The sequence below is a fragment of the Manacus vitellinus genome, unplaced genomic scaffold (assembly GCF_001715985.3).
Source record: "Manacus vitellinus isolate BGI_N305 unplaced genomic scaffold, ASM171598v3 scaffold_5_pilon, whole genome shotgun sequence".
Lineage (NCBI taxonomy): Eukaryota > Metazoa > Chordata > Aves > Passeriformes > Pipridae > Manacus > Manacus vitellinus.
In genome coordinates, this window is record NW_021940682.1 from 19,359,434 (window position 1) to 19,429,604 (window position 70,171).

The 70,171-nt window shown below is 45.3% G+C and overlaps 5 protein-coding genes across 5 annotated transcripts in view; 1 reads left to right on the top strand and 4 right to left on the bottom strand.

Moving 5' to 3' along the window:
- Nucleotides 1-5,001, bottom strand: part of LOC103754409 (osteocalcin) — a 6,970-nt gene extending 1,969 nt beyond the window's left edge. Inside the window, exons 1-3 of the mRNA XM_008920219.2 lie at nt 4,875-5,001; nt 2,952-2,987; nt 1,026-1,095 (exon numbers count right to left, since the gene is read on the bottom strand). Coding sequence (XP_008918467.1) covers nt 1,026-1,095; nt 2,952-2,987; nt 4,875-4,941 — 173 coding nt within the window. The 5' untranslated portion in view covers nt 4,942-5,001. The remainder of the gene's footprint in view (nt 1-1,025; nt 1,096-2,951; nt 2,988-4,874) is intronic.
- A 2,700-nt stretch (nt 5,002-7,701) lies between these two features.
- MGP (matrix Gla protein) lies at nt 7,702-13,769 on the bottom strand. The gene is made up of 5 exons (XM_008920220.3): nt 13,708-13,769; nt 10,945-11,093; nt 10,128-10,163; nt 8,953-9,028; nt 7,702-8,079 (listed from the first exon to the last, which is right to left on the bottom strand). The coding sequence occupies exons 2-5, from the start codon at nt 11,003-11,005 to the stop codon at nt 7,941-7,943; spliced, it is 312 nt and encodes a 103-aa protein (XP_008918468.1). The 5' UTR covers nt 11,006-11,093; nt 13,708-13,769; the 3' UTR covers nt 7,702-7,940.
- A 17,129-nt stretch (nt 13,770-30,898) lies between these two features.
- On the bottom strand, nt 30,899-49,145 carry ERP27 (endoplasmic reticulum protein 27). Its single transcript, XM_029963429.1, has 7 exons — nt 49,085-49,145; nt 48,489-48,589; nt 45,497-46,075; nt 41,947-42,060; nt 38,773-38,898; nt 32,065-32,262; nt 30,899-31,402 (listed from the first exon to the last, which is right to left on the bottom strand). Exons 1-7 carry the CDS (start codon nt 49,143-49,145, stop codon nt 31,361-31,363), a joined length of 1,221 nt encoding a protein of 406 aa, XP_029819289.1. The 3' UTR covers nt 30,899-31,360.
- Nucleotides 49,146-49,600: 455 nt separating this feature from the next.
- Nucleotides 49,601-58,526, bottom strand: ARHGDIB (Rho GDP dissociation inhibitor beta). The gene is made up of 6 exons (XM_018080732.2): nt 58,311-58,526; nt 54,507-54,695; nt 53,855-53,938; nt 52,907-52,983; nt 51,336-51,399; nt 49,601-50,393 (listed from the first exon to the last, which is right to left on the bottom strand). Exons 2-6 carry the CDS (start codon nt 54,682-54,684, stop codon nt 50,194-50,196), a joined length of 603 nt encoding a protein of 200 aa, XP_017936221.1. The 5' UTR covers nt 54,685-54,695; nt 58,311-58,526; the 3' UTR covers nt 49,601-50,193.
- Nucleotides 58,527-70,053: 11,527 nt separating this feature from the next.
- PDE6H (phosphodiesterase 6H) overlaps nt 70,054-70,171 on the top strand; it is a 6,786-nt gene continuing 6,668 nt past the window's right edge. Inside the window, exon 1 of the mRNA XM_008920224.3 lies at nt 70,054-70,111. The gene's annotated coding sequence lies outside the window, so the exon portion shown is untranslated. The remainder of the gene's footprint in view (nt 70,112-70,171) is intronic.

Below are 70,171 nucleotides of genomic sequence, written 5' to 3' on the forward strand. Positions count from 1 at the left end.
CTCCTCTTCTAGATTTGATTAATCTTTCCTGAAGACTGTACACAACATCACAGAAGTCCCACCACTCCCTCATGAATTTTTACTTTATTTCTGTATTAGAAATACCCCATTGCATGTTGTTGAATTCATATTTCTGGATCAACCTTATCTCATTATCAAATAACACACCAGGATGTCTGTCTACCTCTGTCCTTCCTGATTAATACTTAGAGCAGAAGCTACTTTTACAATGCCCCACCTGTAAGGGGGTTGTTGGTACAGACAGTACAGTTGCTGTTACTGAATTTCATCTTGATTTTAATCACGGCAGGTTTCACCATCAGCCCATTCCTCTGCTACAATACTGTGATCCTTCCCTCTACAGATGGGGCCTCCCAATCTTCTATTGTCTAAAAACAGCATTACCCTTCCAGTCCAAAGATGGATTGAATAAAAAATCCTTTTTCCAAAGGCCCGCACAGGAGAGTAGCTTAACAAACCCTTCCAGGAAATATATGAAGAACACCCTTGCATTACCTCAAATTTTTCAAATAGCTAGTATTTCTCCAAATCTTTATGTCTGGGATTTCTGCACAAGTAGATGTATGATCTACAGCTTCAGAAAGAACAGCCACTCTGATCTAGCCTTATTCCTGCAACAGAGCTGTGCTTCCTTTGTAGGAAGCCAGAGGCAATGACCAAGCTTCTGTGATTCTCATTTTCCTGGAAATTGGTTCTGATGACCCTGTAGGTTAGAGCAGCTTCTAACTTGTATCCTTCTGTCCCCATGGATAGCCCAGACAGCTAGCACAGTCTTTCTCCCTGGGAGGAATACTGGAGTCCAGCTATGAGCTCTCTAAAGGATATTAATGAAAAAAAGAACCATTTATCCATCACTGAGTCTCCTACAGCCTTTTTCCTCCAAAGTGTGGAGGTAATAACATAGATGTACTACAAAATAATACCTTGTACTGTCCTATTGCCTTCCCACCCCTCTTCAGAACAGGGACAGAGTCCAGCACTCAGCCTGACTCCTGAGTCATTACCGTTCATAGAGGCTGGATCTCTTCTGCCTCTTCACAAAGGCATTGGCAACTTCTTTTTTAATCTTGATGCCTACCAAGAGAGAACACTGCAGGTTAGAGATGCAGGGCCATGGTCTATGAAACACAAAGACCAGCCTAACCTCTGAAAATGGAAAGTCTGCTCTCTTCACAAGTAGATGACTGCTACAAACCATTCTAATGGCCTGTTCATCTCTCCCCACCCCACTATCTGCTCAAAGCCCAACAGCTGGGCTCTCTCCTCGCTGCAGCCTTCACATCTCCATGGGGCAAGGGCTTTTTCTGTCATAAACTCCATTCCCTTATCATACAGCATGATCTGAATCCACAGCAAATGTGCAGAAGGCATAAAATATGAATAAGGAGAAAAGAGAATGGCACCCTCTCTCCCTGGCCTGCTTAACTTCAGAGTCTTGGCTTTCTTTCTATGTTGTGATTCAACTGAGAGTAATATGGGACACCAACAACCAGACCTTAAAATGCTTCCAATAAGCCATGAGCAACAGACAGAAACACCAATGCTCACATGTACAGGGTTCCACAAAAGGTAAAGAGTACAAAATAGTGACAGTAAACATCACACAGGGAGAAATACACCCAGGGAGAAATACACAAGATCCCAGTGTTCAGGACCCGGAGAACACGAGAGGCCTTTCAGCCATGACAGCATTTGCCCCTGCTCTACACTAACACGCCGTTACTTGCTGCTTGTTGGCTCCCTTGACTCGTGGTTGTGCAAACACTGTGGTGCTGTGAAGCACCCCACAAACACTAAGTTGAGGCACTTCATTCCCCATCCCCATCCAGGGTCATCACAGCACAGCCTCGCTCCATGGGATCATCCCACACCAGCAGAGGTGTGCACAAATACTGGCACAGCAGCAACACAGGGAGCTGCACACCAATACTCATTTCAGCATGGAAACTGGAATGTCAATCATTGCTGTCACTGGGGGGAAGAAGAATCTAAGACCTCTGCCTGCAGGGAGATGGGGAAGTTTGTTCCTTCCCTTGTCCCCATTAAGTGTTTGACTTTGTTTCTCTTTGGAGGTGAGAGGTATGCCCTCTCTTGTGAGCTGAGGTTTAGTCTGGATCAAAATACTGACTACACAGAAACTGCCAGTTAATGAGCTGTCAGAAACCACCATCTTTCCCTGAACACTCTCTACACTTCTTTTTTTCTCTTTCCCAATCTGTGTTTGTATTGGCTCACTGGAAAAATACCAGCTTTCATGCTCCTCAGCAGCAATGTTATCCTTTAAAATGTGAGAAAGGAGAGTCAGGGGAGAATGAAAGGGATTTTCCATACAGATTTCTGCCAGGATCAGCTTGCTGCAAAAACTGTGAACATCTCAAGGTGTGCAAATCCCCATGTCCCAGGTGACGGACGAGAGGAACTGCAAATTCCTCACGTTGTGGGATTTAGCAGGGATGTCACAGCCCATTGCCATGGGCAGGTTCTGCTCTCTCAACAATCTGGGGACACAGCAATCACTCTGGATAGAGGTCTGTCTATAAAGCCAGCTCAGAGCAGGGTGACAGGCCATACTGCTCCACCAACACAACCCAGTTTCACAGAGGGTAGATGCATCCAGCTGCTAACAAGCTGCAGAACTCATGTGCTGCCAGGGGATTGCTCAGGGGTTGTGGAGATGCAGGCTATGACACTAGCACACCCAGAGCAATGCTGGCCTGTAGGGACACTGACCTCCCTCGTGTCACCTGCTCATGTGTGAAAGGCAGCCCCCTGTTTGCTGCACCTCAGGGACTGAAGCACTCAGGGAGCAAAAAGAGAACAGCTAGAGGGACTCAGCATGGTTCTTGTTCAGCCCTCAAACCTGTCAAAGGGGAAAAAGGAGGCAGATGCAGTAGAATAGAGCTGAGCACCAGTCACAATGATATACTCACTGTCAGCGCTGAGAGATCCTGAAGGCTCTTTGGGATCTGGAAGACAGACAGACAGACAGAAAAGAGTCTGCTTGGGATGATTTAGACTATCCTCCTGTGCTGTACTCTGTAACTGAATCCTGCCACCGTCTAGCTGGGTCCAGCTCCCCCCACTTAACTAGAAGGTCTGTTTCTCCTAAAAGGGTTTTATTAACACTCACCATTTATTAACACCCACCATAATGGTAAAATTAATCCATTATGTCTGGATTTGTTTAATTTCAACTTCCTCTGAGACAGGTTAAATGACACAACAGATGTGTAATCACTGTGGAAGGAGGAGGAAGACCTTCCTCCCTCACCCTTCCCGCCCTTGCTAAGAGTAGGGACAACTAGAACTAGGGGACCATTTGAATAAACCCCAAATTTGGGCAGAACATGAATATAGCTTAGTGTCTCCTCTATCTTTGGAAAGATACATTTCTTCTGGGGGGAATCACAAGCCATTGACAGAGAAGAGAAATAGATCAAAAAATTAGCAACAACTCTGTCCTCACAGCTTTCTGACACGAGGTTGAGGTACCTGGCTCACCAACCCTCTCAAGAGCAATTTACACACAATATTTCTGTGTTCAGTTCTGAACTTAATCCTTGATGCCCCCGCAAACATCCAAGAAAAGCACCCTCTAAGAGCTCCTAACCTGGGGTCTCACACATTGCCCTGTTTCACAATTTTTTTTCTTTCACTATTTCACCATATCTTTTTTCAACAGTGTCAGTTCCACCCAAGTTACCAGGTATTTGGCACAAGTGTATTTATGGGCAGAAAGAGGACTCTAGAGACCAAAAAAAACAAAAAAAACCAAACAATGAAAAGCACAAAAAAAACCAACCAAAAAAAAACGCTAAAAAAAAGCCAAAAACAAAACAAAAAATTTGTGTGAAAAGTGTTACGTGTAGTTCTATTTTTAAGCAATATATGCACTCCTTTGATTTAAAATAAAATAAAATTAGGAGTTACTCCTAGGCCATTAAGCATTCTGGAATATAATAATGACTAAAAAAAAGGCAGATATATACTCGAGTGAAAAAGTAAGAAAGAGACTGACAGAAGAAAAACTCTGATTAAAAAAATATATTTGCCAGAATTGAATCATGACATATCAATGCCAAGGACTGAACAGAATTTAAATCTGAATGAGATAATACAGGAAAACACAGACCTCTCTCCTGATCAGCTTCATTTTTTGATGAAAAGGAAAGCACTCATTTTTCAGATCTTTCCCCTCTTCCCTCTCTCTTCATCAGTTATAGAGCTGCCACTACATTCTATCTTTTCATCATGCAGTCACCATCACTAAATCACCTTCAAATGAGATGTGCTCATTTCAATGGGACAACTCCCTGTTTTTTAAACAGGAATAGGAAGGTGTATTTCCCTCCAATTCTCCGCATCCCACATTTACCTGCGGGAGGAAGCTTGACTTGGTGCCTATCTCTGTGATCCTACAGCACTCCAGGACTGGCAAGGCACAAAATCCCTCTCCTATGGCTGACACAAATCTGCCTGCAGTTCAACCATCTTACTCAAAAGTGAGCATCCAGCATACCTTTGCCACTTCACCCAAATGATAAACTTGCTTAATTCTTAAAAATATTAAAATGTTCCAGTTCTCTGCTGCAATTCAATAAGCAACTGAGGTGGGGGGCAAATGGGTGTTGACCAGTGGAAGAAAGTGTCTGGCAAAAGATGGGTCTCTGTTCTCAAGCCCTCTCTCATTCCTGACTGACTCTCTAGCAGAGATCTGAAGTTGTGCAATGACTGGTGGTACATCTCCTCCCCCCTCAAAGCTGTCCGTCTCTCCCAGACTAAAGGGAGGCTGGTGGCAAGTTGCAGGGTTGAGCAGTGATCTAAAGAGCCTTCCTGGGAAGATGTCCCCTTACCTTTCTCGCAACAACAGAGTGCTGCCAGGGCCAGAGTCATAATCAGCAGTGCCAGCAGACTCCTCATGTCTTCTTTGGCTGTGCTAGTCTCCCTAACCTCAGAGTTTTCCTGGAGGTTACTGAAGTTCTCCGTGGCTTGCTTTTGGGCAGCAGTTTATATCCTGTGATTGCTTGGAAAGTTCAGGGATCTGGCTTGTGTTCCTGTGTCTGCACTCCAAAACAAAGCCCGTCCTTTGGGCCAGGGGATACTGGATCCTGGCAGTCATTTTGACATCCATCTCAGTACTCGGGGCATTTCCAGAAGATTTTATCAGAGGTTTTGAATGGGACTGTTGAAGAAAAACAACTGGATAGAAAAAAGTCATCTTTCTTATAAACTTCAAAGTCACTCAATTGTGTTGGAAAGGCAGGAGAGATACTAGGCACACCCAGTGGTGACCCTTCTCCCCACCCCACCTTGACTCATTCCCCTGAAGGTAAAGAAACCTGTAAAACAGTTTGCATAGGGCAAACCCATTAGATTCTTGGACAGTTTCACAATTTCACCAAATCACTTTGGAGAGATGAGATTTTTATATTGCTGAGAACTTTGGAAGCTAGTTTGAGGGAGGGTCTTTTTTTTTCTTCCTGGAAATCTTCCTAGTTTCAAAGCTTTATTTTGGCTTTTCTTGTCTAAAAAATCAAATAAACGTTTAGACTCTAAAAGTGTTTTATTCTTCAGGATTTGAGTGGTTAAAGTTGCTTGGTACATCAAGAGCCTTGCATGGGCTCCTGTACAGCCTATCTATCAATGACTGCACACTCCCAAACCCACTATGCAAGTTCCAAAAGCCATGTTTCACAAACAGCACAGGAATCATAATCTTCCTCCACTTTCTATCCAGTCCTCCTCAGACCCATGTGCAGGGTATGTTTCCAAGGGTTACAGAAGTACAGTTTAAAAGGCTCCCAAGGGCAGTCAGAGCCATCAGGGATTTTGCCAACTATTAGAAATACTGTCTTTTATCTTACAGAATTTTCACGATAAAAAAAAAACAAAGTTATCTTCTCTACAGCCCAGGAAAGATGAATATATATACTGACAACTTCCAGCAAAAGTTGTACATATATTATTCCAGCAAAAGAGCAACAGTTTAAAAATAAATAAATATCTAAAAATAATAGGTATTCTAGGAAAGTTATGCTTCCAGATGAATACTTGAAATAATATAAATAAATAAATATACAATTCTAGTAATCCAAACAGCTTTATTTGTCCTCCCAGCTTTTCCCAAGCTTTCTAACCAGCATGTAGTCTCTTAAAACTGTTAGGTTGTTGCTCACACTAATGAAATCCCACAGAAATCTCTGGTATTATTCAATATTTATACTGCTTAACTGGAGGTTGGAATCGCAAGATATTTCTGGACACAGACTCAGACAGCACGAGCCCTGTGTCTTCTGTTTTGATAGTGTCACAGTGTCAAGTCAAACTCAGACACTGCAGACTTGTTGATTTTAGGGTATGCAAGTTTGCTCCAGTTGGTGATTATAAGATTTACTTCCTTGGGAACATGCAGAGCAAGCGTGGGTGTGAATACACTTAATCCAAATAATTTTTTTTCCTTAAATGCATTTATCTCTCACTTTTTCCCCTGGACAAAACTTTAGCAACTGGCAGGATGGAGTTTCCTATCAGAAGGGTTTTCAATAAATAAATCAATCAATTACATTTCTTTCCAAAGGTTCAATTTCAAAGCTGGCAAAGCTCTGAGGCACGTTTTGGAAAAAGATGCATATTTGTAATGTGCCAGGTAGATTTGGCTCTAGACTTTATTTCACAGATTAGTCAAAAACTTGATACTTTATACCTCATAGCCTTTGATAGCATGTCATGAACCTTTCCCACTTCTGTAATTTGCAGGTGATGGTGTGAGCCTGGAGGTGTAAATGTTCAAACCATCTGTGCTCAGCTAAGATAGATGTTATGTCCCCTACACATCATTCACTAAGGAGTGTCCCAGCTGCTGTGTCTGCTGACCAGCCCAGAACAGTACTGAATTCTTGGGCATGTCAGCACTGGTGCTGTTTGGTCTGGGGACAGGCTCTGCAATGTGCCCTGGTGATGGTGGTGGTGACAACCCAACTGCAGTCATGCTCACTCCTCAGTGGTCCAGGAGGTGCTCAGTAACAAGTGCACAGGGTTAACACACCTTGGTTTCAAGTGATTTGTGAACAGTAAAACTGAATTGTTCTATACAAACAAAATTGGGCCTGACCCCAAAACCTGGGTTTCTTTTATTTGTTTTTTTGCCACCAAGACCCCTCTCCACCTTTGGTTTCTGCAGCTTTCTAGTGCTACCGGAATCATTCCAAGTGGAAGTAAGGGTTTTGAAAGGGGATTGCAAAAGGAAATATGAGTTAAGTCTGAACCACACACTCCTTTCTACAGGAGTACCCTACATCATGACCTGATGGTAACTGGATAAACAAGAAGAAACTTACGGGCATTTTCTGTCATCAACCCTCACTCTAACTTTGTTTTTAAGATTAGATAGATGCCTTCTAAATTTTGTTTTCCCAACTGATGAAAGATATTACAGATTTTATTTTCAAAAAGTGCCTTCTGAACACCATAGCATTATAAGATGTCTTAAGACTGGGAGCTGAGATTGGCCAGTGACCTCTGAAAGAAGCAACTTGTAGACCCCTCAACAAAAACACTGTAGATCCTTTCAAACTCTTATGATTGCAAGGTAGTAATTTTTTCCCCAGAATCTGATAAACAAACTCAGCTTCTTCATGGAAAATTACACACCCCCTTTAAAAATACTCTGACTCATGAGAAGATAGTATCAAACCAGCAATTTATTGTGTAGTAAACACCCACATCCTGAACTCATTCTGATCTCTGCTACATCAGCTCAGCACTAATTAACACAGTGTAGGAATCCATGGCTACATGGGAGAGAAGCAGCAGGCTGGATAACATACAGGGACACAAGCAACTGAATATGTTTCAGAGCCATTGCATTTTTTGGGAGGATACCCTGGACTCCAGGCCCCAGGATAGGGGCAGGTCATCCATTACTTAGTCCTCCTCTTCCCAAAATAGTGCCTGTAAGCAGCAGCATAGCCATGGCGATAAGCGTACAGCTCACAAGGGTAGTAGTCCTCGCAGATCTCCCTCTGACGTTCATGGGGTGCCTTAGTACGCTCCCTGATCCTGTAAAAGTAGGAGAGATGAGGGGTAAGTGCTGTCATCCCAAATATCTGCCTACAGCCCTTTCCTGCACCACAGCTCCCAACCAGGATTAAGGGTCCGTCACCAGAGTCCATTATCCAGCTACAAAGATCTTGGCACACCAGCTCCTGTGTTTACTACACCCAGGCAGCGATGTGACCTACAGCAAGAATGTTTTGCCTCCCCAGGCAATCTTTTATTTCAGGGCTAAGTAAGGTGGTAGGGAGAGGGGAATGGCTCCTGCCTCAGTCTGAGGAGGGGTCCTCCCTTTGCAGCCTACCTCAGCCTACTCCCTTCAGCTCTTCCCCAAAACCACACATGGAACAAAGACCTAAAACATCATGCAAAGGGGCCACCTGGTACTGAGGAGGTTTGCTTTGATGCCTCACTAAGAGATGATTTCTGTGCTTCAGTCTTAATTTTCACAAGCCTTGCATGACGCATGAAATTGCCTATATCCATATTTTATAGAGGAGGCAAGGAGGCCCTCAGATGGCCCTGTGATTTAGAAAAGGTCAGTTCTGCTTGAGATCTGAGGACTAGAATAAGATCTCAAACTGAGCTTGCTTTCTGATCATCCCACACTCATTCCCTCTCCTTCTGTTGGTGTTTCCTTTAGAAGAATTAATCAGAGTCCTCCCAGAACATGACATGTCCCCAAACCAAAGGACGTGTTCTCTGTTATCTGAATTCTCGCTCCTCCCAGGACTGGGGACTTCAGGGATACCTCACACTGAGAGAGGGACTGAGGCTTCTCAGAAGTCACTGTGGCTGCCACCTCTGGTACCAGCCTGAGCTTGGCAAGGAGGAACCTCTCCCCATTCCCATCCTCAGTGTCTTTAGTCCATAACATACCTCTCCTGAGTGATGGCTCCTAGTCTCGTGTCAGCTTGTATGAAGTCATTGGCCCTTCGCCTATTGATGAAGGGATCTGAGAAGGCAAGGAGTTATTCAGGATAGAGAGGTACTTTTTCAATGCCAGATTGCAACAAAAGCTAGCTTTCACCTTTATAACAGCCTTCTTGTCTGCCCTCCTATGCACAGTGAAACCCAGGACCTTTTAAATTCCCTCCTGTCGCCCCCACTGGTTCGCGCACAGGCTCTCACTGTGGTTGGTGCAGCCTGTATGGAAGTGCACAGGGTGGTCTTGCTCTGCTGTTACTCAAGTCACCTAGGGGAATGCTACTGTGATTTTGCTGCCACAGCTCCTCCAAGTAAGTGGAGCTTGGCGAAGAAGAGATAGGCATCAAGCTGCACAGACCGTGGGAAGCCTGAGCACACTCAGAATTACAAGAATAGTGAAATTACAGGTAAAAACAGGAAGGGCCTGAGTAAGTCTCTCTGCCTCCAAGGTTAGGCAGTCACTGAAAGTTTCACTTTCGAGAAACATCACAATCCTGTTGCAGAGTTCAGGAATCTGTGGATATTGGCTCGCACATGTGCCTTTGTGCTTCTAAATATCTGCTTTGTGAAGCCCTTCTTCCAGATGTCCAAATTTCTTTTTAGTTTTGGTCCATCTGTGCTCTAACCTCTCTAGGATATTGCTTGTTCCAGAGTAAGACTCTCCACCCTTTCATGCTTTTCCTGTGACACTCACTCTCTCTTCCAGCAAAAGCATCCCCCTATCCATACATCCCACCTGCTTCCAAGGTGCTTAGGCAAGGCTCTCCTTGTCCTTGGGAGAGAATAAATTTTGTAACTGGCTTCTGCAGTACCTCTTTCCATGCTCATCCTAGAGCTTTTTGAGCAATGTCCTTTTCTAGTGTCAGTTAACCTGGTTTTGGTACATGCCAACTGACACCTAAGATCTGTTTGCCAATTTTCTTTTCCAATTTGCATTATATTCAATGCAAAATGGTGGTATGAACATGTGTTGATATATCTCTCCCTTTTTTTCTTGAAACTCCATCTCCCAGTAAATTCAGTTTCCTAGGGCTGAGTGTTTAATCCCTACAGTAAAGTACAAGGAAATGATCTTGAGCACATCTATAGCACACTTCAAATCCAAGAAAACAGTAAAGCAGTCTTACAATAATGCTCGTGGGACTCCATGCTCTCATGGGACTCTGGGGAAAGAAAGAGTAAAACGTGGTAAGACACTGTACTGATAGGAATCGGTCTTTCACACTCTACAGATCAACAGAACACACATACAAATCAGAGAAGCCAGGTTTTAAGGTACTGTTTAAAAGGAAGAGAAAGGGATCAGAGGCGTGACCTAGAATTTATTCGAGTTTAGAGTGTTCAGGAGTTTAATATGGAGCCATGTGGTGTTTTAGTCAGAACTTCCAGACTTGTGCTCGGTCATCCAGTCTGATTCTCAAGAATGGTTCCTCACTTTCTGTTCCTGACACTTCAGTGGGTATGAGACATGCTTACCTTCAAAGCTTACAAGTGTTCTCAGGGAATGGATTAGCACAGTGAAATGCACTTGACTCTTGGATAAAGCAGAATGTTAATTCCACCAGTACAGAACTGTGTGCCTCACAGGAAAACGGGGCTAACATTACAAAAGGAAAAAGGGAAATCTTCCTATTAACAAGGACTAACTAAGAATAAATACTGTTATTGTAGTCCAGACAACAAAAGGACAGAAAGAGGAGCAGTCTGTGAGGTGAGCTGGAACAGAGAGGAAGGGGCTGAAGCATCCTGGACCACAAATCCCAGTGACTGGAGCCAACAGCTCTGGAACAGGAATAGGAGGATCTGACGCAAGGGCAACAAAGCAGGCAAGAGATTAAGTTAAGAGAAAAGAAGACACAGAGTTACATAACAAACATCTGAACAGACCCAAAAATATCTGCAGGTTTGGAGTTATCATTCTACCCAGTAATAAAAGTCACCTACCATAGCAAGTGGCAGCCATCACCAAGACAGCCAGAAATGTAAGGATGATGAGAGTGCGCATTGTGCCAGTGCAGGGAGGAATCTCTCACTGTCTTTCTTGCTGTGTTTTGCTTTCTTCCCACTGAGGGCAGCTGGAGATCCTGGGCTGACTGCAAAATTAGCAGTGGAATGTTTATTAAGAAAATATAGTTAGGAGGGGGCCTATGAAAGAGCCTGGGCAAGACGATGGCTAGCTGGTACACTCTCTATAGAGCCATTACAAAACATCCTCTATTAGCAGATTGAATCAAGTTTTGGGAATGCATGCCCCCTTCCTCTCCCAGTTCAGGGCTGGGGGTCATAATCCAGAGACAAACATGTCACTAACACTCCACACTCATAAAAGCTGGCCTGCTTTTGGAATTTCAGGAAAGGAATTTCAGAGACTGCCAGAGGTCCAAAGGCAGAGGTGCGTGTTGACCCCAAATGCAAATGTTTGCCTTTCTAATTTTTCCTCTGATCTGCCCTCTTTGCCCCCACCATGTTCCATCTGGATAGAGCCAACCCAAACTGTTTTGTCAGCTTTGCTGATGGAGATGTGGAGACTGAGGCTTCAAACACTCCTGCTTCCCTCAGTCCCCCTCTCTCCAGTGGCCCTTGCTGTGATGGCAGCCCGCCAGTCATCAGAGGAGGAACACAATCCTAGTGCCCATTCCTGTCTCCTACTTTATTGCTCCAGGACTAACAAGCAGCAACCTAAACAAATCCCTTCTGCCAAAGGGATCATCATTTTTGCATTAAGATGATACCCATAACTCTCTCTCAGAGGGCTCTCACTGTGGTACTGACACTACACTCCATTTCCAGACCAAGGAAGGACATCTTGGTGGAGGCAGAGGTAACCATATCTCTCAGGACTGATGTCTGTCTGGTCTAGCACTAGCAGTCCTTGCTCTACCAGGCACTGACATCAGATGTCAATGCAAGGCTTTTCAGCTGGGACAAATCTCCAAGGCCAGCAGTCTCTGGGAGCATTACCTTGGTTTTTAAGCAAATCAAGAGTTTGTCTGGGACCAATATCAAGGACAGCAGAGATGGACAAAATATTGAGTGTTCAACTCTCCAGCAGCTCTGTGGGAAAGTAGAAAAGAGTAAAAGAAGAAAGAAGGAATTACAGAGATGGCCATCCCTGCTGGGTGAAGAGCAAAGAGGAGTAGTTTGCTAGAGGAAAGACAGGGAGGGAAAGTGGGTACCCAGTGCCTGCCAGCCCTCGCATAATGGCCGTGGTGGGGCTGGGACCCTGCACACTGCCTGGGGATGGGCCTAGGGCATAGGAACCATTCTCAAGTGTGATCCAAGCTGTGATGACCACCTGCTTTCTCCATGTATACATGCAGGCATCAGGATCTCTCACTGTCAGGGTACAGAGCGAATGCACTCTGGATTCAGGCCATTCTCCCCAAACCACTGTGGTGTTGTCACTGCTGTTACATTCAGAGGCCAATCCGTGAAACCACACTGCAGGTAACACAGCCAAGAACTACAGGGTCAGTTAGCCAGAGTCTAACCCTTCACCAGAGAGGAGTGAAACTTCAGTGGAAAAAAGATTACTCTTTTAATCTTACTAAATTAATATTTACAACTTAGTCTTTCAATGCCAAACTCATGACCCTTTCCTGAAGCCTCTGGTTTCTGGGAGAGAAATTGAGAAGGGTCTTCAACTACAGATCAAAGAGATAGAATTGCTTTTCTTCCCCATTATCCCATCCCATGTGGAGATCACCTCAGTCTCGTGCCATCAATGCTTAGCCTAAAATGAGGAGGAAAACTAAGGGAAAAAACATAAGTCTGCTATACACCAAAGGTCAGAAGGGAACAGAGACATTTATGCTGCCCTTCAATGCCCTGCCACTCCAGCCTCTTTAAGGAAAATATCTGCTCTGTGATTGTTTTCATTCCTTAGAGCTCATAGTTTCGGACTTAGTGTTGAATGTGGATTTTATAGGTTTCCCAAGTGTCTTGTACAGGAGCTACTAAGAAAGGGAGACTTGAGGGAGAGACTGGAGGAGGGACCCCAGTGGGAAAACAGTGGGGCACAGAGAGGGAGATGCTGGGAGTACTTTGGAATGAAAGTGAGGCTGCACAATGGGAAACTCCAACATGCTTTCCAGCCAAACCCTCTTTATTTATCTTTACTCAAGGCAGAGCTTTCTGCTCCCTGGAAGACTCTGTTCCCATTTCAGAGGATGCTGATCCCAGAACGCCTGGAGCATACCCTGCATCAACCACAGGAGAAGAGCCACAAACACCACTTTAACCCAAATGTTTCATTTTCCACCACAGAGGCAATACATTTTTCAAGGGTGAACACGCCGGCTACACAGCCCTATACCAACAAATCTCCTTCGAGGAATGCTTTCTCTTGCAACTCCATACTTCCCTGCACACATCTCCCCTCCCCAGCAATAGTGGGCTGCCCCAGAGGTAACATACCATGCAAGAGAGTGAGCCCAACCCCTCTGCTTTCTAGAAGCAGCCACTGGTTAGAAATAGAGAAGGGAGCTAAGGCAATCACCTGCATATGCCAGGGAAATCTCCGCAGTCCCACAAATAAAGGGGGAATCAAAAAAGCAGCCCTGATCTGTCTACTGCTGGATTGGAGACTCACAACGTTATACGCATGCCTTAGCAACCACTCCTAACACTTTGCAGCTGTGAAGCACCAGCAAGGCAATAATAACAAGCAGCTGTCCAGTAAAAGCAAGGCGGTCCCTGCATACTCACTAAGGTGTTGTTTGCCTGCAGCTCTTGTCTGGCGGTGCAGCTCTTCTGGTATCCTGAACCCTGGACTGAAGAAAAGGGACCTTTTATTTATTAGCATTAATCAGTGACTCCTCCCCTCTCCCACTCTTGATCCACCCCCAAGGGTACCACCTTCTCCATCAGAAATACCTTCTGCTCACAGCCAGGAAACCAACAACCTCAAGGAACTGAGCCAAGAGGGAGAGAGCCAGAGCAGACACCAGCCACATCCAGGTTACCTCTCTGTGCCCAGGAGCAATGAGTGGACAGAGATCTGAGAACAAGCTCCAATCTTTGCTGCAAGACCCTCCCTCTTCCACCCTCTCCTCCCCTTCTGTGCTCTAACTCAAGCCATGCTGCTAGCCAGGGCACCTATTCTTCCACAGGAAACAGGAAGCCAGAAGCCTTCTCCCCCTCTCTTCATGCTGCTTTTACAACTGTCTGATCCCCTCTCTTAGTGGCAGGCTAATGTCAGACTGAAAATTCACATAACAAAGGTGTCTGCTTTTCCATGTAGCTCCGAAAACCCCGAAGTGACAAAACCCTGTGAGTTGGCTTACACAAACTTAACCCCTGAGTTGCACCCTCTCAGTTCACACCAGGCCCATAACAGTGCTGGACAGCCTAGGGCATGTACTTGTTGGACAGGGCTACTGGGCTTCTGATCCTGTCTGCACCACCTAGCACATGGTGCATGTAGAGCACACAGGCACCACACTGGGATGCTGAACCCATGAGAGTAGCAACCTGCAGCAGTGCTCCCTCCCTCAGCAGAAATCCATGCCTGGTGCATGCTCAGCAAAGGTGCTGGCAGGTCCAGTCCCTAAGTAAGGGTAGGCATAGACTGAGGGACTGAGCTCAGCAGAGGTGCAATCATAGCATGGTTTGGGTTGGAAGGGACCTTACAGATGATATAGTTCCAACTCCCCTGCCATGGATAGGGACACCTTACATTAGCTCAGGTTGCTCAAAGCCTCATCCAGACAGCACAAGACTCTGGTCTTCGGGTATTCACAACTTCTCTGGGTAACACCTTTCAGCATCTCTCCACCCTCACAGTAAGAATTTCATGGTAATATCTAATGGAGGGATGACCAGCTGCAGAAATTAGTGGTTTGGGAAGTTAAGAAAGAAAACCCATCACATTATTCATTAATTAAACAGCTGGTGAGTGTGGCTTGCCTGGTCCAGAAAAAGATCAAGTGTGGTCTGATGTGCAGTCTCAGTTGCAAAATGAAAATGATAGAATATGCGTGGAGTTAAAGAACCACCAAATGTTTGGACAGAGAACAGTCCTATGGTTATCTCTTTAGCTCCTACAGTACTCTATGAGTTTGGGGAAAGTTCAGACTTCTCTGTGGCAACAAGGTACCATTTTACTCTTGTCCTTGTACAAGCAGCTATTGGTCCTCAGAGCCTAAGAACATCAACCTTGAACTGTTTCCAAGGTATAGGACACTTAATCATGAACCACTTCTGAAAAGCTGTGCAAACAGGAGGACATTTCTTGCCCTAATCTACCGCCCATCAGGGTCATCTGAATATTCAGCGCTACGACATGCTGCACCCTGAAAGAGATCAGAAGATCTGGTCACCCTCATCTGCCTAGGTGCAGGTAAACCTTTGGCCCCGATGCCATCTGACAAACTTTTAGTTAAGTTGGAGAAAATGGGCATTAAAGCCAAAACTGTGAGATGGTAAGGAACCAGACAAATGGGGTGGAAGCTTAAGCAGTGAAAAAGAGAAATGTTGAGAAACCACTAATTTAATTTCTCTTGGGGCTAGTTTTACTGAATACTTCCATTAATGGCTGGCTTTAAAAAGGAATACTTGTTGAGGAATTTTGTCAATAACACAAAGCAAGAAAGCAACAGCAGTGAAAAGGAGGCATGAGAGCTTATACAGGATGAAAAGGAGGACCTTGAAAGCTGCAGTAACAGAAACAGGATAATATGCAGCAGCACAAAGGCAAGGTCTTCCATTGGGATTAGCAGAAAGAATCCTGCTGTAAATTAAAAGCTCAAAAACTGGAAGTAAACAGTTAATAAAAGGAAAAACTATGAACCATAAAGTTGATGACAGAATACTGATTCTGATATGTCTACTGAGAATGTGCCTGCAGAGATGGGCACCTGTTAGTGCCATTGGATAAGTTACCAGGGATAACTCAGCAGGATCCCTCTGTATGGCCCAGGTCACCTTTGCTCACAGAAGAATAATTCCAGTGGGAAGTGCTATAGATGAGGACTAACAAGACAAGGTGATTTGCGCTCACACCCAAAATGACAGACCGTAGCCTGTGGGAAGCACCAAGCCTCTCCACCCCTGCATTGTCCACAAGGCTTTTCCAGCAGGACAATGAACTAGCAATTACAAACTGTTTCCAGTACCCCTCCAGGGACTGTTTCAGAGTCCGCAGCTCTCATGATTAGGATAAATCTCATTTCCAGACTCTGTGTCTTTAGGGCCATGATCCATATCTATGTGTCCCTCACCTAGTGCCCAGCTCATGATAGGAAGACTTCAGCAGAGTTGCTGAGCACTACAGTAAGGGAATAAACCTTATCACCTCTGCAACAGAGCAGGGTTTCCAAACCCAGGTTGCCTGGAGTAACAAATAACTGGACTCATCAATCTGGACAGTCCTTTTCAAGCTTGCTTCTGTGTTTCAGGATGGAAGTTAGTCAGCAACCACATGGTCTATGGCTTAGGAAGAGATTTCTCAACATGACAAACAAGTGCTTTTTAGAACAACTAGTTCTACAGCACATGAGAAAACAAGATTTTATTTTTATTTTTTCATTTGGTCCTAAGTAATACCTCGGAACTGATCCAAGAAGAAAGTATAATTGAGCCATTAAGTAAGAGTGTCCAAGTATCCACAATCTAATTAGAGTCAACAACCTCATGGAATAAATCGTGCTGAAAACTAGCATACTGACACTAAGCTTTAGAGAGAGAGATGTTTTTTAAACACAGAAGCTAGTCAAAAGACTATAAAATAAAAATAAACAGAACACATTTCAGACATTTAAAGAACTCAATATACATATCTGAACGTGTGTTAGTTCTGGCAGCAAACTTACTCAGCTACCCGAAATTAACCCTAAAACTAGTTCAAATGTTAGTTCAATCTGGGAAAGACACATTTCAAGAACAGATTGAAAAATTTCCAAAGGTTAAGAGAAAGGGGAAGCACATAAACAGGAGAAATCTAGTTTCACAGCAATTGAACATTATTTGCAAAATAACTGAAATGATTAGTTTCCATTTCCATGGTGGGATGGGGAGAAGAGAGTAATTTTATAATAGATAAGTGGTAGGGATGGGGAAAAAAAAGTAATTTTATAAAAAGTAAGCGATGAGTTTTTCCTCAAAAATATTTAAACACATATATTTGAAACCTGTCTTGACCTTTCCCTGAGAAAAAATTTGCCCCCAGCATTTACAACGTTCTGCAAAAATAAAAGTCTCCAGTGTGAAAATATGTATTGGTTCTAATAAAGTGAATCCATGTATAGTCTTAGTGCTGTGAAAACCACCATCTAAGCTTACAAATAGTGTCAGCCTCCTGTGGGTGGGGAAGGTTCCCATACCAGCTCACAGCTATTTTCTTTCCTGCTTTCTCCAACATTTTGGGCTAGGATGCACTTTAGAAGTTCCCCTTTCCATCTTACGTAATGACTTCCAGTGACTTTCTCCTGCCCATGGATGTGGAGCACACCTGCAGCCTGAAGGGTGTCACTCTGGACTCTGGGACAACTGGTTGCTCAGTACCCCAGTGTTAAGGAGCAGGACTGAAAATAAATACCATAAAGAGGCACAGATCCTTCCTCCCTGAAGAAAGTCAGAGGGTGAGAGGACAATTCTTCTTCTACCTCCACTGGCCTACAGAATTTTGTCCTATCTCCACATTAGTCATGACCATAAAAAGAAATTCACAGTTGATGAGCTGTCAGGTTTGGCTCGTTGGCTGGTTGGTAAACTGAGGACTTTTTTGGCCACTGTATTATGTTGGTGGTGGCAGATGTTTAATCTACTGAAATTCAGAGATTAGTGTCCAGACAAAACCTCACAGCCATGGTCTATGCAGTTGTGATCCTCAAAGTTACTCCTTGTAATCCATCAGACTTCAAAATGAAGGCCAATATCCTAGAAAAGTCACAGTCCGGGTATGAATACAGGAGTATTTGGAGTCAGCAGTACAGCCTAATGGAAGCTCATTGCTCTCCATTTCTGCTTGCTGCAAAAAAGTGAGCCTGGCTCAAGCCTTTAATTCCAATACTCAGCACCATTCATGGGATGTCACTGAGTTACTTTAAAGACTATCTCTGTTTGGCCAGGACTTTCCAGAACAGCTGTGTTTGGCTGAAACAATAAAAAAAGATTACTGGTAATAGGAAGTTCATGAGCACAGAAGACTAAAATTTCACAGAAGCTAGACCAAGGTTATTCAGTTCACTGGATAAAGTAACCAAAACATTCTGGGCTAAGAACTAACTCTGCTGCTTCCTTTGGCTTCACCCAGATCCGCCCACATGTGCTCACATACACTGATCAGCATATTTCTCTTTCAGTCTGGAAAGAAAGGAAGACACAGGACAATGTTAATATTATTTGGCTGTTGAAAAAATTGGGAGAGGCTCTTGTGTAGGGATTAAATAATCCATCTAAGTAACTAGAATTGCTTGTACTTCAGGCATCCTAAGAAAAACTGAGCAAGCAAAAAGTTCGAGCTTTATATAAACAGAGCATACTTCTGGGTTGTACTCTTACGGGAAAAGGGAGCAGAAATCTCTCTTCTTTTTCCACCCTCATTTCCCTTGCTTCACCACATGGACACAAAAATGTCCTGACCTGACTTATTCTTTGGGATCAGATGAGATTTACCCGCCTTATTTCCTGTACAGACATGTAGAGAGATAAGAAAGCAACTGTGGTTGCACTCTTCTTATCCATCTGGTAAATAAAAAAAATAACAGTAATGCCTCTTTTTTTTCAGCATAAGCTTTGATAGCATCTTAGATCCTAAATCTGCCTGCCCTTTTGAAGCCAAGATTGGACTGAAATATTTGTGTTCCGTCTGTCTTGAATGCAGGATGCCACCGAAATATTTACAAGCATCCCTGCACTATTATATATGTTTCTCTGTTCTATCTCGAGTTCAGTATCTAAAGGATCATAAATTTTGTCTCTAGTAAGTAAATAACTTTTTCTGTGACACATCAAGCCCCTGGTGTTGGCCTCAGCCTCTGTTGTCAATATCTGATAGAATAAAAAGGAATGCTAGGGGGTGGGGGGAAAAGCACAATACCCAGCTAATTGTGAAATGCTGTTTGTGGCAAGAAGAAAGACATTCTTATTTCTTGAAGCATTAAATCTGACTACTCTTATCCTCCTGTGCATAACTACAAATTATATTAATGTTGCTAACATCACATGCTAGTCAAACCATTCAACTTCCTTAGCAATGAATTTCACACACTAATTATATGCTCTTTGGATATGTATTTATTGTTTATTTGTATTAAACTTGACAACTGATTATTTGTATCCAGAAATTTTGTGTTCTCATAAAGCAGGAAAGAATTTTAAAAGGAGAAGCAAAGATAAAAGGAACTCAAGAAGCATTTGGACAATGCTTTCAGGCACATGGTGTGATTCCTCTGGTGTCCTGTGCAGGGCCAGGAGTTGGACTCGATGATCCTGATGAGTCCTTCCCAACTCAGTATACTCTATGATTCTATGATAAATCAGATCTTTTAGATTAGTTTTTCCTTCTTCCTAAAATGGCACTGGACTCCAGAAGTCACAACTTTGCCAGGGATATTTGTCATTAATGGTCATAAATTCCTTTAAATTATAAAGGAAATGATAAAAAAATATAAATGGAGAACAAAGAAGAGTTCTGGGTGTGGAAGCACTAGGAAGGCAGGCATAAGAAGGGATATAACAACAGCACATGTTGATGGCACCTGGATTAGGATATTATTAAAATCCCAGCAGAGCTCTTTCCCTTTCTTTTTAGCCAGGCAGTGGGAGGAAACCCAGGACAGATGTATAAGAGTGACTCCAGCGTTGCAGGCATGAGGTAACACTTTTGGATTCAACATTTTCCTTCGCTTGCTTGGTCAAAGCTAGTTTTGGTCTGTTCTCCTGAAATTATCTTTTTTTCTCTACATCCATGATAAAGGATGTCATGTTAAGACTCAATACAGGTGCCAAAAAATCACATAAAAGCATACATATGACTTAAGGCATGTATCAATCCTAGAAGCTGCATAGAGCTTTTTCCACGGTAGAATCTTTTTTAAAAGATTCTTTTTTAAGATTCTTTTTTAAAATATTCTTGCCAACAAAAATACTTTTGTCCTTCCTGGGTTATAACTAATTCTTTCCTCACTCTGTTCCAGTAATAGGATCTGCTTACAATACTTCCTGTCACCAACCAGATTGTATTATTTGGGATTTCTGTTCTCACTGTCTCCCACCTATATCAATGCCTGCACTGGAAAACGTTACTGTACATTTATCAGCAAAATACACTGCATGAGTCAGATGTTGGGTACACAATCCTGCTGGCTGGCTAAGCATAAGATTAATGACAATGTTCTTTAATACCACACATTTTCATACAGCAGACAATGAATGAGAATCTCTGCTGTGCATATATTATATACCAAACATCTGTACACATCTGTAGAACACACCTTCCCCCATGTTACTTGGCCAACCATCTATCTGTCACTTCATCTCTTTGAGGCAGGCATCTTCTTTCTTGATGCTCATTTCACTAGAGAACTGGAGGAGAAACTAGTGAACCTGCTGGAGGACCCAGTAGATAAAATACCAGTACTACAGAATAAATAAAACACATTCACTAGCTCCTAAAAAGACCCTTGTCTATTTTGAGACCTGAAATGAACAGCGAACTCCAGTAAGGATTGCAGTAAGGACAGTAATTTCTTTAGTCACCCTGGTCCCTCATTAGGAGTAAGTGTCTGCTTGTGCAAAGTGCTGTACAAGCCCCAGAAGGGAGAGATGTGTGGTTACATACCTGTCCTCACCTCTCCATAGGAGAAGAGGCCTGTCTGGCAGGAGCACCTTCCTCAGCCAAGGACCCTCTTATCACTGCCTGGCCTTCCCAAGCCTGGGGCTTGGTGATGACAGATGATACACAGGTGTCCAAAGTTCACTCTGTTTTTCAGCCTCTGGAGCTCTTCTGTATTATCTGATCTCTTGGGGCTCCTCTGTGCCATCATTCTAATGATGATCTGTTTCTGACCCCATCCACTGTTGCAGACAGTGGATTGCTAAACAGAAATTTGCTGTCATTACAACTTATCTGGGGAGATCTTGAGTTAGTAAGAACATAAGAAAATAATTTATCTCAGTGGGTTTGCACTTTTGTAGAGGGGTACCATAAGTAAAACAGAAGAAGTGTTACGAGGAGCTCTGTACTGCCACTAAAGAGAGATCTGCAAGGGTGAGGTGACAGCTGAGGGCTTGGCTTTAGCTCCTTCTCTTTTGTCTGACAACAAGCACCTGAAATCTCAGATCAGGCTTCTGCCTCCTCCATGCAACATGCAACACTGCAGCACGAAGTTGACCTGAAGCTGCTTCTGAGAAAAATGTTCCTGCTGTCTTATTGCTGAGGCTGTTTCCTGCCCATCCTTATCTGCCTGGTGGCTGCTGCCCTTTTTTCTTGCAATCTGACGAATTGTGTGAGCTCCCTGAAAAGTTGCTTGGCCCCAGGAAGGGTTTCTTCTGCACTTCTATCCTGCAGCTACTCATTTGGTGACACGAAACCCCACTCCCCAAGCTGATGTCCAACAATTGCAGTGGAGAGAAGTGCCTAAGGAGATCAGGGAAAAGAGCACAGGGACTTTCTTGACAGCTACCGCATTGGTATGACCTCCATAAGCTAACTCATATATATGTGTCTGAACTGCACTTGATTTCAGCAGGCTTTGATTTTTGGGTGGAAATTAAGCTGCTAAACAGGAATAAAGTAATAAAATACACTTGCAGGCCTGAACAGGTAGCAGAAGACATAGATTCCAGTTTAGCTAGATATAAATCCCCATATCAAGGTCTCCAAGGTATCAGAGCAAAAGGAACTGTATGCAGGACACTGAGAGCTGGAAGCAGCATCAGAACCAGCTAAGGCCAGCTGCATTCCCAGGGTGGAAGGAAGAAGAACAGCCCCAGCAGTGCCTTGTGTTTACAGCAAATACAAAAGTAGGTAAACGTCCAGTTCAGCAACTCTGCTAATGCAGAGCTAATTCCAGCCACAGGGACTAGCTCACCCACACCAGCCTCCAGAACACATGTGACCACATGGCCTGCCTTCAGCTGTAGGATGTGATGAGGCCTGACCCACCTATCACACTGCTCCTCTCTATGCTTGCCCCACTTGGCCAGTGGGACACACTATGGCACCAGCCCCATCCCCTTCTCCAGGCTGTCTGTCCCCTTCACCACAGATATGGCACTGCCACCTCCCAGCTGCTCCAGGCCCTGTTCAGCCCTGGGGAAGAGCCTGTAGGAGGATGCCACGGCCAGGAAAGCTTCACAGAGTGGCCCCAGCTGCTGGGGAGAGGGGCAGGGGGAACATGCACAACAAAGCCCAAATGACAGAACAAAGCAGTTATCAATAGCAGCTGCATAACCAATGAAGAAGCAAATTGAGGCCTTGATTCCCATCTCAGGACCCTGGTGTCTCCATTTTCCATTCGGGAGCATTTTAGGACAGATAACCTTGCATTTCCTCCCAGCCCTCTCCTTCTTGCTCTCAGTGGGAGCTTTTGCTGCTTTTGTCAGTGACCTGGGAATTATGTTCCCTGGGAATTCGCTAAGTGGGTGGTGGGGCTGGGGGAAAAGCAGAGGGGGATGGTGCTTGTCCAAAAACAGACTTCCTCCCACACATGTTGCCCATCTGTGGCATGTCTGTCTGTCACAGAGAAATTCAGAGACAGATTTAATATATTAAACATAAATAAAGCAGCGCCAAGTCTTTGGCTGATCGTCTTGGCTAGAAATAGAAGTGAACTACTTCAGGGGCTTTGGGTTTGCATGCTTGATGGATTCCCAGCATAAGGACAGATGTTCAGATAAACCCATCCGAAGTCAAAATAAACAATCCTGCATGAATTTTCAAGAAGGGGGCACTGAAATGAGCTGGAGAACATCAGTGCCATTCAAGGTAACAGATAAGGAGCAAGGAGCAGCTCCCAAGCAGCTCATCATGGGGAGGTTAAGGTCCCAGCAACGATGTGAGGGCATGTCATGATAAAGACTACAGTGCCCTAGCATAATAAAGCTAATGATGCAGGTTTTGGGACTTTCCCCCTCTGCCCAACACCTAGTCCCAAAAAAAACAGATACCATAATACCTTAGAGACCACTGCACTGCTGTGGGTGTGTCTGATCATTTGAAAGTGGGGACAGGACAAGCAGATATACAAAGCACCTCATTTCCATAGGAACAGACACAGAAATAATCCCATCCTATCTTGTAAAATGCTGGTAATGCAGTTTCTCAAGTTTGAAATGTCCTGGATACAGTTATCTTTATTATTAAAAGAAGAAGGGTTTTATTGTCCTAGATCAAAAGGCCAGACTTGCCAAGAAGGACTCCTCTGAAATACCAGACTCAGAAGGCGAACAGGGCCCCTAGGGCAAGGCAGCTAATCCGTTTTCTTGTGTTACTGAAGTCTTGCTTTATCACCATTCTGATGGAGAGTGCCTGGCGGGTTCTCTGTTTTCCCTTTTCATGGGATACTTATTCTCTTTAAAAAGGAGTGCCTGGGGCAGGTGCAATGTGACAAGCACTTTCCCCTGGGAGCAGCAGGGTTACGCTTGGGACAGAGCTGCCTTCAGTGCATGGGATGGGGAAAAAGAGAAATAAAATCATACCAGCATCAGAGAGCCCTGTCACTCACACAGAGACAGGGAGCCAGCAGGGAGGAGGAGGGTGCACTTAGAGCCAGCCCCACCCTGTAGACTGAGAGGGGACATGTGGAGTATCTTGTACCACTGAGAGTCTCCAAGTTATTGAACAGAAATCAAGGCAGAGTCCCTGGTTTGGGATACTGAGGACAAACCTAATGGGATGATTCTTAGGTCCCTCTATTCCTGCCTGCTCCACTCCTCTGTGGGAGCAGTGTTTCTTTCCAGAGTACTTTGTGTCCCTGTGTGGTGGCGGTGAGTTATCAGGTCACAGGAGAGACACCAAAGATGTGCTGTTTCCAGGCTAGGAACCTGCCAGATGGAAGCAGTTGGAAGAGCCATTAACCATGGCAGCATCCAGATTCCTGGAGGACAGAATGGGTCTGTAGAAGAAGACTGGTAAACCTTTAAAGAGAGTTAATCTTTTGATATAAGCATTACTACTTCAGTTATAGCATGAGAAATAGCCTTTCACTTTAACAGTACCTTTCTGCTACTGTCTTGCCAAGATTCAAATGTACCAAGCAAGGGCTCATTCACATTTTCCTCTCCCCTGCCATAGATGCTTCTTGATTATGCAAAGATATCTTCTTAGTATCTTTGTAATAAAATATTTTAAATAGAATAATATTCCAATATTTACTAATTATTTAAAATAATATTAAAACATTTACTATGCAAATCTATCTTCCTAATATCTACATAACATAATATTTTCTTTACTGCTAGAATCTCAACAGAGCAGAAAACCTGAAAATGTTGCTACAAGATGGGGGTCTGAAATCCAGGATGCCCAGGGATCCAAGAAAACACTACAACTGCTTTGGGAAAGCCATGTGGAAAGGAAGCCCATTCACCATCAGCCCCCAAAAGGATAAGGCAGTTTGTGCAGGAGGACGGATCTCACTGGCAAGGAGTGAGAGATGGAGAGAAAGCAGTGATCCAAATCTGATAAGCTTCAGGTGTGCCAAAGCAGAGCAATCAAACAAGGCAGCCTTTCATACACGGTGAAAGGCTGCCATTTCAACTTAAGAAAATAGCCACTGAGAGTCACAGGGAGATGGAGAGTGAAGAGAAAGTGTGGCCGTATGGCTAAAGTCCAGGAGATCTGGATGCGGAAGATCTGGGTTCTTTCTCCAGCTCTGCCCACGGGCTTCATCAACAATCTGGGGTAAGTCACTGTCTGTCTCTTCTGTTTCTCAGCCAAAGAACAGAAAAATCTGGCCAAGGAAAATAAAGTCTTGACTGCAATAGGAAGTCATGATACATCCAGGATCAACACCCACATTGAATTCCAAAATGCCAAAGAATACTTAGAGCACAACAGATTTATACTGAAAACATCATATCTGTATTTTAAAACACAATCTTTTGGGCATACAGCCCTGTATTATTTAGTGGATAAGAAAACAGATTGAACATTTTTTCTTAAGGTGATTAATTTATTCCTTCCAGTGATTAGCAGCAACAAAACAAAACCCAGGAAAACTAAGATCCCATCCTACTCTTCTGATAGTTGATTAGCAGACCCAAAGATTTCACATTTGTCTGCAGTTGCCCACATAGCACTGGACTGCACCAATGCTATGTCTTCTGGCACCTATGGAAGTAATGATGGACTATCTCCGGCCTCTCTGAAAGGTACAGATAGCAATACTACCAGTGCCTCAGTTATTAGACAAAAGGCAAGAAATAATGCTTGTGATGTAGACATCATAAAAAACACGACATAGGTGGCATAGTTTCAGACTAAGCCCCTAACAGGGTAACGAAATGTGGGCTCTGGCCTAGGAAGAGAGGGAGGTGGGAGACATGAAGAATATCTAATACTCATAATACAGGGATAGGGAGAAACCTGGAGTGCACAAACAACCCATGTGTTTAGGCTGGAAAGTGGATGGGTCTGACTTTTCAACCTGTATGTGGACAGGATATGGTGTTTTGCAGGGGCTGCTGTGATCCATGGAGGATTCAATGGCTTAAGCCCTGAGGAACGCATGGGGAGGAGGACACGGTGCTCTTTGCAGCTGTGATACAGAGGGCAACTCCGCACAGCCGTCATATGTGGAGGCCTGCTGCAGGCAGAGATGCAGTTAGGCATGGGCCTTTCCTCTAATCTGAAAATATATGCTGCTTTACAGATCGTGGAAGCTGCCAGCCTGGATTTTTAGGTACATTAGCAGAGAACGGAGAAATTCAAATAGGGGAACAAGTACTCTCTTATTCAATGTGCATCTTGTGGTTTTGCAGGTTTTTCCACTGAGAATGTTCCTCTGAAGTTTCCTTTGTGACTGAGCCAAAATGGGTCAAACAGGTATTTGATTCACAGCCCTAGAAAAAACACTTATGTGTTCTCATCACTGTCAGTTCTCTGTGGTACCAATCCAGCACCTTCCCTCACTGACCCTTACCTGTTGCTGGCCACATTCCCCCTTGGGCAAGTCCTTTCCTTCTCCCAGATCAGCCTCTGGCTCTTCCTTGCCCTCCTCTTTCACGGTCCTGCAAACCACTTCCCCAGTTGAATCCTTCAGACAATATTTCCTCCTCCTGTGTCAACTGTCCCCACGTCTTTGCCAGCCCATGGGCTGCCATTAGTGGTACTGAGGGGAACCCATCCTGTGCCAAGGTGCAGCATGACTAAGCCCTGTGATCTGTCCACCCGCAAGAGAGGATTTGTTTCTAATATTGCTGCCCAGATTTATTGGTTCAGCTTCCTTCCAGACAAACTCCTTCTGGGCTCCTCAGTACAAGAGAGAAATGGAGCTCCTGGAACAGGTCCAGCAGAGGGCAACAGAGATGATTAAGGGACTGGAGCATCTCTCTTATGAGGAAAGGTTGAGGGAGCTGGACCTGTTCAGCCTTGAAAAGAGATGACTGAGCGGGGACCTTATCAATATCTGTAAGTATCTGAAGGGAGGGTGTCAAGAGAATGTGGCCAGGCTCTTCTCGGTGGTGCCAAGCAATAGGACAAGAGGCAATGGGCAGAAGCTGGTATGCAGGAAGTTCCTTATACCTGAGTATAAGGAAGAACTTCTTTACTGTGCAGGTGACCACACACTCAAACAGATTGCCCAGAGAGGTTGTGGAGTCTCCCTCACTGGAGATATTCAAGAACTGTCTGGATGCAATCCTGTGCCATGTGCTCTAGGATGACCCGGCCTGAGCAGGGAGGTTGGACCAGATCCATTGTGGTCCCTTCCGATCTTACCAATTCTGTGATTTTGTAAACAGAGGTGTCAGACAGTCATGCACTTCCTCCTTTTATTTTAGGAAGGACAATGGTTCCTACCATATCTTGCACTAAATCATCACTATCTCCTCCCACTCCTGGGAACTCAGGCCCAACTCAGTGCTGGAGTTATGTGCATGAGATGGGATCTGACTTAAGCACCATAAAGCTCATCCTATGACAGGTATTCCAGTAAATAGAGGAGAGATTTTAAAATTGTTTATTCAAAATTGGCAGAGTCCTGATGCCTAGCAGAGTCCCTAGAAGAAAGGAAGAAGGTTTATTCCTGCCTTGTGCTGGTGACTGTTTTCTGCATGCATAAGGGAGGAGGGATGCATGCCCTGTGAGATGTCTCTTCCTTTCATGCTGGCAGTGAGAGGGCTCTGAGCATCTCCCGGCCACTTTCAAGAGCAGGAGCAATGCTAACCAGATAGACTCACGTACAGGAACCAGTGCCCACTCCTCTTCTTCAGTGTAGGTGCAAAGGTTGTTCTGGTCCTTCTCCTGTCAGATTCCTCACAGCTCAGTAGACACTCACAGCCATATCCAGAACTCTGCGTGAAGTGAAACTGGAGCTGAGGGCAGACATGTTCATATTGAAAGTCTTCCTTCAACCTGCAGCAGATGGGGGATAGTTCAGAGGTTTAAATCCCCTACATTCAGCATTGTTCAGACTTTGGTTTGGGCCTATACTACACAAAAGGAAGGAAAATTCTCTGCTGAAGCACAGGAGTGAGAGATTGCAGCAAACAGTTGATGCACCACATGTATCCTGTTAAAGGCCCTCTTCCCCAAATAGCCTTGCTCAAGCTGATGATGAGTATGATTTACATGAAGTTGGCACTGCATCAGCTGCTGGAAAAGAGAGGAATAAAGCAACAGAGAGCTGAGCCTTGCCTTGTGGACTTCGGGACAGAAGAGCAGCAACTCTCAGCACCAACTCATCCCTCAGGTCCCTTGCTGCCTGCTGACATACATGACCCAGCAGACTCCTGAGGGATGTGTATATCCAGAAGAGGTGCTGATGAAATATGAATACTTCACAGGGAAACAGCCCACCAACCAGTAGGAAATGCTGAGGAGAGGGCTGTAACTTAAACATCTGCATCTCAAGGGCATTTGCAAATGCCAAAGAGAAGTACCCAAGAGAGCTGAATGGTACCACTAGGACCTGGTAGCTGGTTTCTGCCTGGGGAGTATAGGTGGGGAGCACCCCTGGGACCCAGCCCTCACCTCTAAGCAACATTTACTTATTTTATGCCCCACACAACAGTTCAGGGGAATAAACCACAAAAATGTTTGTCCACTTGCTGAACCTCCAAGTCTTTGTAATATTCTGCTTCTGGAGGCGTTCAAATTGTTTCTCACCAAAGATGAATGCAAAGTTGCATCATCCACAGTGCAACCCAATTCCCTGTTCCCTGGAGTAAAGACAGCAGCTCTCATACGCCTCTGCAGCCTCACTTTGCTCTTAGGCAGACTCAGCTGTTTTCTTAGGTATTTTGAATGTCCTTTGAGTGCAGGTGCTGCTGCAGAGCAGAGGTTCTCACATCACAGTATCTCCAAAATACTGAGGGCAAAGGGAACCCCCTCATCCTGCCCTCTGTCAGTTTGCATCTAGCACTTCCTCCCACTGAAAACCAAACCAGTCTCCCTAGACAGCTCGAAACATCTGGGCCACGTACACCACAAATTCAGGTCAGAGATAACACGACTGGACAAAAAAAAAACCAACAAAAAATGAAACAACAAACAAGAGATTGCCCCATCCACATCACTGTGCATCTGGTTTCTCCCTCAAATGGCCCACTGCAGCGGTTAAGCCCACCAAAGTTGCATTGCAGAAGCCTTCGAGCACAGGGATTAAGGTGACACCACTGCCACTACATCTGTGCCCAGCACTCTAGGACTGTCCATGCTGTGCAAGTCCCACAGAACAGCTGGAGGAGGAGGAGGAGGAGGAGGCCTTTCCTCTGGTGTCCTTGTGGCTCCTAAGATTGTCAGTTCGGTGCAGAGCTCTGCAAAGTGCAGAGGGAATTAAACTCCCCAGTGTACATAATGAAGCTCCTGAAAAGCTATCCCTATAATTAGCTGTGTACACAGCGAACACAGTCACTGGGGACACTGCTCTTACTCCCAGGCTTGTTTGCAGAACCAGAGCTTCATTCATGTCCTGTTTTTTTTCCCTCCAGCACTGAGGAAGAGTCACGTCGCTGTGCCCAATTCTTGCAGCTGTTGTGTTCACACAGGGCCAAGACATGTACCTCAGACACCTGTGCAGCAGGCCAGTCCCCCCACACTGTTTGGTCTGGACCACAGACATGCATGACACTGGAAACATCTACAATGCCAGGACTCCTCATAGATGTCTCTGCAGCAGATCTTCCCTCTTTACCATACTGCAGAGGAAGGAATATAACCCTTCCCAGGGAGGAACAAGCTATAGCCATAAAAAGCAGCAGTTTTCCAACTGAGGGAAAGCAAGCAGGATTCTTGGCAGGAGATACAGCCCTGCACGTTCTAGGACTAGTATAAAACCAGGAATTCAAAATCATCTGTATTGGGTCTGGTTGAGCTGTAGTTCATTTCCCCACAGTAGCCCTCAGTGCTGTGCTCTGCATTGGCAGCTAGAAGGGTGTTTTGGCTACTGCTGAGCACAGCACCAACACTGTAACATTCCTTCCTCAGCTGAGGACAAGATCCCAGGAGGGGACCCAAGTAGGCCAGCTGACCCAAACTGACCAAAGGGATGTTCCATACCATATGACGTCAGCTCAGATATAAAAGCTAAAGCACAGAGTAGGAGGGTGGGCATTCATTGTCTAATGGCTACCTACTGAGAAACTCTCACACGTACTGAAGCCCTGCTTCTCGGGAGTGGCCGACCACTGCTGCTCATGGGAAGCAGAGAATAAACCCTGCTATCTTTCGCTTCTGCACGCGCAAGCTTCACTTTGCTTTTTGCTTTAAGTAAACTGTCTTATCTCAACCCACGAGTTGTTTCCTTTTTTCCACCTTACTCTCTCCCCTGTCCCTCTGGGAAGGGGAGTGATAGAGAGGCTGGGTGGGCACCTGGTGTCCAGCCAAGGTCAACCCTCCACATCATCATACACCACTGACATGGGGATTCTTGAATGCACTATATACATAAATCCAGCTGTGTGGGAGACGAGTTCTCGCTAAATGAATGATCCAAGTGGAAGAGACAAGAGGTAACACAGCACTTGCCTCCCTGCTGTGGCAATCATGGTATTGGGCAGTTACTTTGCATCCCTTCCAACTCCTGACTTCTTCCTCTGCCTTGGGGAGCTGTGTTTCCTTCATAAGCAAGAACAACTTCTTTCTGTTATCAGTTCTTTGCATTGGCCTAATCTCTGAGAAAGGTTTCTCAGCTCTACCCCTCTTAGGCTCCCTGTCCAAGGCCTAGTCTCTCAAGCCTTGAGAGACATTGCAGTCACTATTTGAGAGGAGCATCCATACTTCATGCCAAAGGATGCTGAGCCAAGTATGAGTCAAGCCTACTGCATGCATCTAGTACAGCAGAACAAAGATGGCTCATATACCTTGCCTGCAAAGTCCCCATTTCCTGTATACCAGTACTGTGACCCCTGAGGAATGTCTGAGGTCAATACACAGACATTAGCCTTTCCCTCCAATGTAGTGTGGAATATCCCCTGTCTTGCAAGGCAACTTTCTACTGCCCTTCTGCAACATCTTAGGCTCATTCATTTCTGCTACCCCATCTCAGAGCTGCTGTACCCAGTGCTGTTCTGACTCCAAACCTTCCTAGAAATCTCTCATCCAGGTGGAAATATCTGTTGATGATGGGTCTAGTTCCATGGGGAATGATTTTTAGCAACCAACCTGGTTGGTTGCTAAGCCTAAGTTAAACTCAGAGAAAGTAGATTTTTTAAGCTTACTCAGAAATATAGAGACTTCATTCTCAAGTGAAAGACAAGAGGAGTGAGAAACAACATATTTGAGTAAAAATTCAGGCTATTCACTTTCTGCTTTATTTAGTAAAATAAATGGAAAAGTTCATGTGACATCATGCAACCAATCCATTTGTAGTGTCAGGAAAGGCTGACAGTGGATCTCAGCATATCACCAAAAGCCAAGAGAATGAGGGAAACAGATCCCTGGGAACTACTAGCTTTACCTCTGATATTGCCATTTTGCTACGCCACTCTTTGCTCCAACAGAGTGGCATGGAAGGACACATCGTAAGGCAATACCAAAGGTGCTGGAGTACTGAAAAGAAGTGAACTGGAACCAACAAATGAGAAGAGATAAGAGATTTCTGGAGAGGATAGACAGCACATATATACATAGAATGGTGATGGGAATACATGACCAACTTGGTTCAGAAATTGTCGAGCTGCAGGGTGAAGTGAACTCTTAATACACCAGAATAAGATGATTCTGGGCACAGTCATCCTGTTGGCTGAGAAAGAATCAGAGTTCCTCATTGAGGGGCTTCTCAGATTCATCTTCTTTCTAAAACACATTAGAGGCATGAAATCAGTTTTGATGTTACTTGGTTTCTCAGTATAGTGATAAAAGAAAAATAACTCAAATGCCTCCCTCTGCTGTCTATGCCACTGCCCTGCCTATCTCATTTCCACTTTACAACACAAAACCTCTGTGCTATAGGAAGATGAATTTTAACAGAGAAAACTCTTAACACTGAATGAACATGGAGATTAAATTGCCCCTCTCCCAGCAGAGACCTCTACTAGAGTCCTAAGCCCCCATCTGTATACTCTGTTCTGTAGCCTTCCCGATAGATTTCACTCCTATCCACGCCATTTTTCTCTCACCCACTCTCATATGCGGCCATTCACCATCCCATTCTCAGCATTCAAAGGCACCCTTCACTTTGTCTCCCCAGCTGCTGTTCCTATATGATAGATGCTTCACAGAGACCTTCAGAGGTCAGTGAAATCTTCTTGTTGTAGATGAAGAAAGAGGCTCTGCAAAGATATCCATCTCTGTTCTGCCCTAGATCAAATGCTTTACTCATATTCAGGTGCAAATGTATGTGGAAGAGAAGGTGGCAGGGATGGGAAGGAGTTCAAGAAACCGAAGTCATCTTCTTCAAGAGCCTTGTGAACAACAGCATTATCCTACAAGATCCCGGTTTCCCATACAGGACCCACCTTCTTCATTCTTTGTATGAAACGATTACAGAAGTCCTTCACATGCTCAATGGAGATTTCATCCACAGTCATCACATCATGCTCATCATCTGGTGTGTGGAATATAGCCAGAGCTGGCAGCTGGGACTTCTTCAGCTGGAAGTATGACACTACTGGTTCATTGCTCTTCAAATTGCTGTCTAACAGGATAAAGAGAATCTGTGATGGAAACAGGAAAGGAAATGTGAGAAAAACAGAAGATGAGAGAGAGAGCAGATCCCCAAACAGCAATCATATGAAGATTAACAGTGATTTTTTTTATAAAAAGTTTGAGAAAACTATCTCTGTTAGAACAACACTTTCCTCTGCCACAATTTAGCAGCTCCATGCAGTGCGTTTTTCTGTATTAAGTCCAGACTTACACTACCAACCAAAATGTCTTCTTTCACCTTCTTTAAAAATATATCTGCAGTATGACAGGAAGGCAGTCTCCACTTCTATTCTCTTAATAGATAAGGAAACAAGATGTCCTATCTTAGCAGCACATGTCAAAGAAGTTGACTCTTCTACTTGCACGTTATTTGCATAAGATGCTCACATACATGCAAGACCAAGAGCGGCAGAAAATGTTTTGGTGTGTGAAGAATCAAACTCAATTGCAAGAACCTGGGAGTGAAGTACAGGACAACAAGGATAAGAAGATGAAACCACCAAACACAAAAAATGTATTTAAGTTAGCTGCAGTGAACATAAATGAAGATGCAATCATTTGGGAAACAGAAGTTGCTGGCAAGACACCAACTTCCGTACAGCCCAACTCAGTGAAGGGTTGTTCAGACCTGGGGAGAGAAGCCCAGTAATGAATAAGTCAGGATGAGAATGACCTACAGTCTTCTGTGCTCCCAGATATTCTTGGAGAACAAGATCAAGCCAAGGATTAGGATTATTCTGAGATGATTCAATAGTAAAAATATATCATAATTGGTGACCAACTCCATGATTTCAGTTTAAAAGCTAAGTTTCAGCCTAGATTGTAGAGGTGTAGTAGGAATTAGCACAAACTTAAAATTCTAGAATCTGAAATATTACCAATAAAATATACAGCTATCTCAAAAATCTTTGCTGAATTATCTATTAATGCTAAATACAAAAATTATGTATAAATTTTATTAAAAAAAATATATCAATGAAACAATTTAATCAGTGACCTGATTAAATAGCATCCCTCAGCAGTTGAGATCCAAGTCAATGAAATAAACACCCAGCTAGCATGTGTCATTTTATCTCCTTTTTATCCTGTGCAGTCTATTTGGCTAGCATATTCAATGTACTTTTGGACAAAGCTATGACTTAATTGACACAAGAAAAAAGAAGAGTTTAATAAAAGAAAAGAATTGTAATGTGAAGATGATGTGCCTAATTCCCAGGCTGTGACTCATGTTTTTCTATCATTTCAATGAAGAACACTCAAGCTAGTTCAAAACTTGTTTTCTTCTCTAAAAATAAACTTGGTAAACCTCCAGTTCTTTATTTTATTAAATTTATGTTCTATAAAAAAAACAAAACAAATCTGGAAACTTTCCTAGGGAACAGCCTATGGAAAGGAAGGATAGTTAGGATGCTGTATGGTTTAACTGCAGTTATACAGAGAGATACAGAAACAGGAACAGTACTTCCATTGGATATGTGATATTTACCACTTGCAATTTCTCTTTCAAAAGCCAACTGCGCCCCAAGGGAAACAAGTTAGTGAACAGACAGGTTGTGGGAAACTTCTCTCAGAGTTTTAATTCATCTTTTTTGCAAGATAAAACACCAAGCTAAAGAATGGTCAAAAATTTGAGGTTCACAGGTCTAAAGACCTGAGCTAAGTGGCTTTCAGATGGAACAGCAATACTTAATGTTTTAGAGCTCTCCTTCCAACCAGCAAGCTGGAAACAGAAGCCATTGCTGGAGAGGAAGCATTTTCAGGGGGTTGTTACAGGAAATGGTACCACATTTTCAGCAGTTCATTCACAGACTTTTGGGTTTCTCTATGAAAGATTCACCAGACAACTGTATCTTTTCAATCAAATGTTAAACAAGAGGTTATTAAAAAAAGGCATTTAGAATACCTAGGTTCATAAATGGTGTCATTTTCTATACAAAACCTCCTTCACCTTTAAAACAGATGAATAACATTTTAAAATGGCAATATAAATAAATGTTAGTCAATATTCTTCACTTTATCAAGCTTCCAGTCTTTGTTAAAGACCCCAAAAACTAAAAAGCTGTACATATTTTATCCATGAATACAAAAAATAGAGTAAGAATAAAAGAATAAAAATGTTGGGGTTTAGAATTTCAAATACCTTCTTCCTTACAGAAGCAAATGGAAACACACAAACTGAGGAATTTATTTTATTCCGAGATTCTCATCCAGCTCTATTCATAAAGAATAAATGCAGTGATCATGGAAAATTATAATGACCATGAGGCAAGATTCATATTGCCCAACCTCTGCCATCCAGATCCTAGCCTTGTCTCAGTCAGCCATTTAGGTAACCTCTACAATAAACAGTGACAAGCACTTTATTCCACCTATTTTGGAAGGGAAGATATGGCTGTCCTTCTCAATCAGTGCTGAAAAGAGCCTAAAACCTTTGCTCAGACGACTCACCAAAGCTATAATTCATCAAAACAAAAATACCACTTATAATGGCAACTCTTTTATCATTGCTAGAAACCAGTTAGTTCCATCCCAAACAGAAAGTTCACTTTCCATTTCATACTCTCCTGTATAATAATTGGTTGAGTTTTTTTTCATTCTGAAATTATTTCCATGAAATTGTTTCATTTTGTTGCAAACTTCTTGCCTTATTTCAGAGATCTGCTGCTACAGGCAGTGATGGATATCCTTCATGGATGACAAACTCCTGACACAAACTCTCTACTCCACACATGATATTATCTTTGCACTGTCACCTGCGATAAGCTCTCTTTCAGAAAATTTGTACACTGATACTGTTTTGGTGTGTTGACAACTTGATTCCTAGCCCAGCGCTTTTAGAACATCGAGTTCCTAGTAAATACTAAGATATGGAATGATGTTATTGCCCAAGGAATTAAAGTTAATTGAAAATAGCACTGCAATGGTAATAACCAATCTAACATTGCTTAGTTTTTTCTAACAAAGATAAACAGGAAGGATGATCAAGCCTCGTATCCAGTGTTTGACTTTGAACTTCAGAGAACCGCAGTCTTCATTCTTGGAGAAGACTGTATAAGCAAAAAGATCAAATTCTGAAGTTTGAATAATGTCTTACATAGCTTACAAACTGCATCAAAGTAAAACTAAAACATCAGTCTTGAATAAAAAAAAAAGTGTAGAAACAACTTTACTGTAGATATCTTAAGTGACATAGAAAATCCATATTTACAGGCTCCTCTGTTTATTGCTAAAAGAGGCATCTCTAAATATTATCTCTCTCAGTTCTGGAGCCAGCAATGTCTGATAAGAAAAATAAAAAGTGTATGGATGACTGTCTGCAAGAGAAAAGGCATCATCTTTTCATTTCAATGGAAGAAGTCCTGAAGGACACTCAGAAGTTTCTCAGAACCCATTTCTAAATGGACCTACATACAAATTAAAAGAGAGTTTGCAAACATCTCTACCCAAAACATTTTCACATTGGAAACCAATTGCATCAGTTGCAGCAAAAGCTGCTTTTGTTATTCCCAACATCACACTATTGAAACTTCTGCCAATACCCATGAGATACACCAGCTGTAATTATCATGCTATACTCTGATCCTGTAGCAAAAAAACTGAAAATTATTATGCTAGTTTGGCCCAGCAATGCAAACCCTGACATTTTCTTTCCAGTAGAAAACCTGGACTCTTGGCAGTACTTTCTTAAATAAGCACGTATTTAATTGCAGTGGGATCCGTCCAAGAAGGCTGGTGGATTCACTCCTGCAGCTGCAGTGCTCTTGAACTCTGTTCACTGTTTCCACCCACAATTGGTTCTCAAAGTCTGCTAGAAAACTACCATATTTCTTCTTATTGTTGTCAGCTTATGCTGGCTTAGCATCATCTACCATTTGCTTTTTCCTCTCCAGCATTTTACAGCACCCAGGTTCCACAATAAAATCTGGAGGAATCTAGACTGCCTTCAGGCCCTCACTGCTGCTCAGGGTGCAGTTCAGGCTGTTTTCAAGTAACAGTCCTCACCATACAGCTTCATGGATCCTCCAGATGAAAATCTCAGCTTCCTCTCAGGCAAGAATGAGAAGATCATAAACCAGAGATGAAAGGAGGACCATAATCCAGGAACTGGCAGGTGAATCACTTCTTCATGATCCATTATTGGTTGGACTTGATGATCTTAAGAGTCTTTTCCAACCAAAATGATTCCATGATTCCCTGATTTTCTTCACTATTTGGAGTCAGCCACTCAGCAGCAGCAGTAGTTCCTCTTCACCTCTCCATCAATCCAAGCAACAAGTTTCTCTTTTCCCTCCCACTAGCAATAATAATGACAAAGAGTATTCTTCCATCAGATGGCAACAGAGATGTGTGATGGGATAGGTACCCCTTCTCCTGCTTGGGAACCCTCTCGAGGCTCTGTTTGTGTTTTGCATTGGCCTGTACAGAAATTGCAACACACACCAAGCATTCCCACTCCATTCTGGCACTCTGGCTGTAAAGCACTGTACAGTGGTACATGCTCACAGGCAGCCTGAACACCACTCCACAGCAATGATTCCTTGCTCAAACTACTGACAGCACTAATCCTGCAGCACAAGCAAGCCTTCCACCACTATCCCACAGGATATGAATCATTCACTGGTAATCTCTAATAAAATTCAAGTCAATAATCTTGCATTAATTCTCAGACAATCTGCAAGCCACAAAAAGGCAAACTTTACTCAATTCTTTACTTGTTTTGAAGTAAACCTCAGTTAAGTTGGTAGTCCTGACAACAGACAACTCCATTTAGGAAAATTAGCTAGCAGAGATTATCATGGTATTATGCAGTGGTTGCTTCTGATACACCAACTAATTCATGTCTTTCTAAATAACAGAACAATGGAGACAAACCTAAATGGGTATATGACCCTGCTTACTCCTTGCTGTCCAGATCTAAAAGCCAAGCAGAGCTCTCTTGCTGTTTTCTAAGAGGGCAATTCAAAACACGGTTTACTCCTCAAAGTGCCATTCCTCCGGGAAAAACAACTTATTTTCATCTCTGTGTCCTGCAGTAACACTGCAGTAAAGCAGAAATAATTAGTCAAATTCCCACATCTTTATTCTTTTATGTTTTACTCTGGCAAACTTCTAGACTGATTTGGTGGGAAACTTGCCTGTACGAATAAAAAAAAGTTAGATTTGGCTTGCTGAAAATTTATAAACTATCTGGACTTCAGTACAACATTTTATCCAATGTTTTGTGAAGTATTTCTAGGAAAATTATTCCCCTTTTCTCAGATCTAGGTGTATCACATGAAAACTAGATGCAGCTGCATCAGCAAAGGATAGCAGTGCTAAACAGCAATTTGTTAGAAGACTTAGCTGCTTGGGGGAGACCTGTGTCAGACTGCTGCTCATGAAGGACAGTGACAATAGTATTAATATAACACAAATCTCACATGAGATTAATAGAATTTTTCAGATAAATGAGGGGTTTTTTATCACTACATACTCACCAAAGCAAAACCCTTCTAAAGGGACCTTTTGACTTTGATGCCTAGTTTCTCCCTAGTCTCTTGCCAATGGGTAGGGAAGATGGCAAGGTCTGAAGTAGTCCTGCCATAAACATGTCTCAAGACTTTTGGGGGTGCATGGTCCTGAGATGGCCCCAGAATTTGAAGGTGAGGATATACTTGATTTCTAATCTGCCCATTTAGTGCCAAAAAAAGAGGCATGCAGATGTTCTAGTTATCAAACCCCAACTCTTTCCAGCTCCACACTTCTCAGAGGAAGATCTCCGCCTGCCTCTCAGCTCAGTTGTCCCCACTGCTGTGATCTTCTGCCCACTCTCATCTTCCCCAAATGCCTTCCTGTTGCTCCGAATTCTCCTTTGCTTGCCAGTTTATTCCTCTGTTCCTCAGACACAAATTCCTCCATAATCCAGCTGCTTGGCAGAGAATCAGCCATGGGTTGATTTACTATTCGGGGAGCTCTGTACACAAGGGATGGGAACTAGGCAAAATTTCTCTCAAACATCCCATCTATCTCATCGCCTTTGTGTGCAAAATTCAAGAAACCCACTTCCAACTCCTTTAAAATAGCCATTTCCCCAGGATCCTACCAGAAGTCTAAGGGTTAAGAAACACTGACGTTATTTGTTATCTGGTCACTTATATAAGGCTCCTTGGCATCTTGTGTGCTGTATATACAAATTAACCTCTCACATCAGTGGAATGCAACCATCACCAGACTGAAGTAGAGCAGCTGTTTGTCATCAACTAGTACAAGGGAACAAAACTGGACCAGAAGCAATGAAATACACAATGTTCCACCAAGAGAGAAGAGGAGCAGGATAGAGAGGATATTTTCCCCGCAAGGAGACAAACTGGCAAACGGTGAACAGAACCAACTCCTCCACTTAATTACCCAAATAATCTTCTTTTCCTGCTACTTGATCTTTGCTCTCATAATGCACAGAGGAGATTATGCCCTCCCCATTCATGGCAGAAATTATTGTATTTTTTTTCTCCCTTCTCTTTGTCTCTGTTTGGACTCACCTTTCCCTTGAAGAGCTCTGCTGCTGCCCGAAACTTGCGCATTCGCTCAGGGTGCTTTGGGGACATCTTGTCTGTGATCAGGAGGAGGTTAAACTGGAGCGAACTCTGCATCACACCTACTGCTGTCTGCCCATCACAGAGAGAAAAACACACACAGACAAGGAGGTTGAGAACATTCAATTTGTATTGGATGCAGTGTCAGAGGGACATCAGTCCTCCTGACTTGGTTGAGGTTTCTTTGCAAATCAACATCACAAGCAGGACAGGTTTCTTCAAAGCAGGAGGGTTCCAATCTGGGTTCTTTGTGGAAGCACTTAATCCCCTGATTTTGCTTATTCCTAAAATGAGTATCTGAAGACCACAAGGGTTCACTACTGTCCTCAAGATAGTTAGTGATTAGGTAGGGGAACTGCCTATATAAAGCAAGCTAAAGACTAGAGCAAGGATGTGGAGAGTAAAGGCCAGCAAACAGTGAATATAAGGGTGTTCTAAATCACTGAGGTCCAGCATCCAGCTGAAACGGAAGCAAGAAAGTGGGAAGGATTTGTTGTGTCAAGGTTGGTGTCTCCCCTTACTTCTTTTCTTTAGTGTTAGGCTGTGCATAGGATGAGAATGAGTCCAGAGTTTCAGCAACCCCAGGGCCTGGGCACTCCAGAGTGCTGAGGGTTAAAATTGCCTTGGCAGTCCCACAGTGAGAAGACCTGGAGCCAGCTGTCTCTCGCTCCAGGCAAGGGCCAAGCAGGCAATCAATACACACTGGCCCTCTGTGAGGAGACCGGGCTGGCACTGCCCAAGAAGCCACCGCACCATCTCGATGAACTCACTCACTCGTCATCTCACTTCTCCTTCCGTCTGCTTCCTGCAGCCCTGCAGCCTCTCCCTCAAATTAAACACTAACGGGGCCAGACCTGCTGCCTCCCCCGTGCCACCGAAACCACAGAGGCACAGACTGTACAGCTCCTGGCCAACAGGAGCAGAAAGTTTCCACAGGCTCCAGGAGTAACAAGGAAGGGGTCAGGGAGTGCATGCTGGCAAAGGCAGTGCACTACAGAGCATCTAGTTTTTGGCAGACGAGACTCTGCTGCTAGCCTAATGTTTATCAGACATTTTGTATTCCTTCACTCCTCTGCTGGTGCACAGCTGAGGCAGGGGAGAGTAAAAGGGATACAAACTAAGGCTGGAGAACATTAGGGAACCTCATGGGAGAGGACGAGGGGGAAGGTGAGGGTGAAGTCAGCCAGCACCAAGGGCCATGACAAGGCTGGGCTGACAGTGGACAGGGCTGGAGCAGCAGGTCCTCCAGCAGCTCCACACAAAGGTGTGCTTGTCCACACAACTTTGTGCAAGAGCAATTAGCAGAGCTCATCAACATGGTCAGGTCATATCTGACTCTCCTGGTAAGCCCACAGGGTAAGCATTGCCTAATAATGCCTTAAGTATGGAAGAGAAACAGTAAGGGCCCCAGAATGGGGAGTGAAACTCTTGGCAGCACTCGGTGCAATCCATGTGACCCCATCCTCTGCTGACCAGCAGCATTCTTGGATGCAAACAGCATATGCACCGGGAAAAAATATTTACAAAAACCCAGGCTACCTTAGGGGAGCTAGGAGGGCTTTGGGCCAGAGACTGCAGGAGGCACTGTTAATTGCAGCACCTTGATAGCACTCCAGAGTGTCTGGAGAAAAACCTAACAACTTGTGCACTGACAGTCAGGGTGGAGGGGACCAGCTGAACAGCTCATGACTTCTCGGTCAGGGACACAGCCTGGGTGCCAAACAGGACACCATGCAGTGAGAACCCAAAGCATCAGCAGAAACACATGAACAAAGACTTATGATCTAATGAATTGCAAACGGATGCAATGGGAGTTCCAAAGGTTAAGAAGGTCTGGGCAATTATAGAGCTAACAAGAACATCCCCGCCAACATGACCTGGGTGCTCTCAAAGGGCTTTGAGGAGAGTGGGGCAGGATATAGCAGTCCCCAGAAACATTCTGTTATTTTAAAATGCATTTTTCACATCGCTTATGAAGATGAGAAAGCAAATCCACTTCTTTGGGACGTGTTTTTTTGTTTTGGTTTGGTTTGGTTTTTTTTATTAAAGAAAAAAGACAAACTTCAACAGTATTTCATTGTGGAAACAAAAATTTTACATTTTCAAAGAAAAAAGCTCTCCTACTTGGGGGCTGTGACTGAAATGCGTATTGTATCAGTTCTCTTAGATGATCCTTGGGATCAACTTGAAAAGATATAGCTCTGAAACAGGTTGGGCCATTCCCCTTTGATTAAAATGAGCCTGGTCAGCACTGTTGTAGCTATCCAGAAGGCCACAAAATACCCCATCAGCAATGATAAATTCTCAGCCTTGCAGCCACTGGGGCTTCTAAGACCTATTGACTCCACAGCAGTTAGCCCAGTGAACTGCTGAGATTTCAGAGAAGCCTAAATCCTTGATCACCCTCTACAGCAGGGGAAACCACTGTGACCCTGCCAGTGGCAGTCAGATGGGTGAGCCAGAGAAGATGGCCAACATGGAAGCATCCTAAGCCTGATTTTGTGTGTGTGTGTGTGTGTGTGTTGCAGGTGTGGGGTTTTGTTGTTGTTGTTGTTGTTGTTGTTGTTCCTGAACAGATGAATTCTGGAGTAAGGGATGGAGGGGACGTGAAAAATTTTGCTTGGGAAGATCCCAACCTGCTCTTGAATATGCAGTCAAATATCTAGACTTACATCACACCCTGTCCAGTGAGTGAGGAAAAAAAGCCTGCCTTCTGGGAGTGGGTCATTTGAGTTTCCATGTTTCTCAAGGCTTCTAAGCCAAAGAGAGGAGATTCTGGTTGAGGTGAGTCTGCAGGCATGGCACAACATGGCAAATGTCCATGTGAGGAAGCAGCACTGCCTGCAGGAGTGGTAAGGAATGGAGCGCTCTGCCCATCAACATCCCAAATTTACTGGAAGGCTAAAGGAACTGCCATGACTCCCTTCCTTTCCCACCCCACCCACACACCCCAGCAAAGCATCTGCTTCCAGGCCACGTATGGAGAAGCAGTGAAGAGCTGCACGGCTCCCTCAACCCCATCCACCCTTACACACATCTGGGTATGCAAATTCTTGGGCCCAGGGACACCCATGAGAAGGCCAAGTGCAAGGGTGAGGGCTGCAGGGAGCTGCTAATTACCACAGGGTTGTACTCTGTCACCAGGCGGAGCTCATTCAACCGAACGAAACGAGTCATCTTCTCAGTATCGACATCTTCGTTGTTCATATCCAGATTCCTCCGGTCATTGTCTGCCTGAAGACATGTAAAGACACCTACAGTCACAGCTGTCCTCTCCTCTCAGCACCCCCTCCAGAGGCACTGATGGTACTCACTCACAGACACACGAACCTTCTGGGACACCGCCATCCTCTCTCCATTACAACATAATTCCCACCTCTCCCCACCACCACTTCTGGAGGTCTAGAACCTACAGAGGCCAGTCTGCACTTTAAGATCTTCCATCCTTTTTCAGTGTCCCATGTACAAGGCAAACTCATGGCATAGCAGAAATCACTTAGGACTCCAGCCTTCCCTATACGATCGGCTTCTGCTGCACCGGAGACAGGGAGGATTAGCTGACAAAGTATTCTAGGCACTGTGGAAAGAGATCATTAAATAACCTAACTCCTCACATAGATTTTGGCTTTACATCCCTTTTAAAAAGTCTTTGTCTGCTTATTCTGTTTCTTCTACAAGTAATAAACATTGGCATGGACCTGTATGGAATTCCTGGAAACATTGTGCAAGTAAGAAATCTCTCCAATAAAAAGAGGATTTTTCTTCCAGCACAGCAGGAAAAAAAATAAAAAAAATCAAGTCCAGCATGTCTTAGTTTTAGAGGAAAATCCATCCTGCTGCATATCTTCCCACACTCCTTTTCCCCAGAATGATGTGATTTTATTGAGGTTTTCATGACCTGGTAAACACAAAAGAAGCAGGCAACCATCGAATGATAGCTAAACCGTCCGAGTTTAGGGGCAGAGTTCCTGTGCAGCACCAGCACAGGAAGTGACTGAGTTAAGCCATGGGGACACTGGGCCCTGGTATGAAATAGGACCAAAGTTTGGGATTTGATGGCCATTGATACACATGTTGAATGAGGTTCTTGGGGCTAAGGAGAGACCCATATGCACACTCCAGATTTTATTCCCCACATCTGTACAACGTCTGAAAGTGTTTGTGTTAGTTTTTCCTGTGGGGTGCAGACATTTAAAGTCATTTTTGCTGCTCTGTGGTCACTGGCAAGGTCTTTTATATCAATCACTCGCCCTGTATTACAACCCAAGCTGGTGCTTTTCAAACTGTGTGGCCCAATTGCTCTTACAGATTTTCCTTCTGCATAACATGAAACAGTAGTTCTGCTCAAGTAAGTAAGATCAGGACAGTGCAACACCTGGGCAGGTGACATCAGACAGGCCTTGGGAAACAATCTAAAGCACCCTGGACTCTACAGAAAGTATTCTCTTGACTTTCATGGGCTTCTGAAAACATCTGATTTCCATTTTGGGATAATAACATCTTGAATCTGCACCCAACATTTATGTTCTTAAGAAAATAAGGATGGAAAATAGCCTGCATCTAATAGTTGAAGCTGTAGTCAAAATGTCTTTATCACTCCATATAATTAGGCTGTTAGCATCTGTTAATTATGTTCTTTTTAGGTCCATCAGGCCAGATTCCTCACTAGAATAAATCAGTTTTCTTACGCTATATGCAGAGAAGTCTCACCAGTTGACAGCAGTCCCTCCTACTACTGTAATTATGACTTAAACTTCTAAGCATTATAAGTGTTTCATACTCTGCAAAAAGCAAAGAAAAAATTAATTTACGCCTCTGATTCACTTCTATCCTGGTCATGCATCTTTGTATTGTTCAAATGAGTATTTGATTCCAAGTTCCTGTATCCGTTCTTTTAAAATTCCTTTTTATCTCTGACCGCTAACTCCTACACATTATCCAGCACAATATGAAATGAAAAATAATGTGTCTGATAATTTAAGAAAAATTGACAATCAGACAAGTGAACTGTCAACCACATTTAAACCTGACTAGTGTATTATTTTCCTGGCTGTTTTTTTTTCTATTAAACAAGAGTTCAGTCACAAAAACTGGATTCCAAACGAAGAATATTCAATATAATCCAAATTCCAAGAATCCAAACACTTTCTTTTATCAAACACTCTTCCAATGCAGTCATCCTCACTATCTGCCACAGCACAAAAACAAAGGATGTTTTCAGTACTTTTGGAAGAAAACCACCATGACTAAAAACCAAAACTGAAAAGGGTGTTGCTTAGAAATTGCAACATCTACACACAGTAAATAAATGGTTAAATAAAAGGACCTGCCTACCTATTGCTCACTCTTAGATCATTCTTTTTAAATTATTTGGATAATGTCAGTGGTAAACACAGTGCAGGAAATGATGAGAAAGAACAGAGAACAAACTGTCTTTGTCCAATCTTTGTACAACCTAGATCTAGAACTTGGCCAAGCTGGCATATTTAGTTTCCCTAGAACATGTAGTGTGCCCCCATTTCTCCTCACCCCATGCACTTAGAGCTCTGGTGACACAACACTTCACTGGCTCTTAGGATTTCTTGTGCTACCTGGGGCCCCTCTGCTCTTCAGATATACCTACCTCTCCTCAAGTGCCATGCTTGTGTGAAAAGGGGCAACACAAGGAAATTGATATAACCAGTAGAACATTTGCTCTTAGCTTTTCTTGGTATTCTTGAAGCAAGTACGTGGCCATTTCCAGTATCATCTCCTTAAATTTCAGCAAACATAGCTACAAGTGAAGCACCAGCACATACAGTGGGGTCAACAAAAATTTGATCTTGCACAGTCTCCATACCTAAGAAACTCTAAAGTAACATTTCTAATGGGTCCATGACCAAAGCTTATTTAGGGACTAACTCTGCAAACCACAGTGTAGGAGACAGAAAAGAGCATTTGGGATTTCTTTTGGTGGCAGAGCATCTGTAACTGCAGAGACCCAGCTGGATCTGTTTTCAGTCATGATGGAAAAGTTTTGTATGCTAGGAGACAGCTTTGCCTGCCTGAAGTGACACTTGGCAAGATTTGATATCAAGCCTGCTGTGTTGATCCATTGTAACATGGGCTCTCGACACTTTTCATGTGTCTCAGGACCCTTTCCGAAACTACGGAAATCCCATCCAAGTTAATGCCGAGCTCCAGGCAGGTCATGCAGAAACACAGACATTGCTCTTTGCAGAGCACTGGGTGCTGAACCAGATCCATAGGGCAAACACTTAAAAAGGCAAATCTCATCAGATGTGATAAATGTTCCATGTCTCAGTGACGGGCACTCTGCAAACCAAAAGCAAAAGCCCTCTTTGGGGCAGGAAGCTATACCGATGTGCTTTGAGGTGGGCAGGCAGCCTGACTGCCAACGACAAGCCTTTTTTTGGCTTGCTCTAAGGAGAGGTGAGCAGCTTCAATGTTTTTTACTACTACCTCCCAGAGATCTCCCTTCTGTGCCGTGACTGCGGGCACCTTGAAAGTGCTTGTCCTAGAGCCCCTCTCACCCATGCCAACGTGAGGGGGCCCCAAAATCAGAGTGCTCGTGCTGAGAAACAGTTTTTTGCCTGGCAGCGTGTTCCCCGGGAGCTGCTCGAGGTCGTGTGTGCCCCCCGCCCCACGCCACGCCGCAGTGCCCACGCACCCTGCGGAACAGCGTGACCGTGTTCGCCGAGACGCCGTAGTGGGACAGGACGGCGGGGCTGGTGCTGAGGCCGAAGGGCACCTCCGGGATCCGGCCGGCCGTCAGGCGAAACTGGGACGCTTCGGCGCTCTCCGGTTCCTGCGGAGGCAGAGGGAGGGCAGTGAAGGGCCGGGCGGTGACGGGCCGGGCGGTGAAACGGGCCCGGGCAGTGAGGGCCGGGCGCGTGACGGGCCGGGCGGTGACGGGCCGGCGGTGACGGCCGGGCGTGACGGCCGGGCGGTGACGGGCCGGCGGTGAAGGGCCGGGCGGTGACGGGCCGAGCGGTGACGGGCCGGGCGGTGACGGCCGGGCGGTGACGGGCGCAGCCCCCCCGGGCACTCCCCGACCCCGCCGCCCGCCCCCGGGGCGGTGCGAGAGCGACACCTGCCGCCCGCCGCGCGCACCACGGCCCGGAGCGGCCCCCGCCGTCCTGCGCGGCCCGCGGGTGCGGGGGTCACGCACACGCCCCGGCCCCGGCCCCCGTCCTCGCTCTGCCGGGGCCGTCAGCAGGCGGGCGCCGAGCGCCCCTTCCGTCCCAGCCTACGGCCTGCAGTTAATTATGGCAGGGTGTGCACCCTGCCCTGCACTCCTCCCAACCCTCGCTGCCCACGCTCACGGCGAACACAAGATGGTGAAGAGCCCTTGGGCTCTCAAAAGGAAGGGGACAAACCCATAATCTGGATGTAGCACATTTAATTATGTGTGTGTGTGTGTGTGTGTGTGTAAAATAAATATATAACCCCCACAATTTTTAAGCTAACCTTGATTCTAGAGTCAGGGGTTTACAATTTTTTGAACACCTTGCATTATCAGTATCCTGTTTTCTTTTAAAAAGATATCTTAAATATATCCTTTCAAAAGTAGCTAATTCAAGCTAATTCAGCTAGTATCAAAGGATGGAAACGTGCAATTTCTCAGCAATTTGAGGTCCATTCTCTTTCTTACAGTGAGAGCATTAACTACAGCCCTAGCCTATATTAAAGCCTCCCTTGCTATTCCGCTTCCCAACTTTTTAATGATGTATTTCTGTTACCGGATATAAATTCTGAAGACATGGTCTCTGCTTGGAAATTGGTTTGTTTTTCTTTTTAGTTTGACCTGTCAGCTCAGCTGCTTGCGAGCCCAGAGTGAATGGAAAACAAAATTCTTTGTTCATTCCAAAGAAAGTCATCTCTCGCGACCTGTTTTGGAAATGCCAGAACATCAACATTGCTCTGGTGAGAGCATTAAAGCCTAGGGTGGGAATAATTTCTCAGAGTTTTGGAGCATTCCTGGGAAAGCTGGGGTTTAATCAGGCCAAGCATGGCCCTTTCTCGCAGACACTCAGGGTTTCTGGAGCAGTGTGCTGTTTTTCCACCATGGCATGCTGTTCCCAGTCAGGGAGGCCATGCTCATTATACGGGAAGCTTGCCGAGCCGCATACTGCAGTGAATTGAAAGGCTGCAGCAGAGAAATAATTTATGGCAAACAGAGAACACGGACATTATTTGGATGAATATACTCTCAGGCAGAGGGCCAAGCCTTCATGGTACACATACGTCTTTATCTACTGTTCATATCTACTGTTCAAACGCAGCCCTGTCGTGCTTCAGGCATTGAATGCCTGACACGTCGCTGGCGGCTGCAGCCTCGTGCTCCTGGCAGCTGGGGCCATACGGCAGCAGCCTCCTGTCTGGCTCTGAAGAATGAAACCCTGCAGCGGGAGGGAGGTCACTGTGGAACAAGACAAAAGAAGCCATGTCCCTGCTGTAGCTCAGGAGGAGGCTCTGGGTACAGCCCTGCCACAAGCCCAGCCAGCTACCCTGGGGGAAGTAGGCGTCTCAGCACTTTCATTCTATGTGTGTAGATTGCCTCGCTGCTTTGCACAGCTTTAGAGCTGCAAGAGCAACCCCCAAGAAGCTCCAAATGCCTGCAGGCACTGAATTTGAGGCTGGTGCTCTGTGATCAGTGCTTAAGGCCCCTGGGGCATAAGCCTCCAGCACTCACACACTTGCTGCTTACAGTGCAAGGGCAGCACCATCAGTCCTCACTCTGTGCTGGGATGTGAGATGTCAGTGCGCTATTCCGAGGGCATGATGCCCTCCCTAGCTGCCCTCCAGCCCAGACCTGTCCTCTGGCACAGGACAGAAATAGGAAGGTGCTTGCAGAAGTAGTTGTTTTTGAAAGCCTGAAGTCTTCTCTGACATGAGGCAGCGTGTGGGCAGCAGAAGAGCAGAGCTCAAAGAAAAGGCAGAAAAAGGTGCAATTTGAGGACCTTAAAAGTAATAAGTATCCTGTCAAAGAAGCCTCTGTTTTAGAGTGCTCTAAATCAATAAATATTTTTGTCTTATTTCCTGAGGAAAAATATGCATGCTCAGGGGGCAAGGGGCTTGTACCCATCACTCACTTTTGAATTCAATTTAATTTAGATAAAAAAAGAGACAGAGATCTCAAGGATATTCTGGGGAACCAAGCAGTGAGACAAAGACCATGCCTACACCTTCCCTAGGAGGAGGTTATACCTGAGCCCAAGCCATCTTGGACTTCAGAGGACCCTCACCAGCACTGCTCCAAGACAGCTTCCTCAGCCCCATCACACAGGCAGTGCCTTACTCCGTCTTTGCTGACTACAGCAAAACACTGACATTCCCACTCACCCCTCACTAACACTGTTTCTATGCTACCCACATTCTTGCTTTGCTTCCCCTGCAGCATTTCCCTTTCTCCTGCTCCAAGGGTCCTACAACCTCCTTCACCTTCCTCCCTTACTCCATCTCCCTTTCCACACAGAGACCGAATTCCCTGTATTCCCTTTGTGACATGTAACCTAATCCCTCCACATGCCTGTCAAAGCTCCAGCACCTTTCAGGACAATAGCTGCCTTTGGCAGGTGTTCACACCACATCCAGCCCCAGATTGTCATCAGTGTGGGGTAGAGATCACAACTGGCAGAGGGGAGGTGCTGTGAACACACCTGGAAGAATCCGATGACTGCCACCTCTGCACCACTGACAAAGGCTTCAGCATCTGCGATGTTGTTTAACAGGACAGGTTTCTCTGTGGTGCTGGCTGTGCCTGGAGAGGAAAGATCTGGGTTGGGCAGAGAGTACACAAAGAGCAGCTCAAAGAGGCTCCCCCAACATACACACAAGCATCCCAACCTTACAAGCTCACCTGAACGCCTCTCCTGCAAGCTCAACACAATGTTTGGGTATACCTTGGATAAGGAAGACTCCTTGCAGCAGACCCCGTGTTTCCCTGAGCCTGGAAGAAAGCTCACTTACTGTGGGATGCAGAGTCAACATCTCCAGCACATCCAGATGGGGAGCATCTGGTAAGCAGGATAACAAAGAGACACAGGAAGACAGACGTGCCCATGGTACCAGCTTGCCTTCTCCTCACCACGCCACCCGCTCCCGTCCTCTCCTTGGCAAGAGACACGTCAGCTGCTACGGGGGCCCACAGCCACTCCTGGGGTTAGTGGGAAAGGAGCAGCTGGCCCAGGGAAAAGCCTTCAGCTCCTGGGATAACCGCCTGGCTGGAGAAAGCCCCTCCCTGCTGTGTGGGCACCAGCCTTGGAGAGCTTCACTGGCACTGCCACTGGTACATCCTCATCCACAGCATTGGACATCTCGGCTGCCCCATGCCTTTGTGACCAGGCACCCCAGCTGGGTAAGAACATCCCTCTCCAAGTGGTGTCCAAGCAGGCCGGCCACGGGGACTTGGAGCTCTTGCATTAGCCCTGGGGAACAGCTGCTACGGCAGGTGTTAAACATGAGAAGGCTATTTTATAGCTCCCTGGCTTATTCAGTTGCCATCTGGGATGAGAGGTGGAGGCTGTCTAACCCTGAAGTCTACTCCCCATCACAGCCCAGACTTTGGGCTTCAAAGGATTCATAAAATCCCTGAAGGAAACAGTTCTGAAATAATTTGCTTACAGAGTAAGGCTGATGTTTTGAAGGAGGAGGGCTATTTCCCTGCTGAAAAATATGCTCTTAAGCCTTCCTATAATACATATAATGCATTCTTCACATACATATAACTGAAAAACATGCTCTAGAAAAGAAGTGACACTCACACAAAAAAGAAGAAAGAAACTGGTTTTATTCTTGGGACACCGAAGTCTTATTACAGCAACTAGCTGCATTCCCCCTGACTGGTTTTGCCTGCACAAGGATGGATTTTAACAGGGTAGGGCACCAGATACAGACCAGGAGACCATCATGAGAGGTAAGTAACCATTTACAATGAGTCAGAGCACAATGGCAAGTGTAACTCAAGATAGGGATTTTCCAGGGACCAGTCTGCCCTGCCAGGTGATCTTGTTTCCTAGAAAAGGCACTTCCGGGACCGGAGTTGGTACAGGAGGGAAGGTGGCAACAGGAGGAAGTATTGGGAGAGAGGGAGGGAGATGCTTCCCAATTTAACCCATTATGTGTCATGATGGGGCGGTGGTGAGAACGGTTGGGTTGTTTTCAGTGTATCAGAAGAAGCAGCAAAGGCCGCCTGCAGGGCTGTGCATCGACCAAGGCTGGCACAGAGCCCCAGCACTCATGTGAAGGGCTGCCAGGCTGTGGCCAGCCATGGTGGCAGGAAGGAGCAGCATGGTGGGCATGGCCCACCTGGAGACTGGTGCAGGAGGCAAGGGGACAGGAAGGGGGAAGGCAAACTGGGTGAACTCATTCTGTCCATTCCTTCTTGATGGACAGGTTCCACTCCCAGGTGAGATGGTCATGTTTGTCATCATCCGTGAAGAAGGATTTGTTGTGATAGGTGCCTCGAGCCAGCATACCCTTAGGAGCCTCTTCAATAGGTGTCAGGAACTCATATTCTTCTGGCCGTGGCCCATAGCTGCCAACCATGAATGTGGCTTTGTCCACTAGGAGAAAACAATCCACAGCAGATGAGTCCCTCAGATGGGGAATGGTAAAGAGAGAAGAAGCCATGAGCATAAGTGAAGATCACAGAGAGAAGATGGGAGAGAAAGGGACAGTCCATGTCAGCAAAGGGGAGCAGAATTGGTGGAAACAGTGAGTTAGTGAAGCATAAGGACAGCTGGAAGGATAAGATGGGTGGACGGGCAGGTGAACAGGCAACTCAGTTTATACCCTGTCACATCTATATGATGCTAGAAGGGAGTGAGTACACACAGCATATAGCTCAAGGTCTACCTTGATTCCCTATTACTTCTCGTTCCTGATGAGAAGACACCACTTACTTATGTGTGCTGAACAGGATGCTGAAGCCTTAGGGGTGGTTGCATGCAGAAATGCCTGTGGGATGTGTGTGTGCAAAATGGGGCTTTCCTCTGCCTTGTCCAAGCAGACCAGCACTGTATGAAGAGGAGAACCCACCAGCAAATACAGGACCCTACACACAGCAGGAAGCTTTGTAGAGCAGGTCTGAATTTTACCAAGTGCTTCTGAAGAGCTTTCAGGGGATGGGAAGCTTCACACAGGTTGAGCCACTCTATAGGGGGAGGAGGAGAGGTGGAGGGGAGGTGAAGAGCTCGTATGGAGAAGAAATCTGTGGCAAGCACTGTCTAAGCAGAGATTCTGCAGACTTTGCTGCTGCAGACAGTTTAGCACACAGACAGCAGAGCTGGTTCATACTTAGTTCACGTGGGACAAGAAACAATTGTCCTGGGCAACAGAGGTTTATGCATACTGCTGAGAAGTCGCCTCCTGCATGGCAGTGCAGGGAGGGACTTGGGACCAAGGGAGCCTCTGTCCCAGCCAAGAGCTGCAGGAACACTTCTTTGAGCAGAGGGAACACAGAGGTAGGAGCACTGGTGTGTAGGGCATGAAGGACTCTTACTCACCCTTCACCCCTGTCCGGTAGGTATGCTGCACATATTTCAGTCCTGACACAATGTCCCTGTTTACCTGAAAGAAATGACCAGAAGTAAGTGTCAGGAGAAGGGTTTTAGTTCTGTATCTGCTGATTTTCCCTCTCGTTAGAGACATACCCATCTTGACTCCCTATAGCAGGGAGGCTCAGAACAGGACACATTGCAGAGAGCACTACTACAACTTTTCCATAGGCACCTGGAGACCAACAGCATCCTCTGTGCATCTCCTGCACTTCTCCATCCTTTGCCTGACTTTGAAGCTGACTGGAGCACATCAGTCATGTTCTCAAGACAGGCTGATGAGGACAAAGAAAAATGAAGCAGGGAGTTCCCAGTTAACAATTTTCATATTGAAAATCATACGTGGGTAACTAGTCATCCCTCCAATACAAATGGGTGGGCAAAATTGGCTGAGCACTGCCAGCTGTCCTCTAAGCTCCATGGGGAGCTGGCAAGCTTCTCCTCAAGAGACACAGGGACAGAGTTTTGTTCATAATCGCTCCTCAAATCTCCCATCAATAGCTTGGATGTATCCCTTGTTGTTCCCTTCCAGCATACACTGCCTTCTTGCAGTGTACACTACTTAAGCTGGAAACAAGATGGACAGATCCTTTTATATCACAGGGGAGAATTCATGTGATGCCAGCTCTTACCAGCCATGGGACTGAGGGAGAGAGTTCGAATAACCTGTCTGGCTCCAGATATCTCCTGTCAACAGGGCTCAGATACAGATGGAAACATTTCATAGCAAAAAGAGAGGTGGAGGTGTCTCAGGGGACAGCATCGGGGGACATTCATCTCTAAGAGAGCAAACCTCGGAGGAGAAGGGAAATCTGCCCTACAAAACCCAAAATATTAACACCTTCCCTTGTCTGCCTCAGAACTACCTTCCTTCCATTTTTGCCTTCTCTGCCAAGCCTAGCTTTGTCTGAAGCAAACATTTGTGGAGATGATCAGATCAGTGCTGGATGCCACGCTGCAGCGTGGCCAAGTTTTGTTTTCAGCTGCAAACAGAAGAAATGGCTGACACACTGGTTAATGAGAAAGAGGGAGAAATGAGCCCTTTTGGGTATAGCATGACTCAGAAGAACTCAGCTATCTTCAGCCAGATGTCACAATATTAAAAATCCTTTTAATGTGTACATGAAGAACAGTAACACTGACTGAATCAGTACTTCATGAAAAGCCATTATCTCTTGTCTTCTCCTCCCTGTCCATGTCCACTTTGTGTGAAGTAAAGGTTTTCTGGTGGCTAAAAAGCCAAACCAAACTCAGCCAAAACTACCCATCTGGCTTTCAAACCACTTATTGTTCACCAGTGTGAGTGGACAGAAATCAATTTCCTCCAAGGGGTGAGCAAACAGAAGTAATTCCCTGGAAATAGCTGTTCCTTTGTTGGGTAGAACAACATCTGAAGCTAGGGAAGCTTTACAAGGGCCCAGCTATTAGGAAGGCATGCTGCCTGGCACTAGTTATCTGATAGACTGCTGCTGACTGGCTTCAGCAACTGATGAGAAGCAACAGGAAGGAAAACAACTCACTCTGAAGTGGATTTTAACTCTGTATTCCACTCCTTCCTTTAATATAAAGGTCTCTTTCTTGAGTGCTTCAATGTCACCTGTAAGGAGAGGATCAAGCCATTAGAGTTGTCACAGCAAGGAGAGACCATGCGTGGGAGGGAGGATGGGGCTGGGATTGGTGTTGGAGGTCAGCATCTGTTTGAAGGTTGGCAACACCTGCAAAATGAGTACATGGAGGTCTGTATAAGCAATTGCACCATGAGACCAAATACACAGAAATGCCTGGCTGTACGTATGTGTCTGTGACCACATCTGTGAAGATAATGCCTAAATTAACACAGGTCTGGGCACACATACATAAAGATGTTTATGCATACACTTGTTGTTGGGCACCTGCAGGAGTGTGTGCATGCTCCATCTATGCCCAGCCCTGTCTCGGGTGAGTGGAGCGTGTTTCACAGCTCCTGCCCAACTTGGAAGGCTGCCTGGGCTCTGCAGGGTTCTGTGTGGCTTTGGTTGAACAGGAAGCTTCTCTGCCTCTCCGGGCCCAGCTTCCTCTCTCTTCAGAAAAGCCCATATAAGGTGAAGCCTGATTCTCTCCCCATGTCCTCAGGAGCCGGAACTGCAGTATTGCTTGATTCTGAAGTTTCAAAACAGCCTGTTACCGAATGCATGCACATCCCTTGTGCTTGTGAGGTCTCATTAAAAGGAAGTAAGCAGAGATGGAGGAGAAACCCAGCTCCTAGAGCAGTCTAGATGAAGAAAAAGACCCTTGATATTTTCCTCTGTTACACCTCCTTCTTTTTTATTCATATGTGGATACCTCAAAGTAAGAAACAAGGCTAAGATGCCCTCAGAGTTCCTCTAAAGCCCACTGTAGCATCCCAAGGACAAACTCCCTTTTAACTTAAAGCATGCCAGGGCCTTTGCTTGTTCCCCTTCGTGATCAAGGACAGAGCCTGTGCCTACCTGTAAGGTCCATAGTGATCGGTCCTGGAGCAGAGTCACATACCAGAGTGAGTCTAGTGACCACCACATTGGGAGCTGTTGGGTCTGCGGGTAGGAAAGTCAGGGGGAAGCTGTCAGCTTGCAAAATTAAATATAATCACAGGGAAATGACACTGAAGAAACAGGGATGCCTTCCCACACAGAAACTGCATTTCATGAAACACCCAGTAACGCACAATAGGACCACATGTTTACCCCAGTCCTTAAACATGGATCCCTCTGGTGTCCATCCCAATACCTAGAGGATATCTTTCCACTACAGAAGACTTCCTTCTTAAGATCATTTCTGAGCAACAAGACCCCCTTTCAGCATAGGCTGGTTCCCTCATGTTCCTAACCCCCCAGGAGTCCTCCAAGACCAACACACCTCCCACCACAAGTCCCTTTTTGATGCCAGCACTCCCCAGTAATCCTACTCCTAATGCTCAGAGCATCTTCCCTGCTTCCTTTACATGCATCTCTCCACCTGTCCATCCCCAGTCCTCCAGCAGAAGCAGCACGTGACCCTGGTCAAACAAGATCCCTCTTCTTTAAGGCAACCTTGCCTCATACCCACAGCACACTGTTGTGATACATCTCCCCAATCCCTCCCTATCAGTGTGCCCCAGCCTACCTACTACCACAGGTCCATCTCCCAGCAGGGATTTCTTGTATTTAGCAAGGCTTTCATCATCCTTGTCCAACTCTTGCAGTTCCTGCAGGGTTTTCTGGGGAGGAGGTTTGTAATTGAGTTTCCCATCCAGCTCATCATCATCTTCTTCCACATGAGGTTCTTGGGTCTTCTCAGTCATGGTCACTTGGTCTGGGTAGCAGAGGAGGGGGCAGTCAATGAGATTGCTCTGGACAGGGTAGTGTCCCCAGGGGCAGTCACTCTGGGCACAGTGTGGCTCAGTCTCCGGGACAGGCAAGCACACACCCAGTGCCAAAGGCAGCAGGATTGTTACAGGCAAATGGCGACGGTGATCAGCTGCAATCCCGACACTGCTGTGCTGATATTCTGGCTTGAACACAAACCCCCTCTACCCCCGCTCCTCTCTCCCTGCAGGCACCATGCGCACACGCACTTACACCATTCTTCCCTCCCAGGGAGGAGGTGCAGGAGCAGAGGCTGAAACCAGAGTGATTTACAGCCACTCTGCAGCATGGCTGTGGCCGGCAACCCCGCAATTACAAGCCACTGTACAAGGCTTCAGTGCTCGTCAGCTATCTCGCACAAAGAGTCACTGCCACACACTGGAGCACGGAGATATACAAATAAAGTCAGGGAGAGATGTTTCATTCACCCTCTCATAATGGGTTAAAAGCCACATTTTATAGAAAGATCAAATACCTGACAGCTACTCCCTTAGATTAGCAAGTCAGCTGAAGCTCTCAAGGAAGCGAACCCACTAGTCTATCTGCTGGCATCCCCTGTGCTCCCAGGAACAGCTCCCTTCAGGCACTGATCAGGACTCTTTCTCCCTGAGGAAGGAAGCATGGTGATGACCACAGAGCAGCCATGCATACCTGTGTTTTTTCAGTGGGACTTCTTGCAAAGGAGAGGCAGGAGAGCTGGAGCCTGCAACCACGCAGCCAGCATGTTTGGGACATGCACCATTGAACTCAGAAGGGCAGCAAAACTGCTTGGGTGGCATCCCAAATAGCAGCCACAGCAGAGAAAGATCAACTGATGGGCAACCAGGGTATGGGATGGGGGCACAGGAGACAGGCAGGAGAGGTAACCAGTGCTATGGCAGGTTACCCTTAGTTAGCTGCCTGCCTCATGGAGCCAGACACATAGTCCTAGCCACCTTCCCACTCTTCAGAGAAAGGCTGAAAAACAAAGCAGTGCCCCACTACAGTGGCAATTGTCACAAATGGCCAAGCCATTACTTGTTCTTTGGCTGCAAGGGTATTTGGTCAAGCAACACAGATCATTCAGTTCACTTCCACTTATCCTTATATTAACTTTTTCTTTGAGGCTGTCCCTACCAAAAATTCCCCTTTTGCCTGCTTATTTGCAATTTTCCAAACAAACCCTTTATCCTTCTCCGAAGCTGTGGTCTTAACATTTGCCCTGCTCCCAAAAGTTAAATTGGGAGCTAATTGGATAGTTTTCTCCTTCATTAAAACTGAAAGGAAATATTAAAAAAAAAAAAAGGCAACTCTTCAGGGTGAATCAGCAAGTGGTATCAGGCAACACCTTAATCCTTAATCTTTGTTTGCGAAGCCTACCCATGAGTGAGCGAATCAGGCAACAATCAGTAATATGTACACCTCCCAGAGTAATTGCAATGGGGGAAAAAATAATCAAGGAGTGATATATTGGCATATTACAAAGGGACAGAGGCATGTTACAAAGACTGAGCAGCACAGGAACAAGAAGACTCAGTTGGGCATGCTAATGGGAAATGGTTATTGCAAGACAACTTTGCAATTTTGTGATGAGTGCAAAACTAGTGCAAAACTAGTTTTATTTCCCACTAGGGCAGGTGGGAAATAAAAGGGAATCTCAACTCAAATTGACAGGAAAGAAAGCAGGTCCTAGCAGCTGAATAACCTGGACCGAGTTCACACCCAACTCTAGGAGTGTGAAGTACCTAAATACCATAGGAAAGGCCCTTGAGCTTGTCCTCACGAGTAAGGAAAACAAAAGCTCTCTCACAAAAGCAATGATCACACATGCCCCACTACTCTGTGACCTCAGCACAGTCACCTTAGAAAGCCTCACAATCCCCTCAGTGCCATTCCACACTCAGCACAGGAAGAGGGTGTGATGAGCCATGACAGCCACTGCCAGGTGTCACCTTCCACTTGGGCTCCAGCTGCAGCTCTCAGTAATTTTGACTCTCCTAAGCTCTCTCATGATACCAGGCTGCATCTGCCACTACTACAAGCACAGAGCAGAGATGCCTGCCTGCCTGCCCCTGTCCTCCCCCATCCACATCTTGTGGTTTATCATAGGAGAGGGTCAGACCCAGGAGATGGAAAGAGAGATCTCTGGCTACACGCAGAGAAAAGGCAGAGAGTCAGGACTGATTGCTCCTCATCCCTCAGACCTTCCTTTTGCCTCATACATGACACAAAGTCTCTCCCTGCTACCCTCTGAGGGTGGCTCACTTGAGAGGGAATGCTTTTAGACTCTGAAAACCTCCCAGAAAGATGGACAGACAGCCTGTCATACCAACAGTAAGATCCTGCAGGGAACAGGACCAGGTAGGCTGTCTGGGATGAACAACTCCTGGCTCACATGCATCTCAGGACGGCTCTGATCAGATCCCGTTCTGTCATTTCTCCCGAAGCCATGGACCTGACCCTAGCTTCCTGCCAAATTCCCAGGCAGAAGGTGGCCAAGACGAAAGCTCCCATCTCAACTGTTCCTGCCTCTACTTGCTCCAGCTCTGGAGCTGGTCCCCTCTGCAAGCTGAGACACGTGCCTGGGCTCAGGCACCAGCGCCTCCCCAGAGAAAGCATGTTGCTGCCGCAGTCCAGGAGCTTCTGTGCCACTGCCCAGGCCAAGGACTAAGATAGAGCCCCCCATTCAGGCCAGGAGGCTCATTAAAAATGAGAAAATTAACCCTATATTGCTCTACGCAAGGAGAAATCTTTGTGATTTTTGTCTTGCTCTGCCACATTTTTCTTGTGCTCCTGCAGCCCCAACCCACAGTCCTGCATCACCTGCAATTCTGAGGCCTGGCAGGACCCATGAAACAGCAGGGAGAGGGTAAGGGTTAGGGATGCCTGCCAGAAAGAATAGGCTGCAGGAGGCGAAGGAGGACCTGATGAGGGGTGCACGCGTCTCGCAGCTGAGTTCTGCTTGTGCCGTGGATGGGTGGCTGCCCTCGCACCTGCAGCAGGAGGGGCAAGTGACAGGGTGGATGGTGGGCACCTCCTCGCCCCCCCATGCCGCCATGGAGCACAAAAAGGGATGTCACAGGAGCAGCATTTCACTTGCCTTCCCTCTGCGTATCACTGCTCCAAACCATCCGCTAACCAAGAGCTTATCTCCAGGAAGCGGGCTTAGCAGGGAGGAAGTAATTTTCCGCGATGGGGGAGAAACACACCGGATTCAGCAGCGCCCCCAGCCCTGGCCTGCCCATCCCACCCCTCTGGGGTGCGGGGATAGAAAGAGCGCCCATTGCCCGGGGACCGCAGGTACCACCCCGCAGTGATACCTCCGCCGCCTCCGCGAGGGCGCCGGGACCGCTTCCCCTTCCCCTGCCCTTCCACCCCAACGCCGTGCGGAGCCTCGGGTGGACAGGCTTCCCCCTCGGGTCCTGGCAGGGCCCTGCCAGTCTCCCCGGGCAGGACTGGGCATCGGCGCCAGCCACCCGGGAACAAAGGCGCTAAGTTGCACGGCGCCAGCGAGGAGCGAGCCGGGGGTGCGCCCGCTGCGCTGTCCCTGCGCGGCTCCCCCCTGCCCGCCCCTCGTACTCACCGGCTGAGCGGCGCCTGCGGCCGGGGTCCTCTTCTGCTGTCAGCGCTCAGCCCCGAGCTTTGGCAGTTAGAGCAGGAAGGAAGTTGGTGAAGAGAGGGAAAAAAAAATAACACTCACACGCAGGAAAAAAAAAAAAAAAAAAGAGCGCGGCAGCAGCCCACTCGCAGAGGAAGCGCTGCGCGGCCCCGCATGCTGCGGCGCCTGCCCCGCTTTGTCTGCGCTCCCGCCCGCTCGGCGCCGCGCTGCGCTCTTTTTGCTCAGAGGTGCACAGGGCTTTGTCTGCGGAGCTGAGCCCGGCCAGGGGCGCGGGAGTGCTCCCCGTGCACGGCTCCGGGCTCTCGGTGAGGGCTGCTGTGCCTGGGAGCGAGAGGGGGGGATGTCTTTGTTTTTCGCCGCTGGCTTTTGTTTTGTTTATTTTCCTGGTGTAATTAAGGTCGATTTCAAAAGCTGGCCCTGATTTATACCAAATAAAATATGCGGAGAATCAGACTGTGTATTCCTGCATACGTGGGAAGATAAGGGGTAGTACAAATGGAGGTCATTATGAATCTCATTTTTCCTGCTACCTGCTGCACTTAATCAGTTTATTGTTCCCAACTCCCACCCATTCTCACACAAGCAGTTTCAAAGATCAGCTACCTTAGGAAGAACAAGCTCTCATTTCCCAGGGTTGCTTAAATGATCCAAAAGATTCTATACCGCTTCCTTTCTGAAATATCAGCAGATTTCTTCTTTCTTTTCCACTCCCGCAGTGCCCACTTAGTTAGTTCTTCAGTCACATAAATCCTTCGCATACACAGTCCTCGGTGTACAACAAATTAGATCACTGGTTTGCAACCAACAAATCTGGACCTGCAATGACTGATACACTGCTTTTAATGCACTTACAGAAGCAAAATAAGCAAAGCAAATCTATTGTCCATGGGCTTAAATTCACTACCCGGGATCCACACTTCCATTAGAAAACATTTATTGTACACAAATTTTTAAAGGTTGCAAACAACTGAGTAAAAGGGCTCTTCTTTGGGGATAAACAGATCTCAGAGGAAGGGGACTGATTCTCCCAGCCTGACATTGCTTTCATTTAGGCTATGGGTTGCACAATGATTCTTAGCTCATGCATTTCAAGGGACAAACAGAGCATATGTCTGTCTGACAGTTGATTTCCATTTAGCAGGGGTTACAGCCAGAGAAGCGTTTTAAGCTTCCATGAATTAGTTTCACGCCCAAGAGAAATCATTTTGTTCTCTCCTGCTCTTTTTCACTCCTACACTAACCCTCCCCATGGGCCAGCACAAGAGAACTGAGATGAATACAGCAGTGAGATGAGTTTAAACAGCACTGGGCAGAAACATGTAAGCAAATGCATAATTATATACCAGTGAGTTGTCAATCCAGATAGGTTTCCCAATATTTGTTCATAACAGACAAATGTGGCTAAACCTTTATGCCAGCACCAGAGAAGTGGCTGTGTGGGATAGGGATGAGGAAAGGGCAGAGCAAATTCTTTCAACTACAGTGCCACTTCATGGTGGCTCATATTGTTCATGTGAACAGTCCTGGCCTGAGAAAGCTGTGAAGAATTGGTTATAACTGTGGGGAGCTTTGAGGAAGCCACTGAGTCTTGTACATCAACTGCTCGTCTTGGACTTCTTTGATGTCTGGACTAACACTCTGACTTTAGCAAACTTCCCAGTTCATACTGGGAGACCAGAAATTGTTTAGATGGGAGGAGGTGTGGATTGAGATCCCTGTTCACTCATGGCTTGGCTTGAAATTTCCTTGGGTTTAGCAGCTGTGTAGAGCAAAACCAGTACAATCATAACTAGCATTATGGTGATCATTCTTGCTGAGGCATAGTTGAGATTAGCTTGGTCTCTTTTGTGGGTTTCTTTTTAATTAAGCACCAGACTGCATGTGCCTTTCAGTAGCTATTTACACACTATTTCTAAATGTGTGTGAGCATAAATCAAGGCCAGTATATCCACAAATATGCATAAAGGCATAGGAGTGTATAGCTGTGTGCCACCGTATGTATGTACCCTCAGCCTATATGGGCATGTGTGCCTAGCATGCAGGGGAAATAGATTTTAGTCCTAGATTAGAAATTAGTCAGTATGTAATCAGGGGCAAATCATGCCATTGCTCTGTGCTTCATCTTCCTGTTGGTAAGCAATGTGAGAAAGAGCTGTAGATGTTGGATACGCACCATGCGGAGCAGATGGGAACTTAGAAGCCAGTCATCATCCTTTGGGTCAGCATATCCAGCATCCTGCTGGGGAACCACGTCACTGCTCTGCTGGAAGAAAGGAAGGGTTTGAACCACGCTGGAGCAGAACATCACTGAAAGCAAATCTCTACAACCTAGTATTTAATCTCTGACAAACTGATGCCATGCAGTGAAGATCATCTCTTGGCAGACATTGTCCAACCACAGCCAATTCCTTTTTCTATGACAGAAGGAGGCGAGGACAACAGCTAGAGTGTGCCTGCTTTGTTGCAAAAAACATGGTAAAGTCTCAAATATGTTCTTAGTTGGAAAATAATATGTTCTACTTAAAATATTATGATTCGGTCTTACTTATTTTTACCCCACTGATCACAATTAGTTGACCAAATTAATACGTCTGATAAACCACTAATGTCTAAGCTTATTTCAAAAAGCTTATGCAAATTTTTAAAAACATATCCTTCAACTACACAGCCTTTATTCTCAGCAGTCATATATATCTGTAGTGCCTTATTGGAAACAACAAATCTTGACATTTTTTTAAAACTGTAAGATTAAAAAGAACTAGGTATGGCATTTTTTCCTGTTTGAATTTGGTTTGCAGCCATAATCAGTCCAGTATTTCTGGATTTGAATTTTTTACAGTGGTGGTATATTGCAGCTTTTTGCTGCTAAATGTCATCGCCATCTTCTGTTGAACAGGTGGCTGCACTTGAGGAACAGAATTGTTTTACAGCCTTTAGAAGTGACTAGTTCAGAAAAACTTCACCTGTTGGAATCTTGTACTTTCACTTACTTGGAATTTCCAAAACTGACTAATTTGGAGTGAAATTTCCCAGGCTGGAAGCTCTGAGGGGAAAAATCAGAAGAGATTTCAGTCAGGTAGAGAATCCATTTTTGTAATTTTAAGAGGATCAACAGTATAATATTTTTTAATGCTGCTCTTGTAAACTGGTTCATTTTGGAACTACTAATTTGCATTTTCTCTAAACTCAATACATAGTGTTATTAACTTAGATTTCTCTTTAATGAATCCTGACATTGTCATGAGTTTTGCCTCCTCCTCAAGCTTTTTATAGTCTCCAGAAAGGCTACAGGTGATATGCTGGGAAGACAACCTCACTGTGCAGCAAATTCATGTCAACAGGTGCTGCAAGGTAAGTGTCAGTTTTGGCCCCTAGATGATGTCCCCAAATGGTGTCCCTCACTACACACAGAGATCCTCTTCCCTGCAGAGATAGGAGGAGGTAATCCGCTCCTGAGACAGTCACGAGGTGATGAGAATGGGGGAAGGTGACAGATCAGGGAGCTCAGACACAAAACCTTTCTCTGCCGTAGGAGGGGGCATTCACTGCATCACGAGGTGCCACCCAACTCCTTGGTAATCTCAGCATTGCCTTCTCTGCCTCCCATTTAGGTGAGATAAATGGGAATACAGACAATGAAGCATGAATTCTCTCCATTTGAATAACACAGGCACATGTTGTCCCATGACTGGCTTTAAAAGTCAGCATCCTAAGGTTGATCGTGCTGTGCCTAGAACAAATGGTGCCCGTTTTCTTCTTACTCTGTGGCACTCACTCCTCCTAAAGTGCTGCAAAGGAGTGTGCAGCTGATGGGGTAGGAAGGGAGGAAAGGGATGGAGGCTAGACACAGTGCCAGGCAAGGGAGCCAATATTCAGCAGGGAAAGGAAGGAGGGAGAAGACACTTTGAGGTGCCAACACAGAGCCCCTGGTAAGGGTTTAGCTGGGGTTCCCAACCCCAGTCCAATGGGAATCCCTTCAAACCACCCAGCCACAGTACTTGAAGGCTCTCAGATGGATGAAGAGCTGACCCATGAAAAAATGACTGTGTCCTCCATCTCTCCAGCTCCTCCAGAAGTGATTTCTTTGAAAGATGGAGGGAAGATTGAAGATTTAATAGTTGTCTAAGCAGCTTTCAGGCCTGTTAAAGCGCTAATCTCATAACACCCATCTCAAGCCTGAAGGTGTGCAAAGATTTCACATGTCACTCCTGAGGAAGCAAAGAAACAAGAAGACAGAGGAAGGAAAAGGATTTGGTCGGGGGTGAGAGAGTAGGGGCAAAACAGAGCCAGTTTCCTCCAGAGGCTAACCTGAGAAAGGCTGAAGATGGACAGAGCAGCTCAGGGAAGGAGAGGGAGAGCTAAGCAGCTGGAAGGGGGTGAGTGAGAGGACAGGGGAAAAAGGTGCCTGCCATCGGGGAGCAGGGGTGTCTTCTCTGCGTCCCCTGCACTCCAGAGCCCCACAGAGGGGAAAGCAGCTTTTGCTCTCCGTCCCTCAGTAGATGCTGTGGCAGAAGTCAGCATTATCCAGGGGACGTGTCCTAGAGAAGTCACCCACCAGAGCTGGATTTGAAAGAGGACTGGATTATTTTAGGACCTCTCAGAAAACAGGTGGTTATGTAAGGTCAAATCTCAGCAAGTGTAATCAAATCTCATTTCTAAGCTGATCACAAGTCAGGGTGTTAGGAGGTAGTTATTCAAGCGCTCCTCCCTGCATTATGGCTTTCCTCTGAAACAGCCAGATCCAAAGCTGGGACTAAATTAGGAAGAGAGCTGTGCCATCCTCTCCTCCTCTGCTGACCTTAGGAAATCTTCCTTGCCAGCTGCACCATGCCGTTCCTGTGCTAAACACTACTCTTGACAGGGAACTTGATTTTATACTGGAATTCACGTCTCCTTGTCAGGCTGTGTCCAGACTCCAGCTAGCTCATGGGTGCCTTATGTGCCTTGGTGCCTTACCAAGGCAGTGCTCAGGGCGTGCTGCTTGCAGCTATATAACCTCTCTCTGAAGCCATGAGACAGTAATTACCAGCGTCTCTGTGGCAACATTTTTCTTTTATTGCACTTGTGCTGTTCCCATATTATTGCTCTCACAGCCTTGCCTCTGTAAACCCCCACAACCTTATTATGGCAGATTCTCATGGAAGAGCTGGTGAGAGAATTGCTCTTCCTCCCACTCCTTTTTTTTTCCTTGTTTTGTAAATTTTAGTATATAAAAGAGGAAAAAAAATGTGGTGCTCAACAAAAGAGCCAATGGCTATTTAAATTCTCAGTAAATATTATCCAATATTATATATTCACAGAAGCTCAACAAGCAATGAATGTGCAGCATTTACCCATGATGAGCGTTCTCCTCCCAGAGCTGATAGAATCACAACCAGGAATAACCAATAGGAGTTTAAATGGGTCTTGATGAAAAGTATATCACACTAAGGGAAAACATGGTGAGAAATCATCATATTCATCATTTGCACTGTCATAACCTGCTGCACTGGAGAGAGCTCTCAGAGGAGGATGGTCCTATTGGACTCCATCATTGCCCTTCCCAGCTGGCCAGTGGGGAAATTTTCCCTTTTTCACTGTCCTCTTCCTTTGTTTTCATTTTTCTCTAGAAATGACTTTCACCATTACATTCAAAGCATTCTCTCAGCTATCAGCGTGCCACAAATAAATCTTTGTTTATACAAAACTGCCAGAACATCCTTTGTGCAACACGTGCATGCCCCACATGCAATGATGGCTACTAAACAGTTCACTTAATCTATGATGTGTTTATGATGCTTGACTGGACCAGCAAGCAAGCTGTAATTCCAGGTTCTTGACACAAAAATATTGTTAGTGGCCTCCCAGTAAGAAGCTTGAATGCATTTTATAAAGACGTGTACCTCCAGTGGAAAGCAAGAGTGTAGAGGATCTAAATTAAACAAAAAGGTTGGAATCTCCCAGTGAAAGGCCATTAAAAACAAAACCAAAAACAAACAAACAAGCAAACAAACAAACAACATTAAGCTCTACACCTTTGCAAGATCCTGAGGGGTGGGCAGAAGGCTTAGTACCTGCAGTACACCTGAGCAATAAAAGGAGAAGATAAATTTTTAAAAAAATTGATTCAGATTTTCATCCTCTGGCTTTTCTCCTTCCACAGTTATTTCCATCAGGGATCTGCTATCACATGGCAGCTAGAGCATTTAGCATCTGTGTGTCTGGGAGGTGAGCAGCCACCCAAGAGACAAGATAATGGAGCAGGAAGAGCTGCCTCCTCTGCCCATTAGTCAAATGTTCCCAAGGAGAGTGTGAGATGCTCCCCAGAAGCAATCATTTCTTTTTGAAAGCCTCAGCTGTTACATGAAAAAAATCTTAATAATGGTGACAAAGAGCTGAACTGGATGAGATTGCACAGCAGTGCTTTTTTGTGGTAGGAGTAGGAAAGAAGAATATGTCTGTTGCGTGATGTGAAAGTCATAGGAAAAGATGTGTCCCCTTAAGAAGAAGAAAGAAACATTTTACCAAAATGTTTAGAAAGTCTTCCTTTATTGGGCTGCTGGTTACCAAGGAGAAAGAATTGATCTTTCAAAAAAAAAAAAAAAAAAAAAAAAAAAAGATGAGAAAAGGAGCTGTCAGGAAAGAGGACATCTGGAGCTGACTTGTGTACAGTTTCTTCTTCTTAACCCAGAAGAAAGGTCTAGAATTATCTGATTTCTATTTAAATGAAAAGATACTCTTGAAGTCTTTTTTTTTTTTAACAAGGCAGTATTACTTCTGTGTTTTGTTCAATGTATGATCATTTTAGAGAGTGCTAATGGGCTATTTAATCACTGTTCACAGGTATATGGCATGTCATTCATACAGAAGGAATCAATTACGGAAAAACAAAAATCTAAATAAGACCCTTGAGACAACACTGTGGAAGCTGTGTGATTCAGGTACATTTTTAAGAGCAACCACATGCTCTGATTTATAGCAGTCACATAGATAACAAAATTAACTGTCTGGGTTTGATAAAAGAAGGGGAAAATGTAAGTTTTGGTTCAGTATAATAATGTTGAGCTTGTTCTGTAAATGTCATTCAGGAGCAAAAATAATCTTACAAAAGAAAAAGGAGATATTTTAATTGTGGGCAGAGTAAAAACAAGAAAGAAAGCATGCTTTCTAAAATGTTCTGACAAACTCAGTCCCACTGTGTCATTACCAACAGCCTGGATGTAGACATTAAGCAAAGTTAGTGCGAGGAAAGGATGCTCACTAATGATACTGCTTTCTCATGGGACAACTCTGCAATGAGTGGGGGATACTCTTAAACAATGAATCACAAAGCAGTTATAAAGGACTGAGCTTTTTGTGCTGCATGGCTAAGCACATCAGTCCCCACGGCAGATGTCTGGGTGTCTGAGTCTCATCTGCAGGTCTATCAACTTTCTGTGAATCAGCTTCTGTATTTACAAATAAGGATGATGAAAGCTTCATTCTCTCTTTCAAGATCTGAAGGTGAAAAGTGTTATCTAAAAAAAAAGAAAAATCTTTCTGATTTTCATTTTATTTATCCCAATCAGGGAGAAGTTCCTATAAGTTAATAAAATCATACTAACATGGCAGTCTTGTGAGTGTGAGATGGTAAGACTCAGCTATCTGTTCCAGGAAAGGCTAGACTCACTACTCAGAAGAAAATTTAACTCTCTGGTAACTAATGAAGTGTATGACAGACCACACAATTTTATATCATCTGATATAAAAAGCCTAAGAATGTCCTAAAGCATTCGGGCATGAAAGCCTGGGTCCTGTAATGATGTTATGACATTCACAAGTAGAGCACCCTTGACTGAATCAGAAAAGCAGGGACTTCCTTTTTCTTGAAGAAGTCTTCGCAATGGCCATTTGGCTTGAGGACTTAGTCGTCCCCAGCGCTGCCTAGTTTCCAGCACAGACAGGGCCATTGCTCATAGTTCAGCAAGACCTTATGGCTTGATTTATATCTCCTCAAAGGACCCTTTTCTCCAGGTTGATCATGGAAATCTCTCTCTAGAGCCCTGGCAGTGGAAAACCAGACCTCAGGCTCTTTAATCTCCGCCCCATTGCCAGAGCAGCCTCCAGGGCAGAAGTAGAAATGAATATTGAGACCAGGCTCTTCTGCAAGCTGAGCTCCGGGACACTGAATGTAACTGTTTATCCAGCAGCAGGCACAGACTCCAAAAGTCAGCACACCCAGTTTATTGCAGGCTGTTACAGATACTTAATCCTGACACCAAAATAGCTGTGTATGATTTCCTGAAGGAGAAACAATAAAACTCTCAATGAGGATGCCTTCTCTGCATCTTTGATGGGCTGATTTGCATGTATTCCAACAACTAAATATCTATACCAGGCAAAGCCCAATCCTCTGTATCTGTTTCTCTTTTTTTCACTAGCATGAACAGCATACAGCTCAGAAACATGATCGGCACTGGGGTAGGAGGATTACAGCATGCAAGCCTTCTGCAGGTACCTTACTGCACCGACTTTCTCTGATCTTCTACAAGACCAATAAACAATCTAACTCTAAATCCAGGTCCTACAATGGTCCTTTCACCAGAGATCCAGAGGCAGTTGGTATGCTGCCTATCTGCAGCAGAGAAACCAAGGTTTAATTGCAGATGCCTGGTTAATTCTCTGCTCATTTCCAGTCAGGTGTATCTGTGTGGCAACTGATAAAGCTTTATCAATAAGGCACAAAGTCTCCCAAGTATCTGGCACAAGCTTGTGGAGATACATTTCAAAACAGTTATTGTGGCCCATGCCAGCCACAGCCCTCATCAACTGCATCCCTGAGTCTGTGCCTCAGCTGGGATTTCCTCCCACAGTCCCATGAGCTCAGCCAGCCTCTGGAAAAATCACTATCTTGTAAACTTGTGTTTTCTTTGTCTTTCAAGTGAGCTGCTATTTCTGGTATAACTACAGTTTCCATGGCTACGCCAGCTCATAAATAGCGTCAGAAACCTTGGAGATGTTTTTTTAAGTGATTCCTTGGAATAGGGAATAATCTGGCCAGAGGTGACAAAGCTCATGAGTTTTCCTTTGAGACCACAAGGACTGCAATCCTGCTAACCCCTTGGACTCCCTGGCTTCTGGTGCAGCTCTGATCTGGATCAGATGGCAACTATCGTGTCCAAAAAGGATGGCACTGGGTTTCCTGGGGCCAAGGGAGGAAAAGCCTCAGCAGGGAGGGACAGAGATCAGGTACTCAGTCCTTGAGTAGGATTTGTCATCCATCTGGTGTGGAAGCCAGGTGTGAGCATGAAGCAGGTGCCTGTTGCTCAGAAAAGAAGCTGGGCACCCACATTTGCAAAGCAAATGCCATCTACTTTGTGAGGGGAAAGGAGAGAGAGATGATGTATGGAGAGAGGCCTGATAATAAGAACATGGTAAGTGGGGCCCTTTAGGGAGTTTCTGTCATGTTTTTTCAGTGGCAAAAAAATAGCTTCATGTGACACCCTGGAAATTTTTTTCCCACACGTCAGCTTTTGTTAAAGAGAAATGAGACAGATTTCATTGGGAAAACAGGAGAACAAAAGGAGTGTTTTGAAAACAAACAGCCTGAACATGTGTAAATTTTTAAGGTTCAGAAAAGAGGAGCAGAGGGCTGTAGAGATGATTTCCCCAGCAACGCTACCTACATAGAAGGCAGAAGGGGAGGAGGAACACCCGGAAACCTGGCTGCAGCAGATGGAGGCATGGGAATGAGCAGCCGGGATGGGAGTGCAGTCTGCTGCCAGCAGGCTGCACCTCTTTATATCCACACAAGCAGGTCCCTGCCCACAGTAATCACTTCTGCTGTCAGAAGAGGCTGAGTGCAATCAATCTCCAAGCATTTGTATACAAGCTGTAGTCATCACAGGGAAGAGAGGATGCCAACACCATGCTGCCCCCGTCCTCTTTCCTGTGCCCAGAAATTACTGCACAGGCTTCTGAAAGCTCTGTAATCATCTTCAAACACGTGGGAATGTGTGTTTGCTCCTTCTCTGCTAGATTGAAAGCTCTCGGCTGCATCTAGGATTTACTTCCCAGCTTCTCAGTTCCCATTCAAGGGCTAGGACCTTATCGATTTTTTTAATGTAAGCTAAGAGTCTCACTGAAGGATTTATCTTGTCTAACTTCAACCATCTGAAAGGCCACAGACCTCAGCTCAGCACCAGCGCAGTGCTGGACTGCTGCCCACTGCCAGGGTCTGTCACGTCAGAGAGAGCCTGTCCCTTCTTGGTCACACACAGTCATACCCCTGGCTGGCATGGCTGCTCCAAAATTCCCTCCTCCAGTCTCACCTGAAGACAAATCCCATCCATCATACACAAACCCACACTTTGGCTTCCTTCTGCCCCTTGTAGCTCTGATGCTACTAGTGCTTCTCCCTTTTCTGGGACCATTTTCTACCCTGCCAGCCTTGATCTCATGTTGTGAGCTGGATGGTCAACGAGGGTAAGTGAGAGGTGCTTTGCCAGAACCAAGGGCACCACAGGATTGTTAACCCTGTCACTATGCCTCAAGCCAGACAGTTACAGTCCATGACTGAGATGCTGCTACAGCTGAGGATGATCTTCCAGCACCTTTTTACTGGACTCTGGATCTTCTCTTTTCATTCTGACTCTTTCTCCACTGACTATTTCTATGTCTCTGACACTGATCTCTCAGGCAATTATAAAAGGCTATTAAAATACATTGGAGATGCAAAGCACTCAATAAAATAGTGTGCATTACCATGCATGGAGTTTTGTTGGGTTGGAGTATGGGCTGAGGCACCAGCTTTTCCCTTTCTCACCGACATCCTCACAGTAGCAATGCAACTGGTACCTGTAGGGTGCACGTGTCCTTATATAATAAGGAAAATACACACTCTTCGTGAGGTGGTGAAACAAAGAGATTTATTTCAAATTCGGCACTGGTTTTATCCCTTAAAACCATGTGACTTCTTTGACCAGTAATGTTGTCTATGTCAGCGCATGCTCCCACGGGCACTCCTGTCCTGGTACATCCCCTGTACCTTAAACACACCCCGTACAGGTACCCACATGCAACCTAGCTGTTACCCTCAGCCTGTCACCTCTGTTGGTTCTCAGAGGTGACAGGCCACCCCCTTGGCTGGCCACCCACGAGCAACACAAAGGTTCTCCCTTCTTCCCCTGCCTTTCCAGCTGCTTCACCAAGACCCTGCATAGCATCTCAGCAGCATTCCCTATGATTCCCTTGAGCAGACTCAGCGCTGTTGACATTGGGTTGATTGCATACATTGCTCTGTAAGGTGTCTTCACCTTTGCAGCATTGCCAAGAAGTTTACTGGAAACCTCTCCAGGTGTTCACCAGCAGAGGGGAGGGATAGGGGGTGATTAGGACCAAATCCTTCCTACTCTGACATGTGCAGACACAAGTGTGTGTGTGTGTTTTCCCAAGCAGCACCATTGCTCAAAGCGCAGGTTATTTCTTTATTTCTCTTTGCTTCTCCAGAGATCTCACCCCAGGAGCTCCAGAGAAGCCACTTTTCTTGCAGAAAGTGGCACATCACCCCTCAAGAGTGTGCCAAGGCTCTGTTGCTCCCCTAGACCTTGCCGAAGCTGTGCCTGCACAGTGCTGGTCTTCCAGTGCTCCCCCCACCTCCTTGCGCCACATAGGCACCCGCCCACGACTGATGTCCTGATGTCATCTGGTGGCAGGGTATATCTGGAGGAGAAAAGACACCTCGAGACTCTTTCTACACAGGCTGCAGGACAGGAGTTGAATGATTTGGAAGAGGAGCCTTTGGTAATGTAAGTGTTCTCCAGGAGCTCAAATCAATAAGGGGGGCAGGGGGATGAAAAAGGAACTGG

What these genes read in the sequence shown, in the direction of transcription:
- MGP (XM_008920220.3), bottom strand. Translation starts at nt 11,005, where the DNA reads ATGCGCACTCTCATCATCCTTACATTTCTGGCTGTCTTGGTGATGGCT. An exon ending in GATGGCTGCCACTTGCTATG is followed by an intron (nt 10,164 to 10,944) that starts GTAGGTGACTTT and finishes TTCTTTCCCCAG; the next exon opens with AGTCCCATGAGAGCATGGAG. An exon ending in GGAGTCCCACGAGCATTATT is followed by an intron (nt 9,029 to 10,127) that starts GTAAGACTGCTT and finishes TTGCCTTCTCAG; the next exon opens with ATCCCTTCATCAATAGGCGA.
- ARHGDIB (XM_018080732.2), bottom strand. Translation starts at nt 54,684, where the DNA reads ATGACTGAGAAGACCCAAGAACCTCATGTGGAAGAAGATGATGATGAG. An exon ending in AGATGGACCTGTGGTAGTAG is followed by an intron (nt 53,939 to 54,506) that starts GTAGGCTGGGGC and finishes TCCTACCCGCAG; the next exon opens with ACCCAACAGCTCCCAATGTG. An exon ending in GATCACTATGGACCTTACAG is followed by an intron (nt 52,984 to 53,854) that starts GTAGGCACAGGC and finishes CTCTCCTTACAG; the next exon opens with GTGACATTGAAGCACTCAAG.
- ERP27 (XM_029963429.1), bottom strand. Translation starts at nt 49,145, where the DNA reads ATGTCCAATGCTGTGGATGAGGATGTACCAGTGGCAGTGCCAGTGAAG. An exon ending in CAGTCATCGGATTCTTCCAG is followed by an intron (nt 46,076 to 48,488) that starts GTGTGTTCACAG and finishes TGCAGGCCGTAG; the next exon opens with GCTGGGACGGAAGGGGCGCT. An exon ending in CGGTCACGCTGTTCCGCAGG is followed by an intron (nt 42,061 to 45,496) that starts GTGCGTGGGCAC and finishes ACATGTCTTCAG; the next exon opens with GCAGACAATGACCGGAGGAA.